This window comes from Lontra canadensis, unplaced genomic scaffold (assembly GCF_010015895.1).
Source record: "Lontra canadensis isolate GAN:19392208 unplaced genomic scaffold, GSC_riverotter_1.0 scaffold227, whole genome shotgun sequence".
NCBI lineage: Eukaryota > Metazoa > Chordata > Mammalia > Carnivora > Mustelidae > Lontra > Lontra canadensis.
The window spans coordinates 383,352-453,697 of record NW_022631221.1 but is presented as its reverse complement, the minus strand read 5'-3'; the positions used below and the strand labels follow the sequence as shown (position 1 = coordinate 453,697).

The window sequence follows — 70,346 nt, the reverse complement described above, 5'->3', positions numbered from 1 at the left end:
ACCACCATAATTCTTTGGAACATGAGAATTGGTATATTGAGAAAGGCCAGGCTATGGGGTCAAAGACCTAAATAGAGGGACACCTGGGTGGCTCAGTGGGTTGAAGCCTTTGCCTTTGGCGCAGGTCATGTTCCCAGGGTCCTAGGATCGAGCCCTGCATCGGGGCGGGGGGGGGGGGGTGTCTCTGCTCAGCAGGGAGCCTGCTTCCTCCTCTCTCTGCCTGCCTCTCTGCCTACTTGTGATCTCTGTCTGTCAAATAAATAAAATCTTTAAAAAAAAAAACCTAAATAGAAACCTGAAACCTGTATTATTCATAATTGTTAGGATAGTCACTGGAACTATTATCTGGAATGGTTCAATATAGATTATTTCACTAAATTTGTCCATGAATGCCACATACCATATTTTTTAGAGAAGTACAGTTATCTTACGGTTTTGTCATTTTGCTCTACATTTAAATAAAGGGAGAGGGTTAAATCTGTTTTATTTAACTAACTCTTGGTCTGTCATTCATTAATAAAAATGGAGCTCTTTAAAACTCTTATACTTAAAAAAAATAATAAATAAACAAAAAAAAAACTTACACTTTATCCACAGGATTCTGAAACATGGATGATGGGGGACTGATCTCTATCTCTTCAACTTCTTATTTTGTCTATTAAAATGTCTGATCTCTGCTTTTCCCCCTGATCCCTCTTCTCCCTTCCCCCAACATTGTTTTATTACTCCCTGTTGTTTCTGACTGATACTCAGATAAATTGTATGATGTAAGTTTTTAAAAATGAATCTCCCAAATTCCATTTATTATTATAACCATGTTCCTGAACATTTAGCGAGCCCTTAGCATATACCAGGTATCATGTGGAGCCCTTCACATTAACTGTCTCATCATCACAACAGCCATCTGAGGTGGGTGCTCTTTTACAGATGAGGACATGAAGCCGCAAAGAGATTGAATGACATGTCCAGGGTAGTCAGCTAGTAAGTGTCACCATCAGGATTTGAACACAGGCAGTCTTACTCTAAAGCCTACACTTTTTTTTTTTTAACCTTAAATTTCACCACAAGGAAAATTTTATTGATGGTACTAGTTTATTTTCTTCTTAAAAGGCCAATTGTAACCAAATGAAGTGAACATACTTCAGGATTTTACTGTCTTCATACTATGATAAAATATGAAGCTCAGAACTGGATCGCTTGGCCTTTTCTCTTCATATCTCCTCCCAGTTCATATTGTTTGCCTCTCTTAATGGCCAGTGTTCTCTCAGATCTGCAGTTGGGCTCAACACATTATCCCTCAACACAGTCTTCTTTAGAGTTTTAGCTTTTTTCCAGAAAATCCACTTAGTCTGCCCACCATAGCCACTCTTCCTGTCATGACGTTGCTTTCCCTGGGTGTAAAGAGAATCTTTGCCTTTCTTGTACTGTGTCACTTTGTGGGGTTGGTACTTAAAGAAACTTTCTTGCAGAAAGTCTGGTAGGTTTTGGGAACATTCACCATGTTTGTGAGAGTGCTGTCAGCATGGAAAAAAAATGAAGCCTACATTCTTAATGATAGTCTGCTACATAGTGTGCTTCATAAGGAATTTAAAATCACCATTGTAGTGTCTATCTGCTGAAGAATTTTTTTTTTTTTTTTAAGTCCTGGAGCCCAACACAAGGCTTAAACTCAGGACCCTGAGAGCAAGACCTGAGCTGAGATCAAGAGTTAAGCACTTGGGGCACCTGGGTGGCTCAGTGGGTTAAGCCTCTGCCTTCGGCTCAGGTCATGATCCCAGTGTCCTGGGATCGAGCCCCATATCAGGCTTCCTGCTCCGTGGGAAGCCTTTAAAAAAAAAAAAAAAATTAGGCACTTAACTGAATGAGCCACTCAAATGTCCTTGAAGAAATCTTACAATAGATTTTTTTCTTTTTAGGGGTGCCTGGGTGTATCTGTCAATTAAGGGTTGGACTCTTGATTTTGTCTAAGGTCATGATCTCAGAGTTGTGGGATCAAGCCTGCATCAGACTCTGCACTCAGTAGGGAATCTGCTTGAGACTCTCTCTGCCTCTCTCTGCCCCTTCTCCCCTGGCCCCATGCATATGCCCATGTGTGCGTTCTCTCTCCTCTCTCAAATAAATAAATCTTAAAAAATTAAATATGAGGCATCTGGGTGCTCACTTAATGTCTGACTCTTGGTTTTGGCTCAGGTCATCATCTTATGGGTTGGGGCATCAAGCCTAGAGTTGAGCTGGAGTACGCCTTCACCGGGCTCAGGGGGAGTCTGCTTGAAGATTCTATCCCTCTCTCCCTCTGCCTGCTCACATGCATGTGCACGTTCTCTCTGTCTGTCTCAAGTAAATAAATGAATCTTTAAAAATAAATTAAAAAAACTTAAAACAGTAATATTTTGATCAAAGATTCATTAATTAACATCCCTTTAAAATGTCAGCTTTAGGGGTCCCTGGGTGGCCCAGTCAGTTAAGCATCTGCCTTCAGCTCAGGTTATGATCACAGGGTCCTGGGATGGAGCTCCACGTTGGGCTCCCTGCTCAGTGGGGAGTCTGCTTGTCCCTCTGCCCCTCTGCCTGCTCGTGGTCCCCCCCCAATAAATAAATAATAGCTTAAAAAAATAAAATATCAGCTTTATACAGTTGACTGTGATCAGGTTTTCTCTTTTACATGAGAAATAATATGTCATCATTAAGCAGAAGCTATTCTGCTCTTATTACTAAAAATACATGTCATGTGTGATGAACTATTTGTCTTTGTTAGAAAAAAATACATACTAGAGAGCTGTAACAAGTTGTAAGGTATGAGTAGAAGTTAAGAAATTAAAAAACAATCAACAAAGGCCAAAAATATAAAAACAAAACTGGAGATCACTTTTTTAAAAAGCCAGACTACCTGAAAATTTATTTCTTTTATAGAAGCACATGTTAATCTGAAGGAGAAGCTTCAACAAATGTATTCAGAGGGTAAATTGATTCTGTTACCTTTGATGTTAATGTATGTCTGTGACAAAGGACAGCTACATACCATACTGATGGAACTTACTGGAAAGATTTCTATGTAAACATCTAGGCAAAGAAGTAAGCCCATAATGATTTGCTGAATACTCTCTTAGTGGCAGGAGAAAGATATGTCTGATGTACAGTGTCCAGTGATAACATCATGGGTTTGTGTACTTTGCAGCAGGGAGTATGATGTGGAACATGTCTTGGCTAATGAATTACCAACCAGTGTCCTGAGTAATCAGACATAATAACCTGAAAGCTTATTCATGAATGAGTAACATATATATACAACTTAATATATTTAAATTTATAGCTGGTTTTTCAGATCCCAGTTTTTGCTAGTTTCAGTTCCTTGTCCAGAGTAGAAGAAAGAATGGGTAAATTAATATTCAATATCCAGATTCCATTACTAATTTGTGTATGTACCATTAAGGTGATTATCACTCACTTTAAAAAGGGTTTATGTTTGTTTTTTTGCTTAATGTTAGCAAATAAAATCAAGGCTTACCATTGTGTATATTCCAGTAAGTATTTCATGTTTTTATATAAAGTTAAATTCCACTTAATGATAAGCATTCAGATCTTTTATGAAAAACCTCAATCAACAGCACACTTATTTCGAGCAATATTTATTATATGTTGCTGACATATTACTTTTTTGCCAAAATTTTACATCAAAATAAGTATTAACCCCTTCAGAATTATAATTCGTGAAATTAAATACTTATAGAAGTGATTGCTCAGGGGCGCCTGGGTGGCTTAGTGGGTTAAGCCGCTGCCTTCAGCTCAGGTCATGATCTCAGGGTCCTGGGATCGAGTCCCGCATCGGGCTCTCTGCTCAGCGGGGAGCCTGCTTCCCTCTCCGTCTCTCTCTGCCTGCCTCTCCATCTGCTTGTGATTTCTCTCTGTCAAATAAATAAATAAATAAAATCTTAAAAAAAAAAAAAGAAAAAGAAGTGATTGCTCAAAAAATGTTGGAAATCGTTCTTTGATTTACCTCCAGAATGTGCAGGACATTTAGATATCATCAGTAGCAGCAGCATTTTCCTCGAAAGTAGTTTTGGTTTTGGGGAATACAAAATTTGTTCAGTGTCAATCTGCATAATGAGATAGCTGATCAGTTCATTCAGTACTATTTTATATCAAAAGCAGGTATGACTATGAAGTAATGATAATTTTATTATGATTCATAAACTTGACCCTTAAGCAGTAAAAAGAAAAGTTCCAAAATTATTTAAAGAAAGCATTGCTAGTACCTTACTCCTGTCAGAATGGCTAGAAGCAAAAAGACAATCAGAAGACAGTGTTGGTGAGGCTGCAGAGAAAGGGGAGCCCTCATGCACTGTTGGTGGGAATGTGAATTGGTGCAGCCACTGGAAAACAGTATAGAGGTTCCTCGAAAAGTTAAAAATAGAAATATTGTATGAACTCATAATTCCACTATTGAGTATTGACCTAAAGAAAACAAAACGCGAATTCAAAAAGATATATGCACCACTGTGTTTATTGCAGCATTATTTACAATAGCCAAAATATGGAAGCATCCCAAGTGTCTATTCATAAATGAATGGATAAAGAAGATGTGATATATATACATACATATACATATATGTATGTATATATATCATATATATTTTTTCTTTTTTTCTATATTTACTCAGCTATAGAAAATAATGAGATCTTACCATTTGCAACAACATGGATGGATCTGGAGGGTATTATACTAAGTGAAATACATCAGACAGAGAAAGACATACAATGTGATTTCACTTATATGTAGAATCTAAAAAACAAACAAAATCCCAGACTCTTGGGGCATCTGGGTGGCTCAGTCAGTTAAGCATTAGACGCTTGGTTTTGGCTCAGGTCGTGATCTCAGGGTCATGAGGTGGAGCCCCGCATTGGCGCCGTGCTCAGTGCAGAGGCTGCTTGAGATTCTTTCCTTCCCTCTGCCCCTCCCCCTGCTCTCTCTCTCTCTCTCTCTCTCAAATAAATAAATCTTAAGGGGGAAAAAATTAAAAAACAAAAAACCAGACTCTTAAATGCAGAGAACAAACTGATGCCTGGGATGATGAGTGAAATAGGTGAAGGGGATTTAGAGGTACAAGCTTCCAGTTATAAAATAAGTCACTGAGATGGAAAGTGTGGCATAGGGAGTTTAGTCAATAATATTATAATAACGTTGTATGATGACAGTAACTATACTTACTGCGGTCAACACTAAGTAATATAAAAAATTGTTGGATCAGTATGTTATGCATCTGAAACTAATAAAACATTGTGTGTTAATTATATTGTCTTTTTAAAAAGGCATTGTTGGAATAAAATATGGGATCTTATGTACATTTTAAAATTCTGATATAGGAGCACTTGGATGGCTCAGTCGATTAAGAGTCTGCCTTCAGCTCAGGTCAGGATCCCAGGGTCCTGCATCAAGCCCCGCGTTAGGCTCCCTGCTCGGCAGAGAGCCTGCTTCTTCCACTCCTTCTGCCAATCCCTCTGCTTGAGCTCTCTCTGTCTCGTCTCTGTCTCTGTCAAATAAATAAATCTTTTAAAAAAATAAAATTCTGATACAGTTATATCTCATAAAGTAAAATGATGTTGACCATCCTTTGAAAGTTGTAATTAGGCTTATTGTTTAGTTTCAGTGCTATAGACATCCAAAAAGTAATTGCCTTTAAAAATTATGATGCCATTGTTCACAAATAATAGCATGCCTAACACCCTTTTTTTTTTTTTAAGATTTTATTTATTTATTTGACAGAGATCACAAGTAGGCAGAGAGGCAGGCAGAGAGAGAGAGGGAAGCAGGCTCCCTGCCGAGCATAGAGCCCGATGCGGGACTCGATCTCAGGACCCTGAGATCATGACCTGAGCCGGAGGCAGCGGCTCAACCCACTGAGCCACCCAGGTGCCCTGTTTGATCATCCTTAACAAGAAAAGAAAAGAGTTTGACAAAATTAAACCCTCCTTCATTAAAATAAAGTACAGCAAACTAGGAAAGAACTTCCTTACTGAGAAAGAGTGTATTCGAAAACCCTATGGTTAAGACACCTGTAAGATTCAGAACAAAGCTAGGCCGTCTCCTCTCAGCCACTGGTATTTAACATTGTGTTTGGGGTCCTGGCCAGAAAAAGAAAGAAAAGGCATAAAGATTGGAAAGAAGTAAAACTGTTTGCAGATAATGTGATTGAGTATGTTAAGTGGTTAAAATTTTAAAGCCTCATATTATCAAATGTTGACAATGGTATAGAGCAACTAGTACTGTCATACGCTGCTGTTAGGTGTGTAAGATTGTACAATCACTGTGGAAGACAGTTTTTTATAGCTAACCCTTCTGCAGAAAGACTTGTACCTGAATGCTCATAGAAGCTTTATTTATAATAGACCATAACTGGAAATAACCCCAATGTCCATCAGTAGGTGAATGGGTAAACAAATTGTGATATGTCCATGCAGTGGAACATTATTCAGCAAAAAAAGAGGAAAAAACAAACTGATACATGCAAAGCATAGATAAATCTCAAAACATTGCTATAAGCAAAAGAATCCTTACACAAAAGTTATGCATTATATGATTCCAATTATATAAGATCCTAGAACAGGAAAAAAAAAAAAAGTGTTTCTGGGGACAAGAAGCACATTAGTCCTTGCTTGGGACCAGGAGCGATATACTGATGTCAGAGGGGCATAAGAGAACTTTTCTGGGATTTTAAAATGTTTGGTATCTTGGGTAGTTACTAGAATTTTTTCATTGTGAAAGCTCATTGTGTCTTATTGTATGTAAATTATACCTCAATAAAGTTGATTTTTTACAAAAATAATAGATTTAGGGGTGTCTAGGTGGCTCAGTCAGTTAAGTGTCAGCCTTCGGCTCAGGTCATGATCCCAGGGTCCTGGGGTTGAGCCCTGCATCTGGCTCCCTGCTCAGTGGAGAGCCTGCTTCTCCCTCTCTCCACTCTTCCTGCTTGTATGCTCTTTCTCTCTCTGTCAAATAAATAAAATCTTTAAAAATAAGTAAATAAATTTTAAAAAATAAAAAAGAGAGATTTGGGCATTCAATTTTAAAACAAGTAGACAAAATCATTGTTAGGAAAAACAAACAAACAAACAAAACTGACCAGATTAAAAAATTCCATTGGGTTGATGAAGAAGTTCTAGAGCCAGGTGAGGGTGATGGTTGCAGAACAGTGTGAATGCACTTAATGCTATAGAACTCTACACGTAAAAATGGTTAAAATGATAAGTAAATTTTATGTATATTTTATCACATTTTTAAAAAGGTTAAAAAATGGCTATGAAAACAAAATCAGGAATTAGGAGAATATATAGGGGTTTTTTTTGTGTTTTTTTTTTTTTTTAATTTTCACATGGCATGTGCTTTGTGCCCCTCAAAAATATCTTTTAAAGGATTAAGGGAGGGTCTAAAATATTACAAGCTTGTGGAATTTCTTTGATCAAAGGTAAAAATGCTTAATTTGATTGTAAATGGGAAGTACCTAATATGTTAGCCTCTCTTCATTAAATACAGCAAAGAGGGCGCCTGGGTGGCTCAGTGGGTTGGGCCTCTGCCTTTGGGTTGAGCCTCTGCCTTGGGCTCGGGTCATGATCTCGGTGTCCTGGGATCGAGTCCCGCACCAGGCTCTCTGCTTGGCGGGGAGCCGGCTTCCTCCTCCTGTCTCTCTCTGCCTGCCTCTCTGCCTACTTGTGATCTCTCTCTCTCTCTCTGTCAAATAAATAAATAAATAAAATCTTTAAAAAATAAATAAATAAATACAGTGAAGATCAGGATTCTGGCATTTATGCTTTGAATGTCATATGTGAGTATAATAAACCAGAAGTGTTACGTGGCCAAGTGTCACTTCCTATAATTCAGAGTATCCCAGCAATTACATTTCTAGAACTGAATTTAGATGGAAAGCTGTGTCTCTTAAACTGCTCTGCCCTTTTGGTTTCTAGTTAGTGATTGCCTACTGGTATATGTTTTTAAGATTTTATTTATTCATTTGAGAGAGAGAGCATGAGCAAGGGAGAGACACAGAGGGAGAGGGAGAAGCAGGATTCCCCGCTGAGCTGGGAGCCAGACTCAGGATTGATCCCAGGACCTGGAGATCATGACCAAAGCCGAAGGAAGACGCTTAATTGTCTGAGCCACCCAGACGGCCCCCCTCCTGATATTTTTTAAAGCTAGAAGTTTTATACTCGGTTTGCAATTTCTAAATCAACTGAGGTCTAAAACTAGATGAATTTGGTTGAAATTATTTTCATTACTACTGCTCTTCATTTTCCTGTCTTCATCAGAACAAAACTTACTGTAGTTTCTTGGATGATATTGGCACAAATTTCTTAGCTAAAAAGGAGGATCTGAGGAGGATATCACTTGGGAATATGACTGCTTTCTTGCTCGGTGATTTGCTTCCACTTCCAGGTTTTGAGAGTAATAGGCCGTTAAAACATCTACATGCCAGATACCTGGGTGGCCCAGTTGATGTATCTGCCTTCAGCTCAGGTCATGATCCCAGTGTCCTGGGATTGAGCCCCACATCGGGCTCCCTGCCCAGTGGGAACCTGCTTCCCATCCCCCCTCCTTCTCCCTCTGCCTGTTGCTCCCCCTGCATGTGCTGTCTCTCTTTCTGTGTCAAATAAGTAAAATCTTGAAAAGAAAATAAAAAGATCTGCATGTCAAAAAGAGCTTATGATTGGCTGGATTGTAATATAGGAAGTAGATGTCTTTGCAGTAAAGTAAGTAGAGCTTGAAATACAGAAGAATGGGAGCATCTATAAAAATGTTCCAAGGAGGAAAACATTTTCTCTTCATGGTTCATTCTGTTCTAGGTAAACACCACCAAGTGAGTGAAACACAGAATGTGATTGCATCAGACAAAGCAGCAGAAATACCAGTTGCCCATGAACATGAGCACAGCCATGACCACACACAGCTGCACGCCTACATTGGCGTTTCCCTTGTGCTGGGCTTCGTTTTCATGTTGCTGGTAGACCAGATTGGCAGCTCCCATGTGCATTCTACTGACGGTGAGTGGCCCCCAGGCTTTCTGGGCAGTACAGTAAATTTACAGTTTAGAAAGTCACAGATGATTGAATAATTCAATATGTATCAGTGGCCTTCTTTAGTGCCAAAAACTCTTGTCTTTCTTGGGTACTAGTGAACATTTTATTCAGTTGGGGGAGCTGGTGAGTTGTGACATGTGGCACAAGAGAGTGCTCATTGGGTTATTACCATGCTTATCTCAAAGCTGTCTCATTTTGTTGAGTCTGGGGCAGAAATTCTTAACCTTTTTTGTGCTGTGGAGCCCTTAGGCATTCTGAAGCCTGTGGACATTTTATTGGAATCATGTTTTTAAACATGTAAACCATAATGTGTAGGATTACAGGGAAAACCCAATTATGTTGAAATATAGTTCCAAAACATTAAAAACAAATTTATGATATAGTAATGTATGTCTTCTTTATTGATGCATTAATCAATCAAGTAATATATTTAAATCATATGCAAGGTGGAGTTAAATTTTATTATTTTAGGACAGCAGCATGACAGCTTTTATTGCTTAGCTTGGCTAAAAACAAAATTGTGAGAGGGGATTCAACAAGGCAACAGAGTGTCAAGTTGAACATCCAGTTGATCTGGTTTTTTGTTTTGATGGTTACTAGTGTAGAAATTCTTGCTTCAGGAAGATATTTTCTTAAAAATACACTTAAACACATTCATACCTTGCTTTCCAAGGAAAGATACACTTCCTCAACTACAACTATAATTCTCCAAAACTTAAAATTTAACTCCAGGCATAGTAACTTTAGAAAAAAAGTTTTTTAAATTATTAATTAATTAATTTATTTATTTTTAAAGTAAACTCTAGGGGCACCTGAATGGCTCAGTCATTAAGCATCTGCCTTTGGCTCAGGTCATGATCCCAAGGTCCTGGGATAGAGCCCTTCATCGGGCTCCCGGTTGGCAGGAAGCCTGCTTCTCCCTCTCCCACTCCCCCTGCTTGTTTTCCCTCTCTTTGCTGTGTCTCTTTCTGTCAAATAAATAAATAAAAATCTTAAATAAATAAATAAAGTAAACTCTACACCCATCATGGGGCTCGAACCCATGACCGCAAGAAATCACATGTTCCACCAACTGAGCCAGCAAGGCACCCCCAGATATAGTAACTTTTTTGTATTAAAATCAATGAATTCATTATGAAACAAGACAGGTGAACATAGGGGAAGGGAAGGAAAAATAAGACAAAAACAGAGAGGAAGGCAAACCATAAAAAACTCTTTATAGGAAACAAAGTGAGGTTTGCTAGAGGGGCTGTAGGTGGGGGCATGGGGTAATCGGTGGTGGGCATTAAGGAAGGCACGTGTTGTAATGAGCACTGGGTGTTTTATACAACTGATGAATCACTAAGTTCTACCCCTGCAACTAATAATAAACTATATGTTAACTAAATTGAATTTAAATAAAAAAATTTTTAAAAAGATCAATGAATCTATCTTTGGCTGGGTCAGCATCTTTAATATGGCTTATATTATTTAAAAAAAAAAGATTCTAATCCTTGATACAATGTTAATGCCACCGTGATAGAATAAATTTGGAAGAGTTGCATCAAACTCCCCTAGAGTTTGGTGATAGAGGGGTTTATAGATAATCTCTTTTCAAATACACTGACAGAACTTTGCGGAGAGCAGCATAGAGGTGTCGGTCCAGTGAGAGATCCCCTGACTCCTGCTGTTTAGTAGCTGAATGACAGGCAGAGTTGCCTGAGAGGTGCCCAGCTTCGTCACGTGAGCATCTGCAAACACGAAGACTGTCATCGTGCAGTGTGGTGGCACTTTATATGCCCTTAAAGTAGTGATGAGTGGAAGCAATGGTAGGAAGATATCCACGGCTGTAAAATAACATGAAGTTATCGGAGTACTCCTGGCAGTGAAGTATAGGTGATGCCAGTATTTGCAGTTTATGGTCTGTACCCATAATCCAAGTTTCACTTAGAGGTTAGTAAAAATTAAAATGCACTTTTTTTCCGAGTCAGGGTCTCAGGCACCCCCTGCATTGCACCTGTGTTCTTCTACGTGGACCCTAGGTTAAGAATGCATGACCTACAAAAAAAAAATCTGTGGAAAAGCAGGCAAAAGACATGAACAGATAATTCATAAAAAGGTAATTAAAGTGGTCCTTAAACATATGAAAGATGTGCAATTTCACTTAAGAATGTATATCAAAACTCTGCCGAAATGCCACTTCGAACCTGTCAGGCAAAAATTCAAAAGCTTGAGAATATACTTTGTTATCAAAGCTACAGTGAAACATACCTTTACCTATTGCTATGGGAGTACAAAATTGTACGGCCACTGCAGAGGGGAGTTTGGCCATATCAAACAAGACTACGTTTGTATCTATCCTTCAACTCCAAAAATGCCACTTCTGAGAATTTATTCTGATAATGCAGCTCCAATAGGAAAATACACATGCATGAGGTGATTCTGTGCAGCATTATTTATCATTGTAAAACCACTTAAATGTCCAGTCATGGACGTTGGTTGAATGAAGTGTGATGTGTGCACAGAATGGAGTTCTACAGGTCACCCTGAAAAAGGATGAGGAATCAGTTCTTTGTGAATTGATAGGGAGAGATTTCTAGGAGATATTTTTAAGAGGGGAGGGAGCCAAAATGTAAATTAGTATCTATCATATACTACATTTTGTGTAAGAAAGAGGGGGACTAAAACACACACATCTGCTTATTTTTACAGAAAGGTTACCGAAAGCTCAGCTAGACAACAGAGTTACCTGTAAGAGGTGGGTAGGATGGGATAGAAAAGTTTCAGGAGGGCATGGCACTTCCCTGGGCATGCCTCTTTGATGTAGTCTTGACTTTTGGAAACATGCTGCAATTTCCCATATTCAAAAAATAAAATGAAACCAACAAGGTTAGGGGAAGCTAACTGAAGCAGGTGAACTATAATTCAAATGAATAACACAATCACACTGAAGGGGATTTAAGAAAAAACTCAGATGACATATGAATATAGTATTTGACTGTATATTTTTAGTTTTGAATGGAGTTGGAGGAGAAGCATAAAAAATTACTGAACTCTTTTTAGTAGGCTTTGCTTTTTGTGAAGGTACAGGTGAAAACAATTCTGAAACTGTTTTAGATGTATTCTAGGATTAAGCAAGTGTTACTCTCACTTGAGTAAGTGTGTTGCTGTTGGTGGAAGCAGAGTTCTTACTGTGGAAGAGGGGACGTACAAATATGGAATGGGGGAAGGCAAGAAAGAACCCCTATAGGGATGGACTGGAATTGGAGCTTTTGGACTCATGGTTTCTAAAATGTATGTGTGTATATGTGTACATATATACGTGTGTGTTTATATATACATGTATGTATGTCCTAGCTCTGTCTGCAGAGAGGGCCTAGAAGTAAAGACACCCCAGTAGCAATGAGCATACCAGTGCTCTTCAGAGAAATGGCTGATTCCAGGAGAGGGGCAGGGTAAGTACAAAATGAGCTTGGAACATCTAGTGCTCAAAAAAAAAAGTAGGAAGGAAGGGAAAAAATGGAAGCTTGTCACAGAGTTTAGAACCAGCTTGAAGGGGTTCCCGCTGGCCAGATCTAAGACCGTTTGAGCACCAAAAATAATTACGAACAGTAATGAAACAAAAACCATTGAGAAAATGGGAAGCACTGAGCACGTCCATGTGAGAGAGAAGAGGAGGAGGGAGAACACTTGCTTCCAGTGGGTTGCTAAATGCCAACTTGTAAGTGTAGAAAGAGTGCTGGCAGGAGAAAATTCTTTTTGCAAGCTTCATGGTAAAAATTGGCACATGCCAGAATCAACAAATGTTAAATCTAGGGAGTAAATTTTGATTTGTTTATTAGTTGCAAGGGAAAAAGGAGTAATGAAATAAAGAAATCCGGTCGTACTTGACCAGATGATCAAGGTTAAAGTCATCGGTGTCTGTTTGCAATGTGGGCAAGTAAGTGCCTATCAGACCAGCCTCCCCACAGATAACTGGGAAAATTTTTAAAAACCTCTATGAAAAGACACTAGGGAGTGGCCTAAAGCAGGAAAATTCTGAAGGGGCGTCAACCCTTAGAATAGGGTAAATTTCTGTTTTTACTGCTTTTAAGCAGTCAGCGCCCAGTTAGGGTAGCTAAAACTGATAGAAAACTCGGTCTCTCTGGCCTAAGGAACTAGAGGTCAGGTAGCTACAGCCACTGGAAATTGAGGGAAGAATCTTAGAAAGGAGAGGTAGAGAGAAACACAGCCCCAGATTTTATGTATAAACTCAGCCCAAGTCTAGCTGAGCCCCGAACCATTCTTTTGCAGGCAGGCTAAAGAGGAAAGAACTGACCTGGGATTCGGGCAGCTGCCCGAAAGACAGACTTGGCAGTTTAAGCCAAACCAAGTGACTTCAGGCAAAACACAAAGTGGACACTCTTTGGAGGCATATAATTGAATCCGGAGTATCCACAAAATGATATTCACCATTTCCAGGATATAATCCAAAATACGCTGTACTAGCAAGCAGCAGATAGACATACATTCTGTGCCTCTAGACATCCTGAGAAGCAGCACCTGTGTGGTGTTCCATCTGAGGATGCATAATCTCAGGTCGCATCAGACAAACCCAAAAGGAAAGGATCATTCTTTTTCTTTTCTTTTTTTTTTTTTTTTTTAAGATTTTATGTATTTGACAGAGAAAGAGCACAAACAGGGGGTGCAGGAAAGGGAGAAGCAGGCTCCTTACTGAGGAGGGCGCCCGACGTGGGACTCCATCCCAGGATCCTGGGATCATGACCTGAGCTACCCAGGCGCCCTGGAAGGGATCATTCTATTAAAAAACAAGAAAAGCCCAGAAAGGGACATGTATTCTTTAGAGATACCCGTGTTGCAAAATCGAAGGCAAAGAAAATGCTCCAGATTAAAGGGGACTAAAGAGATACAACTAAGTGCATATATGATCCCAGACTGGATCCTTCCTGGGAGGGAAAAATGCTCTGAAAGACATTCCTGGACAGTTAACAAAATTAAAATATGCAAGAGAAATGAGAAAAAAAGTATCAATATTAAATTTACTGAAGTTGATCATTGTAATGTGATTATGTAAGACAATATCCTTTCTCTTAGGTATTTGAAATATCTGGGGGTAAAGAGTTTTCATGTATGCAACTTACTTTGAAAAAAGTGTGTGTGTGTGTGTGTGTGTGTGTGTGTGTGTGAGAGAGAGAGAGAGAGAGATTTGGATACAGAAAGAACATGAGCACAAATAATGAAGCAAATGGGGCAAAATGTTGGGTAGTAGGTCATTCTGAGAAATGAGTAATAAATGTTTTTTGAACATTCTTGAAACTTTTCTGAAGGTTTGAGAGATTATTTCAAACTTTCATTTGAAAGATTACTTGAAAGATTTGAAATTATTTCCAAATAAATGGTTTTATTTGTTTTTTTTTTTTTTTTCCAAATTCATTGAACTTAATTAGCCTTTTTAGTCCAAGGGTACTTTTTGTTTTGTTATTCTCCTTGCACATATTATTTCTTTTCAGTATTTTTCCATACACTTTTTCTTTTTCAACGGTCTTACATGTATTGGGAAATTGATTTAGGGATAAATGATTTTATTTGCGTGCTTTTACTAAATAGCAAATGAGAAGCACCCTCTGGTGGGATGGTATTTGATTCCAACTGCATTACATAGTTGCTCCCAGTGGCATTTATGACATTTTCGTGATTCTCATCAGTTTCCATTTTAAATGCATTTAAAGGCCCACTGGTGCCCTATAATCCTATACAAAGAATTAAAAATAGCTTGTGTTCCTTTATTCTTCCTCCTGTTTCATCTCTGAAGTCACTATTTTTGCTTGCTTTCATGTATCCAACAATTTGGTTTTACCTATTATCTACAGGGTTTTATATATTGTTAAATATCAGTAAAAATTCATTTATTAAATTTATGCTGAAGTACAGTCTTTTCCTATAGATTTGTAAAAACTGTGTTTTAATTTTAAAGCCACTAATATTTATTTAAGATGCTATTTATAACCATACCTCAAGACTGTATAAAGGAAAGTCAAAACAAGCTTGGCACACAGTATAATATGATACTCTTCACAGTTTGGGGCTACATTGAAATATTTGGTGTCTCCGACCAATTAGGGGCCTTACTGTCCCTTCCTTGTAGTGTTTAACCAGAAGGTAATTTTATTTTTACTAAAAAGATAACATATTACTTCACTTACATATGTTTTTTTCCACTATAAACCATTCCTTCTGTGTTCTGGTTTTTTCCAGAAGATTAAGTCCTTTGGAATTTATTTGGCTAATGTCCATCTGTCATTTCATCTGGCTTTTTGATGTCCCCATCTTTTAATTTTATGTTGTTTGGACATTATTTACTCGCTTGTGTATTTCCTGCTATAGCAGAAACATTAATGTAACACAGAGAAATATTTTTTCCCCTCTCCAATAAGGATTTTTTAAGCAGCTGTTGGGTTTCCAGTGCTGTGCTACATTCTGTAAGATGTAAAAAAGAAATGGAAAGAAGTGGAAAACTCACTTTTGTGTAGTCTACAGTCAATCTGGGGATATCAGACCTATTTGAGTGAAAACAGCTGCATATATCTCAGGTGTGATCTAGGAACAGATCTGAAGTAGCATGTAGAGTCTGTGCACATAGAGCTCTTGGCTTAAGGGGAACCTTTTGACCTGGAAATAATCTTTGATTCTTTCTGGAGGGAAGTGGTCCTAGAATTAGACTTTGAACAGTGGCTAGGTTTCAGATTGATGAGCTGAGAAGTTTAAGTTCATGCCCAGAATTAAGGAAGAGAGATTTGGGGAAAGGACAATGAGAAGGTTTTGTTAGAAGGTGTTAAAGAAACTGGTGTAACTGGACTAAGTAGTGAGGAATCAGATGATACCAGCTAATAAAGATACTAGGCACCCAGTGTGGACTGAATCTGAAAAGCAGTAGATAACTGGCATTTCGGAAGAGTGGGGTGATTCAGAGTTGAATCCGACAAGGATGTGGAAGATGAGTTAGATGAGGGAGAAATGAGAACAGGGGGAGACCAGCTGGGAGCCTTTTGCTCATTGACGTTCAGGTGGATGCAGATTTAGGTTAGGACGGTGGCAATAAAATAGAGAAGGGCAAAACATGACAGACATTTTGGTACTAGAATGAAGATAAAGTTGCAGGAGGCTGGGGGAGAGGGGTAGGTGGGCAGTGACGAGATAGGTCTGTGGAGACACACCAAGAGGCCACGGAACACTTTCCAGGGAGAGCTGGAGGGTTAAGAGGCAGTTGAGGCAGTTGGGGGTCCCATATTGTCTGTTCAGGGAAGGCTGGGACTAATGAAGTGTCCCTTCCTGCCCCGCCTCTTTCAGGACAGGGGAAACTTCTAAGTGTTTGAAGCCAAAGAGAAAAGACAGTCATAGGGAAAATACAATCAAAACTTGAAGAGCTTTCAAAGAATTCTACCTCCAGGTCATTTGTTCTAACACTTTCTGTTTCACATTGCATCGTGGCTGACTTGTTTATTTGTACTTCAGATCCAGAAACAGCAAGGCCCAGCAATTCCAAAATCACCACCACCCTGGGTCTCGTTGTCCATGCTGCAGGTAGGTAGGGTTGGGTGGTGGTGAGACCCCTTTCTCTTAGGTCCTGGCATGGGACGCTTAGTGTGTACATCCCAGGGACTGTCCGCATGAACTGCCCTTGGGCTGGCCTTTGGCGAGAGGGTTGCTTCATGAAGTCCTCCCACACAAGCACTGGCCCAGGCAGACTCAGTGTCGGGGATTTGCAAGCTAAGAACAGTTTATGTATATATATATATATATATTTTTTTTTTTTTAAGATTTTATTTATTTATTTGTCAGAGAGAGAGAGAGGGAGAGCACAAGCAGGCAGAGCGGCAGGCAGAGGCAGAGAGAGAAGCAGGCTCCCCACTGAGCAAGGAGCCTGATGCGGGACTCGATCCCAGGACCCTGGGATCATGACCTGAGCCGAAGGCAGTGGCTTAACCAACTGAGCCACCCAGGCGCCCAGTTTTTATATTTTTTTTAATGGAGGAAAATATTTTGTGGCACATGAGAATTACACACTATTTGAATTCTAGTGCCTCTAAATAAAGTTTTTTGGAACACAATGATGCCCACTTGTTTACCTATTATCTGTGACTGCCTTTGCCCAGTGATGGCAGAATGGGCAGTGACTGCAAGGGAGCAGATGGCTTGCAAAGCCTGAAATATTTTGTCTTTGGCCCTTTAAGAAAAAATGTGCTGACTTCTGCCCTTAGAGCCTCATCTGGAAAAGAGCCTTGACATTTTGGTACTGAGGAGCCCTGTTGCTCAGTATAAACCCAAAGTGCCTGTTGAGGCAGGGGTGTGCTGTAGAGTGCAGATGGTGCGGGATCGCTGACTGGGCATGCCTTAGAATCGTAACTGAAGACCAGTCCCACAGTAGGTGTCTGTGACCGACAAGGCGTGTGGAAGAGGACACACTGTCACCTGGACCTTTCTAGTGTAACGTGCTTATCTGACAGAAGTTCACCCATTCTGCCAATATTTACTTCTTGAGCATAAGTCACCTATGTGGAGTTGGAGTCTTTATTTTGTTTGTTTTTTTTTCATCTACAAGATGCAGAGATGCTTACTTTGCAATCTCTGCAATTTCTGTTTTAACAGCTGACATTGCATACTTGGGGCCAGGTGCTATGCTGTTTACATATGTTATCTCATTTAACCCTCATGGAAATCCCAAGAATACGTACTTCCTTGAGCCCATTTTAGAGATGAGAAGGCTAAGGTTCAGAAAAGTTAAGGAACCTTCCCAGAGTCACACAGCTCTACCTGACTCTAAAGCCCACACATGATACTACTACATTGTTGTTGTTTTTATACTGTTTTACATTTTCTTTTTTTCCAAATTTAGCGGATGGAGTGGCCTTAGGAGCAGCAGCCTCTACTTCACAGACTAGCGTCCAATTAATTGTGTTTGTGGCAATAATGCTACATAAGGTAAGCGGAATTTTAGTGGAAGATATGATATTGAATATATTCATAATTAAAATTTCTCTTGGTCATTGGTATTTTTTGGAACGGGAAGATTTTTTTAGTTGTTTTCATAATTGCCATTCATTTGAGATAATTGACAGGCTCTGTTCATAGCTAGCGTTTTTTGTTACTCTTTTCTTAAACTCACTTGAAGGGACTTTTTTTATGGTCATGTACACAAACTTTTTTTTTTTCCAGATAGTTTTTAATTTTATTTTGTTAAATTATCAATGGTAAATCAGTTAGTCTACCGATTTTTTTTTTAAGATTTTATTTTTATTTATTTGACAGAGATCACAAATAGGCAGAGAGGCAGGCAGAGAGAGAGAGAGAGGAAGGGAAGCAGGCTCCCTGCTGAGCAGAGAGCCCAATGTGGGGCTCGATCCCAGGACCCTGGGATCATGACCTGAGCCGAAGGCAGAGGCTTTAACCCCCTGAGCCACCCAGGCGTCCCAGTTAGTCTACCAATTTTAACACTTGTATGGATCTGTGCAACCACAATCAGGACATAGAACAGCTGCATTATTCCAAAACCTCCTCCCACCACCCCCAACCTATGGAAACCACTCAGCGGCCTCCCCGCGGCTCTGTCTTTTTGAGACTGTCATACGATTGGAATCATATAGTACATACTCTTTTGAGACTGGCTTCTTTCACTCATAATATCAACCTTTTCATACACTAAAAGGTTCTGTCCTGTGCTTTCCATCCTGTTCTGATTTCCTTGTTACAGTATCCCGCTGTTTCCATTACTTTCTGTAACCTTACTGATGCCGCTCCAGCGTCTCTGGGGTTTGTCTGTGATATCTGAGTATCATTCGCTGATCCTTTATCGCCCAGCAGTAGTCCCTGGTACGGATGTACCACAGTTGTTCCTCCAGTCACCTGCTGATGGACACTTGGGTTGTTTCCAGTTTTTTGGCAGTTATAACTGGAGCAGTGTAAGCATGTACAGGTTTTTGTGTGAACACAGCCGGTGTTTCTGTCATGTACACAAACTCTTAAATTCTCTATAGATTTCTATATATTTTTTTAAGATTTTATTTATTTATATATTTGACAGCGAGCGAGAGAGAGGGATCACAAGTAGGCAGAGAGGCAGGCAGAAGGGGAGGGAGAAGCACGCTCCCTGCTGAGCAGAGAGCCGATGCAGGGCTCGATCCCAGGACCCTGAGATCATGTCCTGAGCCGAAGGTAGGGGCTTAACCCACTGAGCCACCCAAGCACCCCAAGATTTCTATATTTTAAAGTAATTTTTCTTCATAAATGTTTTTGTTTTCTTGTACTCTTTTCTTGCTGAAACACACACATATACACACACACACAGACACAGGATATTTTCTTAGCTTAGAACATTAATTCCTAAAAGGCAGAACTCAGTCTTGGTACCATGCCTGGTTGTTTTTTTGTTTTTGTTTTTTTTTTTGGTGAGTATTCAGTCAAATGACACATGCTTTGTAATATAGAAGTGACCCATACTTTAAGAGTAATTAGGAATACTTTTTCTTTTCTAGGCACCAGCTGCTTTTGGGCTGGTTTCCTTCTTAATGCATGCTGGCCTAGAACGGAATCGAATCCGGAAACACTTACTTGTCTTTGCACTGGCAGCACCAGTTATGTCCATGGTGACATACTTAGGACTAAGTAAGGTAAGTCTGACTCATTCCTAGCTTATCTAGACAAGTGTCTAATTCTTTTGTGATTTACCAGAACCTGTGGTCTTCTATGTTGAATTATGCAATTAAGTTACCCATTCAAACTAAAGATGAAATTAAGGGTAAAAGCCAGTACAAAGTAAACATCTTAATTCCATGGCATTCTCTTCATAAATTTAGAGCATTTTTCCTGTTCATTTATTTTAAAAATTTCTTCCCCATCAGTTCTGGAAATATTTGCACAGATATATGATCCTTATTTTTTTTATCTTTATTTATTTTTTATTTTTTATTTTTTAAAGATTTTATTTATTTGTCAGAGAGAGCACAAGCGGGGGAGCAGCAGGCAGAGGGAGAAGCAGACTCACTGCTGAGCAAGGAGCCCAATGTGAGACTCAATCCCAGGGCCCTGGGATCATGGTCTGAGCTGAAGGCAGACACTTAACTGACTGAGCCGCCCAGGCGTCCCCAGATATATGATCTTTAAAATAGCTTAACTGAAGCCTAACCAAACACACTAATTTTGTTTGACAGGTATATAATAAGTCACAACAGTACAAATTTAATGTTTAAGCGGGTGCATGAAGAGTGAGGGACAAGCGAACAGCAGTTTTGAGGAGAATAGGGGATGAGCAGAGATGTCTATATTCTCAAGTCACCAAATACTAAATATCCAGTTCTTTATCATTGCACTGAACATAACATTAGACCTCAAGTAACATGTGTTCTTTGTCAGTTCTGAGCCTGGGCATTCTTCCCTTTTGTTCAAAGTGGACCTTTCCCTGCCTTCCAATTCTGTCCCCTGGGGCTGTAGTTTTTTTTTTTTTTTAAGATTCTATTTATTTATTTGGCAGAGAGAGACAGCGAGAGAGGGAACACGAGCAGGGGGAGTAGGAGAGGGAGAAGCAGGCCTCCTGCCGAGCAGGGAGCCCTATTCGGGGCTCGATCCCAGGTGGAATCATGACCCAAGCTGAAGGCAGATGCTGAATGACTGAGGCACCCAGGCTTAGGGCTGCAGGTCTGAACAGCCCTCGCTGTGGTACGTCAGTGTCAACTGATCGCCACGGGAGGAAAACCGTAGAACCAAGCTAACTCAGGGCTAGTTCATGGGAGCTGCTTTCCCCCATACTCTCTCTGAGGGTCATTGGTTCTGAGTGTCATTCCATTCATAGTCGATACAGTAAAACTTGTATTAAAAAAACAAAATACGAGAAATGAGGTCGTTAAAACATGATTAAGTTCCCGTTCATCAGGTTCGTTGATTTGGATTGCTAACAGCTGAGGTGTTGTAAAAACCCCCTCTGATCATTTTGAAGAGGCTTTTCTTCTTTTTTTTTTTTTAAAGATTTTATTTATTTATTTGACAGAGATCACAAGTAGGCAGAGAGGCAGGCAGAGAGAGAGGGGAAGAAGCAGGCTCCCCGCTGAGCAGGGAGCCCAATGTGGGGCTTTATCCCAGGACCCTGGGATCTTGACCTGAGCTGAAGGCAGAGGCTTAACCCACTGAGCCACCCAGGCGCCCCGATGCTTTTCTCCTTTGAGTCAACAAGCAGTATCTAGTTCCTTTTTAAGTATTACCCTGTTTATCATAGAACTTCTGACAAGAAGGTATAATTCTGGAGGCATGGGGTTACATGTTACGATATGGTGTATTCTCTTCTCAAAAAATTAATTAACTGTCATAGTCCATAGGTCCACTTTTGTAATAGAAAAAATTGAAATTCATTGTGTCAGGATTAGCTTCTAAGCTGTTTCCAGCCTCTGTGAGGGCAGGTACCGCATCTGGATTACCAAGCACCACCCTAGAGCCTGGTGTATAGGGATGTTCGTTAAATGTTAGTAGAATAAATGAATGAATGTGTGAAATTGACACCTGCATTAATAATGCCATTGGTTCCATTGTAAGAATAATACAACCAGACTTGAAATTTGTTTGAAAAAGCAGTTGTGTTCGTGGCAATAAACAGCAGTTTATAAAACTTATAAAAAGCAGTTGTTGGGGTGCCTGGGTGGCTCAGTGGGCTAAAGCCTCTGCCTTCGGCTCAGGTCATGATCCTAGAGTCCTGGGATCGAGTCCCGCATCGGGCTCTCTGCTCAGCAGGAAGCCTGCTTCCTCCTCTCTCTGCCTGCCTCTCTGCCTACTTGTGATCTCTCTGTCAAATAAATAAATAAAATCTTAAAAAAAAAAAAAAAAGCAGTTGTGTACGTCATCAGTAGTCTTAAATTTGGAAGTTTCTCATCAATAACAAAATTGCTCTGATATCAAGTTGCCCCAGTGTCCCATATCGCACCAGTTGTGATACTGAGTGGTGTATTTTTCTTTTTAATCAGGACTTTACTGACCCTGAATTTTACTGGTTTTAATTTTTCTTCTTTCTCTCTTTCTCTTAATTCACAGAGCAGTAAAGAAGCCCTTTCAGAGGTCAATGCCACTGGAGTGGCCATGCTTTTCTCTGCCGGGACATTTCTTTATGTTGCCACAGTACATGTCCTCCCTGAGGTGGGCGGAATGGGGCACAGCCACAAATCCGACCCCACTGGCGGGAGGGGCCTCAGCCGCCTGGAGGTGGTCGCCCTGGTCCTGGGTTGCCTCATCCCCCTCATCCTGTCAGTAGGGCACCAGCATTAAACGTCGGATTCTGCCTTGGCTGTTTGCCGTCCTGGGAGGACAGCCAGCACGGGACAGCTGCTCACTCCCTCGGTCTCTTGTCTCACCTTGCCCATCTCCACCCATATTCCTAGAGTCCAGAGGGAGGTGAGATTAAAACCTGGAGCAATGGAAAGCTTTTAGAATAGAAACAACACTTTGCGACTGGACACAGACATTCCGTTGTGTTGTTTTTTTAAAGGGCCCTTGGCATTTTGAGTTTTGATGTTTCTCTTAACCCTATTCTCAGGGAAGATGAGATTTCATTTTAAGGAAAAGTGGACAACTTCATACTCACAGTGAAACAGTAATTATGAAAGTACAGTGTTCCATAATTAAGCTAAATCTCTTTCTTGGTTTAGAGGCTCTGCCACTTACTTTGTCCATTGATTTTGTCGCCGTGTGAGACCGGTGCTTTAGCATCTCTGCCACATACCTTGGGAAAGGTTATAATGCCCACTGTCTTAGATGCTAAAGAGAATTGTAGTTTATTTGGGGCAAGAGTCAGGAAAATGACAGCAAGGCACATGAAAAGCTGACTTTTTACTCGAGAGCTGTCCATTGAAAAGAGGATGTCTGGAGAGACTTAACATCTCCTTTTGCACCTGCCTCTTTAAAGAGAGACTGCTGTCCCATCCTGGAGCCACAGAGATGAACTAGCATTGAAGGAGGCAACGAGAATTTCCTCTCAAGGTCTCCTTTGCAGAATTCCTGCCTCCCATGCAGAGGAGCCAAGTTCAGGTAGGTTCAGGCCCACTTGGGCCTTCCTTCCAGAACAGCCAGGTCCCAAAGTGTCTTTTGAAATGAAAGGATGTTAATTTTAAGTGAATTTGGATAGTAACTGACATCTTTGTCATAATCTTTTCAAAAGTAAGATTACCAAGACCTATGTTGTCTCTTTTTTTCTTTTTATATATTTAAATTAGCACACTAGCAGTCCCTATGGCAAAATACTTGGTGTCCCTTGGGGAGCGCTAGGTCAGCATCACATAAGCACCTGTAGCAGTAAAGAAAGTCAAGACGTATGACAAGTGGGAAATGTTCGCCTCTTGATTTAAAGCTTATTGAAATCATGTCTGTTGTCTCTTCATCTTCTCCATGCTTTTCTCTGGACTCCTCCCCCATGCCCCTCCTCCCTGTCTATAATTTGCTGCTTACTGCGGTGGCAACGTTAGTTATCTATGTGAATTGAATTCTCATCAGGACAACCACTTCTTGAACTGTGTTGATGAAGATAACATTGTTTCTGTTCTTTATTCCCTTCAATGAAGCTACCTTTGTGTCAAATGCAACTTTGTTAAGCCCTTAAAATATCACTTCTACGTATATGAGATGACACAATCACTAATATTCTGGTCATTTAAACAGTTGAGATAGTAAAAGTGTTTAACCAACTGGGATGGTTTTTCCATATTTGCCAAAATCCCTGTAAACTTTGTGTTATCAACTAAGTGTATAGTACTTTGTTATTAATTTATTTTGATTTTCTGTACCATTTCAAAACACATTATATAAAGAGGGAACCAAGGCTCTTTTCTTCAGGGCAGTGGGTTTAGGAGTTCGTAAGATATGTTATATGATGTACATGCCAGCATGCCTATAATTTCTTTATTTCCTTCCTAGATTTGTCACTGGGTCCGCAGCTATAGAAATAGAGCTTGTGAGCCCTCTGCTGGCCGTAGACCAAAGTAGCATTCATAGGATATGGTTTTGTATAGTGGCTGGCAACCACTGCATATGATATCAAAACCAACAGAAGGTACAGTCTGGAAAGTCTGAGTGTCTTTCCTGATAACAACTCTGACTTACAGGAGTTATGGGGCTTCATCTGGTCCTCTGAGATGTCATGGTTGCCTTGATTCTCCCTGCAAATTTACTTTGTTAAATAAATAGTACATCTTAGTGTCTGGTTTGGTTTGGGTAGCAGCACTTTCTGTCATCCTGTTGCGTGCAATGATGAGAAATTCATTCTGCCGGCCAAAGCCTCATTGAGCAGTGCCTTGCCATCATTAAAAGTTTGGCTAGAATATATTGCAGGGGTGGGGGCGGGGGGAGCTTGAACTCTGGCAAGGACTGAACCATCAAACCTCCAAATTTGCCTTCCCCTGTGGACCTCACATTAACAAGCACACCTTTTAAGGCCTGTCAGCCCTCGGGAGCTGTGGGCTTTCCCAGATTTTAAAGCTGCTGCCTCCGGAGCTACTCATTTCTCTCCTGGTCAGCAGGCAGAAATGGCCGTACTAACCTCAGAGGGCTCAAAGGCACCTCCAGGCAGCAGGGGACCGAGCAACGTGGCAGAGGCCTTCTTCACAGGGGGACGAACTTGCTCGTGCTGGGTGGTGTCCCAGAAGGGGCCGCAGTGGTGGTCACTTACTAGCACATTTCAGTTCTGTTTTCCTCTCGTGTTTACTGCCTCCTTCGATGTAGATGCCTTAATGCGTTCACACATTTGGAAACATTGGCAGTCTTAGGTTGCTGCCGTGATTACTGATGGAATTACCGGCTACCAAAGAGATGCAGCTGATGACGGGCACGGCCCTCCTTCCTCATAACCAGACTTGGTCTTCATTGCAATTTGTCTCCATTTCCTTGGTAGGGGCAGATTTCTTCAGATTCCGAATGCACTCTTAAATGGCAAATGAAGGTGGAAAACGCTACTGGTCCATTCCCCTCCCTTGTTTTCCAGCGGATAGCATATCAGTCCCTACTTCCCCGAAGCAGCGCCCTTCCAGGGCTGGCTGCTTTCCTGTGCGCGCTGCTGCCAGATTTCTTTAGGCAAAGGCTCTGCACTGGAGCGTAGAGAATTGGAAACCGTTCCATCTACAGAGCCTATGTGTTCTCTCTTCCCCCATCACCTTTTTATCTCCCTATTCAAATCAGTTGAGTCAGCCCGGTTTCCTGTATTTTGAATCATTAGAGAAAGGACAGAGGTGGTCATTTTGAGGGGTTAGTTCTTTGTAGAGAGGAGACGATGAAATTGTGTCTTTTACCAGCCTACTTCTAAGTGTCACTGCCTGGTTTTTCTCTTTTTCAAGGATTAGAACTAGGAAGACACACCAGCATTAGAGTGTTACGCCCCTCAAACCCATGGTAGCTAGGTACTAAACAGGGGAGCTGTCTAGAACCAGAAAATGTTCTTGCCTACAGGTCCTCTGGGCCTCTTAAGAGATGAGAATAGTGAGACCAGATTCTCCCAGACTGCTGCAATGGAAGGTGATCTATAAGAGAACCATCCTTCCATTAGAAAAGTTCTGCTCAAAACAGAATGATCCCAGGAGCACTGTTGAAGATGCTATGACATTAAAACCAGTGATGGAGCCCACCCCCTGCCCTGTACCTGAGACATCTAGATTCACCCCAGGAGACTTGAAGGAAATTTGTGACTTGTAGGAAAGGACTAGACAACCATTGGGAATTCTCTAGATAATGCTCAGCCGAACGGAAGGAAATTCGCTTTGATTTGTTTTCTGATAGCATCTTCTATCAAGTTGGAAGTCTCATGGGATAAAACTGCAGTTCCCCTGGTTCAGTAGCCTGAACAGCCTGATTTTTAAATGTCCCTTTTTCTGGATCCTTTGTAAACATGAAATCATTCCATGGATGGCTGCCTTATAATTTTGTCTCTCCACGTTAATTGTGAATGGTTAAAATAATTTTTTTTTGCTGTTTTCTGATTTGTTTTATGATATTAAATTTTTATTAGTGGATACCTTATGTGAGTGGCTCATTACTTAATCTCTTGGCAGTTTGCTGCTCTGTTTGACGACTAGACTTGACCCACATTTGAACATCAGAAAAGGTAATGAAAAGCTTTCAAGGACAGGGAAAGATGCACCCACTATATGCAGATCCTTTAGGGAAGGAGGGATGCAAAGGAGGAAGAGAGATGAAGGAAACAATATACCATGTGTCCCAAAGGATACTAACTCATTGACTTCTACTTTGCTTTGCCAGCATTTTTAAGAAATATTTAGGGAGGTAGTATACTCAGAGAAGCAGGCAACAGACCACCATCACAGTGAATTCAGTCCAAGGACAGAGTTGCTCTAGGAATATATGAGGCTGTGAACACCTGACCCTAGAAATAGAGATTTTAATAGAAGTTCAGTTTGTAAATTTGTTTCTAATGCCTAGAAGTTAGGGCAGCATCCTACAGTGTAGTTTTTTACAGTGTCAGAAATAAGGGACCTTGTGTCCAATCCCTATGTCTAAAATGCCCTTCCCCGGCTCCCTCACCTCCTTCTAGCCTTGATCTCAAGTCTCCTTCAGTTAGGCCCCCTGTGACCACCCTATTGAAAACTAATCTGTCCCACCTTGCCCCAGTGCTCTTTAGTTTGTTCTGTTATTTCTTTTTTAGTAGCACTAGTCACCTTTTAATTTGCTTTCTAATATATATCCTTACTTTGTCCTTCCCTACTAAAATATAAGCTCCAGGAAGCTAGGTTCTGGATGAATAGGTGTGGTTGAATGAGTTGGTGTTCCCTGAGGAGGCACTTTCTAACCCGAGGCCGAGTGGCACTAATCTGTAGTAGGGCTCTGGCCAGCAGCAGGACCAGCTGCCAGCCCTGCATCTGGCTCTGCCCGCGCTCACACCGAGGTGGGAGTCTGCACACGGGGCTGAGTGTACAGGTGGGAAATTAACTAGGTTTGGGTTCCTAACCCACAACCAGCTAAAGTTGGTAAGGTGCTGTGTGACTGACTGAGGGACCTGAACATCTGGTTCCCATTTTGGGCTCCGCTCCTCATTTCTGTTGCAATGTTCGCCATTGCCCAGTTTTCTAAAGTTGGGTAGGAATGTGAGGGAAGACCTGTCTCGTTCCAACTGCCCTCTTTATGGAGGGATCCTAACAAATACGAGAGCCATCAGAGGAGGGGGCCCAGTGGAGACAGGATGAGAAGCCAGAGTGTTTGAAGAGATGTGGAAGGAACTGAATGTTTGCCTTCATCTGGAATGTTCTTGGGGGACAGAACTTGGTAACCACCATCAGATACTTCAAGGGCTGTCAAGTATACGAGAACACAGATCCTATTTTATCCAGAAGGTGGAATGGAATATAAGCTGAGCCCTACCTCTTCTCCATTTACCTCTTCATTCAGCAGCGTTAACTCAGCACGGAGCCCTTCCTACAGACTGGGCACTCGAAAGTGCTGAGTGTTCAAAAGGGAGCAGGGGTCACTTCCAGTCCATAAAGACCTTGTGATTCTAAGAAGTTTTCAAACAAGAAGACACAGTTGCCAGTAGGACCGGGAGGCAGGCACAGGGTGCTCGGGGAACGCATGGGAGCAAGGAACCCACAGTGAGGCTTCAGGAACGACATTGAGAGGGAGAGGAGGCCTGCGTGAATCGCCGGTGGAGCAGTCGAGAACCGTTCTCGGAGCAGGAGGACCTCCGTGGCAAAGGCCTGGTGGCACAGGAGAGAGAACACGGACTCCGCATAGAAGGTGCCATGAACTGGCTCAAGGACAGGGATGATGTGTGACGTGTCCATTCCCTAGGTGACGTCTGTGCTTCCAGATGTAAAATTGCACAGATAACTGGGCCTAGCCAGGGTCTCTGTGATTCCCTCCTTGCCGGCAGCCATCCCAGGCACAGTCCCGGCTGACCTCAGGAGTTCCGTCATCACTTGGGTCATTCATGGACGTGGTAGTCCAGAGACCCTTGTGCTCCACAGGCTCCTCTGGCCCCTCAGGGTGGAGCTTGGTGACTTTTTTCCTTCCTCATCCCTGCTTGTCTCCCCCACTTCCTAGCTGGGGCCTAGAGACACCCCCCACCATCCCACTGGCGAACGTCTGTGTTAGTTACAGTTCTGTACAGAGGGCCAGGCGGAAGCTCAGTCTTCCTTCCATCCTTTGGTTCTCCCTCTCCGAAAGTCCTCTGCCACCCCGCACTCTGATTTACCCAAGGGCACATGTAGTGGAACATGGCCCCTCTGTGGTCACTATCTGCTGGAGTTTCCACCCTCCACCTCTTCCAGCTGTCTAGGCCCTGTGTGAAGGTGGAGGTGGGAGCAGGAGGGGCAGGAATGAGAGCAGATCCTCCCCCGTGCCCCCATTCTTTTCTGCCCCTGATGTCACCCTGCTTGGTATTTGGAGAAACCAGAAAAGAATGTCTGCTACTGGACCTGGAGAAAACATTCCAAAGGTAGCACGATGCTGACAGTTGGCGGGACCCCTTTTTGATACATGAAGCCACGAGGTCTTTGATATATGAAGCCCAAGGTCTTTAATCAAGTACAGGTGGAACCCTTGGCACCTGATCCAGTGAATTATTAATTTTGTTCCAGATGAAAAACAAGCCCCTTGGCTTTTCCTCAGAGGTCCTGGGAGAGTGTGTGGGATTGTAACGAGAAATGGCTTTGAGTCTGTCGGCCAGACTGAACACATCCCTCTCCCCCGGTGAAATGTACTTGCCCTTAGAAGCCAAGGAATGTATACATTTTAATCTGCACATCACCCACAAGGGGGAGCACCAGACACCTTCAGGGTTCCTAAGCCGTGTGCTCCCCACAGTGATGGCCTTGGATGCCACAGGACCCTGTTAGTGCCCCGAAGCCACCGGCGGGCAGGAAAGCAGTAAGTCCTTGGGCCCCTCCCAGAAACACCTCGACACTGGCAACCTTGGGTGCGAGCTGTCTCCAGGCGGGGAGAGGGCGGAAGCCTGGCCAAAGGTTGATCCTGCTGATGAGAACAGAACTATTTCGTGTAATGCAAGAATCTGCCGGCTCAGGCCATCCCAAATGTGGGACTGCCGGGACCCAGGGCCATTGGTCTGTGCTGGCGCATACTCTCCTTTGACTCCCCGGGCCCCTTCACTTGGCCTCCTGGCTTTGAACATGCATGTGGTGCCCTGTACCCCACTCCCCCACCCTCTTGGGTTCCTTTGGGGGGCTGCCAAGCCCTGTGCAGGCAAAGGAGCCTGAGACCCATGCTTGGCCTTAGAAAATGCAGTCATAGGGGCCGCCTGGGTGGCTCAGTGGGTTAAGCGTCTGCCTTCGGCTCAGGTCATGATCCCAGGGTTCTGGGATCGAACCCCGCATCGGGCTCCCTGCTCAGCGGGAAGCCTACTTCTCCCTCTCCCTCTCCTGATGCTTGTGTTCCCTCTCACTGTCTCTCTCTCTCTCTGTCATATAAATAAATAAAACCTTAAAAAAAAAAAAAAAAGAAAATGCAGTCATGGGAATGCAAGCTGGTGCAGCCACTCTGGAAAACAGTATGGACGTCCCTCAAAAAGTCAGAAACAGAGCTACCCTATGTGCCAACACTCCTGGGTATTTACCCTAAAGATACAAATGTAGTGATCCGAAGGGGCACGTGCACCCAATGTTTACAGCAGCAATGTCCACAAGAGCCAAAGTATGGAAAGAGCCTAGATGTCCATCAACAGATGAATGGATAAAGAAGATGTGGTATATCTATACAATGGAATACTATGCAGCCATCAAAAATGAAATCTTGCCATTTGCATCGCCATGGATGGAACTAGAGAAATAGAACTAGAGAAATTTCTCTTGCTAAGAGAAATAAGTCAATCAGAGAGAATATCATATGATCTCACTGATACGAGGAATTTGAGAAACAAGGCAGAGGATCATAGGGGAAAGGAGGGAAAAATGAAGATGAAGCCACAGAGGGAGATAAGCCATAAGAGACTCTTATTTTAATCTCAGGAAACAAACTGAGGGTTGCTGAAGGGAAGGGGGGTAGGAGGGATAGGGTGGTTGGTGGGGAGGGTATGTGCTATAGTGAGCGCTGTGACTTGCGTAACACTGAGGATTCATAGACCTGTACCCCTGGAACAAATAATACATTATATGTGACTAGAAAAATAATAATAAAATAAAAATTAAAAAAAAAAAAGTTGCCACATTTCCCAAACACTCTTTCAATCCAGTTGTGACTAACGTTTTGGAGAAATAATTCCTGTGATAAATTCGAAGCAGTGTTCAATGTGTAAGGATTCTTAGAAAGTCAATAAATTTTTACTTAGAATATTAAAAAATAAATTTTAAAAAGGAAAATGCAGTCAAAGTGGAATATACAATTCAATAAAAAGAGGTAGGTGGTCTTCTAAACCTCAGAAGGGGAGGCGGGTGTGGCTTCACAAAAGATGAGTCATCCGAGCTGAATCTTGCAGTCAGGATTTGGGGGAGATGAGAAGAAAAGCACTCTGGACTGAGGAGCTGTGAAAGCTTGGTGGCTTCTCAGAATATCAAATCTGCCGTGGCTGGGACAGTGTTGGGGGCGAGAGTTGAGGGAGAGCCCAGACAACAGGTTGGGATGAAGGAATGCGACCCAGTGGGGCTGAGAGAACCCTGAGGCCCAGAGACTCCCGGTGATTGTCCTCAGTTCACACAACTGATGGCAGAGCCTGGATTTAAACCCCTCTTAACACTAAAAGCAGGCAACAAGTCCGCCATCTCCAGATTGTTTTCTCCTACATTCCCCACCACACCAGGATCCCGTCTTTTTTTTTTTATTGAGGCCCTAGGGGTGGGGGTTGGGGGGGTCAGGCTCCATTTGATGTGCAAACAAATAAGAAATTGCAGGCCCTGAATGGGGCCAAGTAACGACTAATGGATTCAGTAAGTGTTTCTTGAGTATCTATTACAGGCCCTAGACTCTGTCCTTAGGGATCTCACCATCTGGAAGGGATGCAAACACAGAGAGGAAAGCGCCAAAGGAGGCAGACAGACCATACTGGAATGGGAGGAGGGGCAGAGTTCCACAGGAACCAAGCAGAGATAACCCGAGTGATGGTGGTGCGGTTCCTGCTGAATTAGTGCCATACCTTGTGGAATCCAGGACTGGAACCCCAATGATGGAATTAGGGTGGGAGGAGGGAAAAAGTTTCCATGAGATCTGATGCTGCAGGAGGGCCTGGCCTGGAACCCAGATCTCTTCCGCCTCTTCAGCTTCTTGGCCCCATAGGGATGCTTGTGCAGGGTCTAGCTAGCAGCCTGACATCAGTGCCAAGGCAGCCTAGGGAACCCAAAATAGGCACACTCCTGGGTCCTTCACTTGGCACCAGCCTGGCCCACCTGCCTGAGACTGGGGTCGGGACAAAGAGGGCTGGGAGCTGAGGAGGCCGCCCGATGGGAAGATCTGCTCTTGTCCCAGTTGCTGGGAGCTTTTGAGGCCCGATCAGGATGTGACTCCAGAGAGACCCTTGTCACCTTTCCTGAGAATGTCTTCCTGCCCATTCCTGACTGGAGTGGGTTAAGGAAGACTCTGGCTCACTCTAGCTGAAGTGTAAGATCAGGGACCTGCACCCCAGTCAATATTCACACATTGCCTTACCATGGGCTAGTCACGTGTTGTGGCCATGCCAATACCCGCTTCATGCAACAAGGGTGACTATCAAGTGGGCGTGCAGACTCTGGATAAAGGCAACATCATGGTGATGTATGTTCTTTCATACAGCCAAGGAAATCATCAGAATGGAAAGACAACCTAAGGAATGGGGGAAAATATTTACAAACCATATATCGATAAGAGTTAATATCCAAAATATGTAAGGAATTCATGACTCAGTATAACCTGATCAGAAAATGGGCAGAGGCCTGGAATAGACATACGAGTACCAAGGTAGGGCTGTTGGTATGGACACCAACCGAGAAGCTTATGTGCAATGTACACACACCCTCTGATGATTTTAAGGGACAAAATATATGGTATCATCCACCAGGGAATATACCTAATCCAGGGGTGGTATTGGCTCATGAGGACCAAACTACTACTGTGTTATCACTAAATGAAGATTTAACTAAAGCAAAAGCAACAAAAGCAAAAATAAACATGTGGGACTCCGCCGAACCAAAAACCTGCACAGCAAACCAGCAACAAAATGAAAAGGCAACCTCTGGAATGGGAGAAAATATTTGTAAATCAGTGATCTGATAGGGGGCTAATATCCAAAGAAGACAACTCAATATTAAAAAAAAAAATCCAATTAAAAAGTGGGCAGAGGAACTGAATAGATATTTTTCCAAAGAAGATATACGAATGTCTAACAGGTACACGAAAAGGTGCTCAGCATCACTAATCAGGAAAATGCAAATCAAAACCACAATGAGATATCATTTCACACATAGCATAGCTGTTGTCAAAAAGGAGATAGTAAGTGTAGGCAAGGAGGTGGAGGAAAGGGAGCTCTCGTGCACTGTTGGTAGGAATGTAAATTGGTACAGCCACTATGGAAAACAGCATGGAGATTGCTTAAAAAATTAAAAATAGAACTACCCTGTGATCCAACAATATCACTTCAGGATATAATATTCAAAGGAAGTATCCTGAAGAGATGTCCGCACTCCCATGTTCATTGCAGTGTTATTCACAACAGCCAAGATATGGCAACTACGTAAGTGTCTACAGATAGATGAATAAATGAAGAAAATGTGGTTCATATTTGCACAATGGGATAGTACTCAACTGTAAAAATAAGGACTTTCTGCCATTTGCAATAACATGGATGAACTTGGAGGACCTTATGATAATGGAAATGAAACCAGACACAGAAGGACAAATGCCCTCTGATCTCACTTATGTGTAGAATCTTAAAAAGTCAAATTCATTGAACCGGAGAATGGGGAGATGTTGGTCCAAGGATATAAACTTTCAGTTATAAAATGAGTAAGGTCTGGAGATTGAGTGTACAGCATGAGGTCTATAGTTAATAATACTGTATTGTATACTTGAGATTTGCTGAGAGTAGGTCTGAAGTGTTCTCACCACACACAGGCACACAAACAAAATGGTAACTATGTGAGGTGATAAATACATTAACTTGATTGTGGTAAGCATTTCCCAATATGCATGTAGTAAGTCATGTTGAACAATGTAAATATTTACATCAGTCATGCCTCACTAAAGCTGAGGAAACAAATAAAGGCCAAAAGAAAATAAAATATATATTCCTGTCACTTCCCATATTCCGCACGTATTTGAGGGCGTTTCATGCTCCAGAAATGACTAGGGGAGTAGTAGACAACCTTTTTGAAAAGTAGTAGACAACTTTTTGAACTTCATTTTACTCCCCTGGAGAACGAAAACTAATACATACCTCATTGAGACTGTTTCAAAAATTCAACGAAATGGATAGGATGTAAACAAGTTCTTAGAACATGAGCTCTGGGGCTGAGCATCTGCCCTTGACTGGTCTCACCCAGTTCCTGGTTAAGATTGAGCAACACCAGCCCCTGCTGGGTCCAAGGCACTGAATTGTCACCAGCTTGTTTTGTCTTCCTCAGAACCATCTGCCTGGCCTTCAGCACTCCCACCAGCGAGGGCAGACAACACAATGGAAGCAGAAACGGCTTCTCCCAGGGCTCACTTGGTATGATCTGGGCTGCTTAGTTGAGGGAAGCATGCCTCAACCATTACCTAAGGTTGGGTCAGGTGTCCTGTGTGTAGAGGGGACCGGCAAAGATTGGTTTCTCTTCGCCCCCGAAGAAACTTGTGCTATGTTTGTTCCAGTAAAGACACTGAACATTTCCCAGGAGCCACTTGGGCTCATGCCACCCGGCTCCTTGGGAACAGTTTCCTTAAGAATGATTCCAGGTATCCTGCCTTTCTCCCTCCTATGGCTCATGAGCTCAGCACTAGTCCTTCCCAAGCAGCTAAAGCTGGTCCTGACCTGATTAAGCAGAAAAGGAATTAATATATCAAAAGGACATTGGCAGGGCTAGAGAACTAGACCTGACCAGAGGTAAAGCTTCCAGGAATGCTGCCACACTGAGGAAGCCCGCTGATGACAAAGTTGGCACCACCACAGAACTCTAGATGCTGCTGTCTGCATGTCACCTGCCCAGGACGGCCACTGCAGCCAGTGTGGACACTGCTTGCTGCCTGGGGGCACACAATCTTGCAGCCACAGCTGACCCCCAGTCATGTGCTCTTAGTACCACCTACCCTGGAGACACTGATGCCTCTGCAGGCTTTTTCTTCTTGTCTGTCACCTGCATCTCCAAGTCCTGTCCTAGTACCCCCAATCCATGCCCTCCGCCCCAAAAGGCTTCCAGCACAAGTTTTCTAGCTTCCATCTGGGAAAAGCAGGACTCCTAAAGTGGGAAATTTTCCATGCTTCGGAACCTGTGTCCAAAAGAGCCCCGAAGCGTGTGAAATGTCCACTCTGCCTTCTATCCTAGCCCTGTCTCTTCCCACCTGGTGGACCGGGGCCCTGGGCTGGACCTGACATGTTTCTGCAGGGACACGTGCATGAGAAGGCACAAGGGGATTCAGATGCTGCAGTTTGGACAATGAGCACCAACAGATGCAGCCGGGGCTTGGGAACTCCAGAGTTCATTAGGGGAAGGTGTGGGAGCCCTTGGGGAGACCCCTTCTTGACCAGACTCATGGAATGTTAGACCTGGGAAGGCCGTGGGGAGGACATACTGAGGATCGCAAGCTCAAATCCCTACAGGGAGGAGGCAGGCAGTTAATAAATGAGCATGACAAGCTGAGCAAAGGGCATGGAGGGTCTGGAAGAAGGCCGTTTTAGGCAGCAAAATTTTAAAAATGTTTAAAGGTGTGCAAATGTTGGTAAGAGAAAGCAGTTGCTTAGGAGGGGGTGGGGGATGGCAGTTGACTGGACAGGGGCAGGTGGGAACTTTCTGGGGTGATGGAAATATTCTGTATCTTGTTTGGTGGTGGTTACTCTGCGTACACAATTAACAAAATAAACTTGGCCAGATAAATACTTAAGGTCTGTGCATTTATCCTGTAATAATTACACCTCAATTTTTTACTTGGGCAAATTAATACAGTATATCTATAAACCGATCTGGCTCTTAGGCGACCCATTTGCAAACTTCTGTTCTAATCCGACTCCTTTTTCTTACACAGGAGGAATCAGAGCTCCTGGGGGGCGTGGCGTGGGGTGGTTTTTCTCAAGGGCACAGAGGTGGCTCCTCCGCCCGGGAAGGGTGATTGCAGTGTGGTCTAGCAGGCTGCCTCTTACTGCGCAAACTCACTCCCCTGCTTTTGGAGCGGTGCCAGCGGGCCGCGGGGTAACACAGCCTTTCCGTTCGGGGTCCGCAGAGGTTGGACAGACGTCTGTCTCGGCGTGGAGGCCAGCGGGTCACCCAGAGCCCTGGCGGAGAGGAGCGGAAGTGGGTGGAGCGCCGGACCCCGCAACACCAGCCAGGCGCGCAGATAAATCACGGACGCAAACTGCACTGACGTTCGGCGCTGGCACCGTGTGCCAAGTGCCGACGCGGACAGTCAAGTTCTGGGAAGAGGAATCTGATCCGGGCGAGGCGGCGGCGGTGCGGACTGAAACCCACCCGAGGGGGGCGGGGAGGGCTGGGAGCCTGCTCTCCCTGCGGGCGCTTCGGGCACTTACGGAATTCTTACCTGGCCCGCGCCCAGCCCGAGGAGGCACTGGCATCTCCGCTTTACAGGTGAGAGAAGCAAGGCTCTCCGCAGCTCCTCGGAGCAGCGTGAGGACTCAGCTGGGGTTCCAAGCCCTGCTGTCTAACACCAAACCCTTGCCCCTTGCTCTCCTCTACCCAGCTCGAGAAGGTGTCTGCAGGAGTGACCCAAGCACATTACAAAGCACACGACTTCCCAACTTCGGTGAGGCCCTGCCCGCACGCCGGAGGGAACAGGAGGTGGCGGTGCGGGGTAGAGCGGGGCGCGAGGGGTGGGGGTGGGGAAACGCAGAGGCCGCATCCCGGCCGAGCGACCCGCGGGGACCTTCCGGGCGCGCGGAGCCCGGCCCTCCAGCCGGCGCCCGCACTGATTGGCGCTCGCGGTCGGCCTCCAGCTAGCTCACCTGCCCCTCCCAGCCAATCGGGGCCACCAGAATTGGGACTGTCGCGGGGAGCTGGAGGGAGATGCTGCCGGCAGGAGGCTGAGCCGCCCTCCCCGCCGAGTTCCCGCCGGGCCCGCCCCAGCCGCGAGTCCAAGGCGCAGGCTGCGCGCCCCGCGACCCTTCGGCGCCGCGCTTCCCGCCCCGCGCGCTTTCGGGCAGCGGGTCCTGGCCGGGGCGGCTCGGCGCCTTTGCCGGCTGGAACGCGCCCCGACGGCGCCCGGAGCGGCGCGCCGACGCCACCTCCCCGTAGCCCTCCGTCGCGCGCCCGCCCTCGCCGGGAGCCCCCAGTCTGTGCCAGCCCCGGGGAGTGGGTGGGGCCGGCCCGGGGCAGCCCCGCGGAGGCAGGATGTTCACGTCCAAGTCCAACTCGGTGTCGCCCTCGCCGTCCCTGGAGCAGACTGACTCGGACGCGCTGGACATCAGCACCAAAGTGCAGCTCTACGGTGTGCTGTGGAAGCGGCCCTTCGGGAGGCCGTCGGCCAAGTGGTCCCGGCGGTGAGTGCGCCTCCTGCGCCCGGTGAGAACCGCCTGGGGAGGGAGCCCGGGGCCTGAGAACCCTGTACCATTCTCGCTATTACCGTCGGTCTCTGACTTCCTTGGTGACCTTGGCCTCGCCCTATCTCACTCCTACCTTGGCTGTCCCTGGAAGATGTGGATCTCAGCTGGGACCCGGGCCATCCCTGTCGGAGTGCTGGCCCACCTGGGGTGGTACCACTGGCCCGGGGACGCCGGGGATTCCTCTATGGAATGCATCTAAGTCTGAGTGGGGAGGTGGGGCATGGGCCGAAGAGGTCATGGCCGTGGTAAGTGCCCATCTGGGTCAGGTTAGGTCAGACTCTGCCTGGGAGGGAAAGATAGCCATTCAAAGATATCCTCCTGGGATCCCCACGGACAATCCCATCATCTCCACAAGCCCTCCTCTCCCGCACTTCACCCTGTGCTAGCTCCACCGTGGGCTTCTGAAAGACTCCGCCAGGAGAGAGAGGAAGGGTGAGGAAAGGTCTGTGCCTGCCCTTGGTGGCAGTCATGTGGCAACACCTCCAACTCTCCCTTGAACTGATTTTTAGAAATCTGAACCTTAGGGAAAAGTCTGCAGTGCTCCGGCACAGAAGCCCGAGAGGAGGAACTGAGCTGAGGCAGAGATGCGCGGAGACTGAGGGGGCAGGGGAGAGGATGGAGGTCCTGTCCCAGGGATCAATCTGTAGGAAGGGGTGCTAAAGGGGGTCAGAGCAGCCCCAGCCCTGGCTTTCAGTGCAGGCTTCCCTGTCCACAACTCAGAGGGGACTCCCCAGATGCCAGGCAGTAGCCACTTTCCACTTACAAAGGGGCCCAGGAGGTCCAGGAGGAAGGGGCTTCTTACAGGAGGGAGGTATTGGAGGGATGCCTCATAGCCCTGAACTTGCGGGAAGCTCCCCGCGCTGGCTGCAGGAACAATGGGCCATCTTCTGGACAGTTTCCACCCTCAAGCCAATCTCAGTTCTGAGATTTGCTATTAGAATGGTCGCTAGAGCTCAGACCCTGATCCAGCCTCTCCCTGGAGGTGTGACCCTGCAGGGAAAGGAGGAGTGTGTCCAGACTCTCTTTCCCATCTCCCCGGGAGTCTGTCCTGGAGCAGGGCCTCAGATATCCCAGAATCACAGATCGCAGAGATGTGGCAGTGGTTGGTTCTGATGTTCTGTTTTGATGAGTAATATAATATTTCTATAAGACCCGTAGAACAAAAGGATCCATGGAAGGTGTTTCATGATTCACGGAGCTGGTTTCGCCTGCCTTTGTTGGTTCTGCCAGGTTTCTCTCTGGGATTGAGTGGGAGCTAGGTTTCTCTCATTCCTCCAAAATAAAACTTCTCTCTCATCCCCTAAACGGAGGCCCGGGGCAACGCGGAGGGCATCTTCTGGGGGGCTTCCAAGGTTGGGCTAAGGAGCAGTTCCTGGTCTTTAGCAGGGCACCCTGGTGGGGAAAGGGAGTGGGAAGGTTGCTTGTAAATTCAAGTACCATCATCGCAGTGACCCCCATGCCCCTCTATTCTGCCTTCGTTTCTCCCCGCAACTACTGGTCCCACCCCATCCGGTCTGGCTCCTGCCCTGAGTCTGGGTCTCATCCTCCAAGACCTTTCTTGCCAGCCCCTTGCACTTGATCACATCTTTAGTAAATACTAGAGGCCTGTGAACCCCAGGCTCTATCTCCTAGCCCCCCTCACAGTGGTGGGGACCCAGGCCCTGTACCCACAGTTGTTTTCAGGGTTAGGAGGTGTCAGGGGCAAAGGATCCCAGCTCAAAGCCCATTGGGGGCGCCAAGGGAGGCCTGGGAAGCTTTAGCTCCCCCCACCCACCCCATACTCTCCATCAGCAGCCCCCACAGCTGCTCCAAAAACCGAACAGCGTGTGCTCTGTAAATACAGCTTCAGCTTAAGTCCGCCAGCCTCCTTCTGAGGGGGCTGTCACCTCTGTTACCTTCTTTTATAGGAATTCTGGAGCTGCCACTTTACAAAGAGTCCCCCTCCCCTGGGGTTCAGGAAACAACTAACAGCCTACCTGCTGTTTGGGGGTGGAGGAGACCTGATGCTAAGCTTAGCCCCCTCTTGCTTCCCCGCAGGGCCCCCTGGGCCCCAGTTCCCCATTTGTGAAATGGAGTCTGGACTTGAGCTAATTAGTGGCCACAGGAAGGCTTGGGGAGGGGGCAGCCTAGGCCCGCCCCTGCAGAGCCTTGCCATTAAGGCGATCGATCGATGCCCTGGCTGGGGCAGCTAAGGGGAGGGGGCCTGGAAAGGCTCCCGCAGCATCAATAACAGGCAGGATGGAAACAGCGGTGGCCGGCTGGGTTCTATAAAGCCTCTTCTGCTCAGTAGCTCAGGACCCATCTCAGGGCCTTTGCCTCCCAACCATACCCAACCCGAGCAGCCCTGCCCTTCCTGGGGTGGGAAGATGCCCTCAAGCTAAAGGATCCGCTTTCTCCCCAGCAGCTACCAAAGGGGAAAGGAATCAAAACCTTACTTAGAAGAGAGAAGAGAACCTGGGAGAAGTGTCTAGAGGGTAAGGTTGATGACTCAGTGCTCCCTTGTCTGTGAGCAGTGGAGATGCAGAGGCTGTTGGCAAAGACCAGGAGGAAAGGTGCCAAGAGTGCCTCAGCCTCAGCCAGTGTCAGTTGCTGCAGGTCTGGACCCACAGGCAGGCCAGCCCTCCCAGGGTTCAATCCTCTCCCCAGCCTCTAGTCCCTGTCCCAAACCCTTCTGAACAAATGCCAAGGCCCGAGCCCCTGATGAGGAGGGCCCAGTCAATTCCTGCAGCAGGGCCTTCTATAGAGCCCTGGGTTCCTCCTTTCCCCCATATAAGGTGGCTAGTGGGGCGAGCTAAGAGTCACTGTCCACTAAGTGCCAGGAGAACCGTGAGACGGTGGCCCCACTTCCCAGATCTCAGGGCATAACCTGCCTGGGTGTGGAAAGATCGTCTGTGGTCACCGTACCAAAAAGATCTGGGGGAGACTCTATTCCCACAGGGATTTGGGTCTGGGAGTTTCATCAGTGGCCCCGAGTGCTGTTTCCTAGCGATGATGTCACCACGCGGAGCCGGCCCCCAGGCTGAGGGGAAGACCTAGCATGTCAGCGGCACACGCCAGGCTCAGGCTCTCGTGGCAGTGCGACTTGGTCTCGCTTTCTGGCTGACACAGAACTCCGCACAGCTGGCTGCGCGAGGTGTCCCACGGGCACAGCTGTAGTGTTACTGCTCGTCTTCTCCCAGCTGGAAGGTGACTGTGCACTCCTCTTCTGATCATCGACTTGGGTCCTTCAGGCTTCATCTAGTGCCGCAGTGTGGTGGGAGGTGGACAGGGGGCAGCTGAGGATCTCTCCAGATCCTTCGGTCTGTTACCCCTGCCCCTTTTGGAGGTGGTGGCATCCAGATTCCCCTGAGCCCTTAGGTTAAGGAGGTGGGCACCGTCTCACAGCCAAACAATGCAATACCAGCCTTTCATTCCGGCTTCACTGACACGTGATGATTCACGGGAACTTCTTTTTTTTTCTTTTTTTAATTTTTTTTATAAACATATAATGTATTATTAGCCCCAGGGGTACAGGTCTGTGAATCGCCAGGTTTACACACTTCACAGCACTCACCATAGCACAGACCCTCCCCAATGTCCATAACCCTACCACCCTCTCCTGACCCCCCTTCCCCCAGAAACCCTCAGTTTGTTTGTGAGATTAAGAGTTTCTTATGGTTTGTCTCCCTCCCGATCCCATCTTGTTTCATTTATTCTTTTCCTACCCCCCAAGCCCCCCACATTGCATCTCCACATCCTCATATCAGGGAGATCATATGATAGTTGTCTTTCTCCAACTGACTTATTTCGCTAAGCATAATACCCTCTAGTTCCATCCATGTCGTCGCAAAAGGCAAGATTTCATTTTTTTGATAGCTGCATTGTATTCCATTGTATATATATACCACATCTTCTTTATCCATTCATCCGTTGATGGACATCTAGGTTCTTTCCATAGTTTGGCTATTGTAGACATTGCTGCTATAAACATTCGGGTGCATGTGCCCCTTCGGATCACTACGTTTGTATCTTTAGGGTAAATACCCAGTAGTGCAATTGCTGGGTCATAGGGTAGCTCTATTTTCAACTTTTTGAGGAACCTCCATGCTGTTTTCCAGAGTGGCTGCACCAGATTGCATCCCCACCAACTGTGCAGGAGGGTTCCTCACGGGGACTTCTGAAAGGAAGCGGTTACCAGTGCAAACGAGCCGTGCTTCCCTCGGCCCCCAAGCCCAGGAGCTAGGCCTCGTGGCTGCTGACGACCTGTTTGAAAATGGGCCTCCCCGGGGCACCTGGGTGGCTCAGTGGGTTAAAGCCTCTGCCTTCGGCTCAGGTCACGATCCCAGGGTCCTGGGATTGAGCCCCGCATCCGGCTCTCTGCTCAGCGGGAAGCCTGCTTCCTCCTCTCTCTCTGCCTGCCTCTCTGCCTACTTGTGATCTCTCTCTGTCAAATAAATAAATAAAATCTTTAGAAAAAAAAGAAAATGGGCCTCCCCGGAATAGGGGTCAGACCTCAAGCAGGGCCCACGAAGGCAGTTCAGGACTTGGAAATATGAAAGCAACTTCCTTTGAGAGCAGCTCTGGCTGTGCTGGAAAGCAAACCTAGGCTTAGAGGCCGGCGCTCGGAGTTCAGGTCTGGGCCAGCAGGGGACCAGCTGCTGAGCCAGGCCAGGGGCCCTGCCCCATCTCACCTCACGAGCCACTGCAGTGGAGGTGGGTCACGCTGTGGTTTTTCAGCTGTGTTCCGTGGAGGACTCTAGAGATCCCTTGATCGTACCACAATGGGGTGGGGCTCCCAGGCTCTGCCCACTTCTGCCCAGTGCCTCTGCACTCCGATCGGTATTACATAGTAACCTTGTCTTTACTGTATTGTTTGAAGAATTGAGCTACCATTTGTGAAAACTCCCTTGGACTTGATGATGTCTGCGTAAACTCCAACTTGTCATTCCTGGTGCCCTTCACAGCGAGGTTTCTTGCTGTCCTGCTGTCCACACAAGTGACATAGGCCAGGACAAGCGTCCCCGGAGCCCACCGGGTCACTTGGCATGAATAGAAAGGGACGTACGCTGGGGGCTGTGTCCTTTCTTACCTTCCTTCTGTCACTGCTGAAAAAGGACACTTCTGACAAGCTATCCTTCCCCTGCTCTAGGATTTACCTGGCCCCAAACACCACACACCTGTTCTCAGTGCCCGAGAGTCTCAGGGATAAGGGAGACAGCGTGCCGGTCTATTCTGGAAGTTTGTGCCCAGGGAAGAAGGGGCAACCAGGCTGGACATCCGCCTTCCGGTGAAACGTAACCCGTGTGTAGCTCACCTGTCTACTGGTCTCCCGCTGCCCTCTTGAGAGTGAGTTAACTGACCCGAGGTCTGATCCCACATCCTGAGGAAACCCACACCTGCCCCAGGACTTCTGGTAATCCTCAGGGAGCTCCAAACGCTTATTTCCCAAGGGGTCTTCTGCAGCTCAACTCATCCCTCCGTCTCCCCACCCACCTTCTCCACCCCCGCAGGGACATACCCACCTTTCACACAAGGTATTTGCGAAGAGAAGGTTTGGCAAAGAAAACGACGGAAGAGGCATTTAAATCACAGAAGTGTGAACCCTGTCTCATTGAATGCTGGCTCCCTGTTTTCCCCCCCAAGGCTTCCAGACACCCCATCTTGCCACCCCTGGAGATGGGATTGTTCACCACTGTCTCTTGACACTGTAGGACCCAGACTGTCACATCTGCCCTGGGTCCTCTCTCCTCTGCACTCCCCCATCAACCTCCTCCCCACTGCCCTCCAGGATTTCCCCTGGCTCCAACTTGCTCTCGCTCTGTGCTCCAAGGCCCTTTCCGGTCCTGACTCCCAAACTTGACTTTTGCCTTTCCAAAGAGTAAGGAGCTCAGCAGAGTGGATCCCTTTCTTAAACAGGATCTGCCCAACTTTGAAGATACCCGTTGGTCTAAGTGTACTGCCTGCCCTCTCACTTCCAACTGGATTGACCATGAGGCCAGTGTTGACCATGAGGCTCTGGTTGAGCCCTCGTTGTGTTCAGAGCACTGAGGAGGGGAGTAAAAGGTGGAGACAAAGCTTAGGAAATCCCTCCCAGATTCCCTTGTTTGTACTGGATGGCACTGGTGTCCACCTGGTCACCTAAGCCGGCAGCTGCCCTCATCAGCAAGAAGCAGCCCCACCCTGCTCTGGTCCCTGCTTCTCTCTTTGACCTTCACTCACCCCCTACTATCTTTCCCCAAACCCCAGCCTACCCCTTTTCTATTCATCTGCCAGTAATACCAGACATGTTTTGTTGACCTTGAACACATGATTCTTTACATGTGCTGTTCCTTCTGTCTGGAATGCATTTCTCCCTTTGCCTTCCTCCCAGAGTCCTGAGATACTCCTATTCAGCCTTCAAAACCCTGCTCAGTTGTCACCTCCTCTGAGAATTCTCTTCACTGGACACCTAAACCATCACTTCTCTATGGTCTATACTCTTCTTGTACCTCATACAAACTGGCAACGTCAGCGTGTATCTGCGTGCTTTACAGTGTCCCAGGGTGTGCTGGTGCTTGGCACCGGTGCCTTATAATCATCCCAGCTCCCTCACTTACCAGCCGTGTGACCTAGGGTATATGACTTAACTTCTCTGCGCTCATTACCTTGCCTCACTCATGTGAGGAACGAATGAGTTAACACACATAATGATGTTACCAGAACAGCGCCTGGTGCAAAGGAGAGGCTCGATAAGCATTAGCTGTTTTTTTAAAGGATTGATTTCTACCCGGTCTCTCCTGTACTCATTCGACTCTCAGCTCCTTGAGGGCAGGGAGTCAGAAAGCCCCAGAGGCCCGCTGAGGACTTGGCTGTACCCGGTGATTCATTAATGCCTCCTGACCTGAGCTGACCGGGAGCTTGCCATCCGTCCTCCGAGATGAGTTCTAGGAAAACAGCCACTGCAAGCAGGAGGGATCGGGAGGGTCAGGCTGAGCCATGAGGACCGGCCATCCCAGAGCACAACAGTCCAGAACATCAGCTGTGTCAGTGGACCGAGCCGACTTCCCAGTCTACCCCTCCCTTGCTGCTTGATCTCCCTGTGCCTCCACTAAGTCACCAGCATCCAGAAGCACAAATACCTCCATCTCTTAGAGTCGCTGTGAGAGATAGAAAAAGATAATGCCAGTGAAATACTTGCCAAAGTGAGCGTCCTGGCACCTTGCAAATGATCATTTAGCTGGACATGCAAATACCATCCTTTAGGGCCTAAGAGAGGAGGCTGTGGCCTTGACCAGACCCTTCCCCTCACACGCTCTGGGCTGCACCCCGGTGGAGTGGGGCTCACTAGCGGGGCTGCCAGGGAGAGGCCTGGGACTGCAGACAGAGCTCCGGTCAGGCCTGAAGTTGTTCCTGGATGGAAGGCTGCTGCCCGTAGGAGCCAGTGGGGTGGCAGGGGAGATGGGAACAGAGGCCGGGGCAGCCTGCCGCAGACCCTAAAATATAAATAATAATAAATAATATTTATTATAACCACAATAAATAATAACAGCAGTGATAAAACTAAGTATTTATTGAATATTTACCATGTGTCACAATATACTACGTCTTTATGTGAACAAGCTCATTTACTTATCCCGAAAACCCTAAGAGATGTAGGTGCTATTATTGTCCTCGGTCACACTTGGACCTGAGGCCTGGAGAGACCAGGTGACTTGCCCTGGCCACACAGCTGGTACGTGACAGAGCTCTGACCTGGGGCTCCCCAGCCTCAGCACCTCTTGCCTCCGGCTGGTTTCCTGCCTGGTGCGGGCATGAGCAGAAGCGGCTCCGCACGAGGGGCGGTGTGGGAAGTAGGAGCAGGGACTGTGGTCTGCAGGCTCCTGTCCCAGCTGCATCTCTGCCCAAGCTGGGTGACTTTGCCCACGTTATTTCTGCTGTGGGCCTCAGTTTCCTCATCTGTCAAATGGGAGCAAATCTGTCTTCCAGGATTGTGACCTCGATCAAACACTCAGGCACACTCAGAACACTAATCAGGGGAGCCAGCACACGAGAACAGCTAAATAATGGGGGTCGTCTCGGCCCTGGCATAGTCTGCCAACTCCACAGGGCACAGAAGGAGATGCCTCTGGCTCACAGTGAGAATGAGAGTGTCTGGGAGCAAGGGGAATTTGAAGAAAGGGACGGGAAGAAGTGTCCTTCTGTGCCGGGCCACTCAGGTTCTGGGCTCTCACCTGCTGAGAGGAAGCTGGGCGTCATCAGTGGGAGCAAGGGCTGTCACTGAGACAGGTTTATGAATGAAGGTGGCTCCTGGGACCTGGAAGTGTACTGGCCGAATGCACCCTTTGTTGGGCGATACTCACCCCTGCCCTCCGCGGAGTCGCTCTCCTCCAGGTTCATGCTGGCTCCTCTCCGTTGACCTTCACACCCACCCAAACCAAGCTGAGCAGAGCTGACGCGAGGCTGGCCTTGGTGTGCATGGTGTGTGGACCCTTCATGGGCCCTGTTATCGGGTCGTGCTACAGCCATGCTGTGAGCCTCACGATTCCTTCCAGAGCCCCACTTGCTTCTCAGGGCCTTTGCACCTGGGGCTTCTCTGCCGGGAGCATCTTCTTAAATGTCACCTTCATGATCAGGCTCTCCCTGAGCACCGTGTTTAATATCGAAACCCCCACCCACCACTCACCCCGTTACTTATCCCACTTTATTTTCCCCCGAGCATTTGTTGGTATCTGGTACGTGGACTTTCTCTCTTGCTTACTTACCGTCTGCCCGCCCATGCACACATACTCAACTATAAGCTCTATGTGTCTCTCTTGCCCACAGTTCGCTCCCTAGCACCGAGTACAGTGCCTGGCACACAACGGGAGCTCAGCAATGAGTCTTCACAGCGGCCCTGAGAGACAAATATTTGCACCCCTCATGTTATAGAGAAGCTTTGAAAGGGAGGCTGAGCAAAGCTGAGAGCTTGCCTGAGATCGTGGCTTGAGGGATGGGGGCTGTTCGACGCCAGAGCCCCTGTTGTCTCCCTGCCCATTGTGGCCAGTGACCATCCACCTGTTGTCCCTCCTCCCCAGCTACGTCCCTGGCACAGCACTGTACCCTCGGTGGGGAGGGGACTCCGGAAGTGTCAGGAAGGAAAGAGCTATTTGTCTTTGTTAGGCTGCCGTAACAAAACACCAGAGACGGGGCAAATAGCCACTTAAACTGTTCCAGCTCTTCTGGGGTAGGTGTTATCATCCCCATTCCACAGGTCAATAAACTGATGCTCAGAGAAGTGAGCTAACTTGTCCAGGGTCCCCCAGCTGGGACATGCCAAGTCTGTCCGGTGCCAAAGCCTGTGTTCTTAAGTACCCTGTGAAGTTTCTCAGAAACCAGCAGGGGGCCTCTCCCTTGGCCTGTGGATCAGAGAGGGCATGCCCCTGCCCCTCAGGAGCCCAGCATCCCCTCAGGACAAGATGAACACCTGCGCATACGGGCGCTAAGGGCCCAGCACACGACCCAGTCAGCAAGGGCAGGAGGAGCTGGGATGGCACTGTGGGCTGGGCAGGTTCCCAAGGAAGGGGGATGCCAGATGAAAAGCAATAGGCAGGGCTTTCCGGGGAGGATGGCACAATCTCCTTTGCAGGACTGTACAAAATGTAGTCAGGTGCGGGGTGGTGAGGTCAAGGTCAGTGTTGGCTTGGACAGAGAGGCTGAAGGGCAGAAGTGGCGGGAAACCCACAGGGGTCAGGTGCTGGAGGGCCCAGACTGTCCCTGCATCTGGGCAGAAGGTGGTATTGGTGTCCTTTCTCCATCATGGGCAGAGAGGCCTGGGGGAGGAGGGCACTGGCAGGATGTCCACAGCTCCATTCGGTGTTTGTCTGGTCCAAGAGGGTCGGTATAAATAAAGAACTAGGATTGGCGATGGGCTCACACCACAGGACAAAGCTGAGCTTCTCTTTCCTGGGAAAGGTGAGGTGGCAGCTGTGGGTGCCCCGGGGACCCTCTCCCTGCAGTTGCGGCCTCAGGAAAGGTCACGTGGCCGGTGGGCCTTCATACCCACATTCCATGCCATCGCCAGTTTCATGATTACTTGTCAGAAGACGCATCTTGGGATCTTACACAATCCGTTAGTAAGGAGGGAGGCCTCCCAAAGCTCTGTGTTTCCTAGAAAAGAGAGGCTGAGAGGCAGAAATGGTGAGAAAGCTTTCTTCTTTCCCTCCTCCCCCCTCTCTTGGGGGAGACCCTAAGCGACTAGAGCTATGGCTCAAGGGGTTGAAGATACCAGAGGGGAAGGATTACAGGTGCCCTCCTGTGCCAAGAGTGCCAGTGTGGCAGGAGGGAGGTAGCCAAACATGGAGGCCCGTTGTGGGCATCCCACTTCCGCTTCCCACTGGGGCGAGGGCCAGGCCGTTCGGTGGGTGACTGGCCAGCTGAGGCCTTGGCCCAGATGGGGAATGTGAGTTGGTGATGAGTCTGAGCTGGTGTCCCCAGGGTGGCAGGACCTCCGAGGCCTTCTTACTGTCCCAAGAAACCTCATGCCTTCCCTCCTGGTTGCCTCTTCTTCCCACCACCCACTCTAGGTTTTTCATCATCAAGGAGAGCTTTCTTCTTTACTACTCTGAGAGCGAGAAAAAGAACTTTGAAAGCAATAAATACTTCAATATACATCCTAAGGTGAGGCATTCTCCCCGCAGGGCCACAGGGGGGAGGGTCTCGTGGGGACAATGGGGGAGCATATCCTGTAAGGGTAGACCTTCTCTCTTCTTGCTCTGGTCTAGCAGAGAGTCTGGAGAACAAATCCTTCCTGGGGCACAAGACTCCCTGCCTCTCCTGGGCTGGCCCCCACCCTCCTGTGCCCCAGAGCCTGCCCCAGCCCTTCCTCTTCCTTTTGGGAGTCAGTCTGGCTCCCAGCCTGGGGTGCTGGGCAGGACCTGGCTTTGGCTGAGGGCTCCCAGAGGCCTTGAGTGACTTGGGCGGGGTGGGGGCTGCCTATTCTGGTTCTTTCCCAGGGCGTCATCCCCCTAGGAGGCTGCCTGGTGGAGGCCAAGGAGGAACCCAGCATGCCCTATGCCATGAAAATCTCCCACCAGGACTTCCATGTGAGTAAACTCTCCCCTTCGCGTGGACTTAGCAGGGCAGACCAGCCTCTCCAAGGACCTCCAGACTCCCTAGGGGCAGCCTGTCCAGTGGCCTGGCCTGGGAGGGTGTCCATGTCCTAGGGATGTGTGATGGAGGAGCAGAGCTGGGCCCTTGGGGCCTTGTGGGTGGTCTCTGACGTCCCGGGAGTGGCCTCCCCTCAGGGACACCTGTGGCTCCTCTTCCTGGCAGGGCAACATCTTGCTGGCTGCTGAGTCCGAGTTTGAGCAGACCCAGTGGCTGGAGATGCTACAGGAGTCCGGGAAGGTGTAAGTGCTCATAGGCAGGGGGACAGGTCCCGAAAGGGAATGGTTATGGGTTGGGTCCACCCTGATCTCCTTGCCTCTCCACTGGGATCTTGGGTGGGTACTGAGACCCCAGGAAAGGACAGGGTAGGGAGAAAAATGGCTGGGCCTCCTTGGAAACAGAGCTGTGGATGCTGGTTAGGGTGGGGAAGAAAGGCCAGGCCAGGTTTAGAGCATCTGCAGGGGGATCTGCTAAGTGGGCTTTGAGTACAGTGAGCTTGGCCTGTCTGGAGTCACAGGTGGCAGACGTGGACAGCACTTGTCCTGAACTCCTGGGAGCAAATCCAGCATCGCTCGGGGGATTTGGCTGCCTCCCGACACCCATCTCACTTCCCCAAGCCCACAGTGAATCCTGGCACAGCCTAACGCTGGTGCTTTGTAAACCAGAGTCCAGATCATAGAAATCTCCAGCCTAGCACGATCTGTTTATACATAAACCCCTGTCCTGGCACCTGCCTGTTCACGCCGGGTCATGCTTTCAGTTCAACAAATAACACTGAGCGGGCCCCACACCAGGCCCTGTGCCTGGGGGTGGCGCGCAAGGGTGTGGAAGGAGCCTGGGAAGCAATCTCTTCCCTGCTCCGCAAGTGCTGCTGGCCCTGTCCACGGTGGCCCACTTCGCAGCCTGGGCCAGCCTCCAGGGACAGTAACCGATCGATGCTGGTGGCGTGCCCAGAACCATGGGTGCCGGAGTGAATGGGGCTGGGATTCTGGAGGAGACGGGATGGGCGAGCGCAAACCATGCCCAGTCTCCTTCTCTGCCAGCCTTCCGTTGTGACGATTTTGTTTCTCTTCTCTTCTCTGTCCCATCTGCCCTCCCTCCCCAGGACTTGGAAGAATGCCCAGCTGGGAGAAGCCATGATCAAAAGCCTGGAGGCCCAGGGGCTGCAGTTGGCCAAGGAGAAGCAGGAGTATTTAGGTTGGCTAGAGGGATGGACCGGAAGCTGAGGCTCCCTAGGTAGCAAGAACTTTGGGGCCAGGGATTAGAGCCGGGGCTTGGCAGTGGAGCCGGGGGCAGGGCTTAGCGAGCTATAGGGAGCCACAGACCAGCTGGAAGCCTAGAGGCTTTGACCTTGTAACCTGTGTCCTTTTGGCCAGCATGACAGGGGGCAGGAGGACCTGGTGGCCAGGAGCCTGAGCTCTGGCCACAGCTTTGCCCCTTCTCTGTCAGCTGTGTGTCCCCACGCAGTGTAGCCCCCATAAGCCTCAATGTCCTCATCCTTAAAATGGAGACGAGAATAGTCCCTAGGTTTCAGAGGTGGCGGAGGGCCAGGGCAAATGAGAACATGCCTGAAAGTTCTTATTTCTTGCCCACATGGTATGGGCCCCATAAATGGAGTTGATGTTATCCTGCCGTGGGTCCCCAGGTCCCGGATTTGCCCCTAATCCCTCCTACCTGCCAGCTCACTTTAAACCTGACCTTGTGCTGGTGACTGGCTGGCCAACATGTTCTGTTTGGGAAAGAAGGTGAGACTGGGGGTTTGATCCTTTACCTGGGATCCTCTCCCCTGCCACCTCCTTAGACACTTGGGACATCAGCACTGGTTCCTTAGACAGCCCTGTCCCCCCAGGACCTGCCCTCCCCCACCGCCAGACACTAGTGCAGAGGGGTGGTGATCTGAGGAGCAGCACAATTAACAGCACTTCTAGGGGGGTACAAACACCCACCTGAGCTTCTGAAGATGAGGCCATCCTTGCCTTATGAATGCATAAACAGGGACAGTGAGTAGAAAGGAGGGTGGCAGCTGAGGCCAGCACGGTGGCTTCCAGCCCCAGGAGCTGGCTCGGCTCTCTGGCCAGCCTGGGCATGGCAGGACGGACCGTTTCCCTGGGAGATCCTGGGAATGAAGGAGGTTCCTGGAAGGCACCGGCCCCTTCCTCTCCGGAGCTGCAGTGAGCTTTCTGTAAGAGGGTGCGTGCTTGCTTTGCAGACAAGCTGATGGAGGAGACAGAAGAACTCTGCCTTCAGAGGGAGCAGAGAGAGGTAGGTGCGATGGGCTGCTCGGCACGGCTGCCCCTCCCCAGCATGTCCCACTCTGGTGGCCCCTTCGTAGACTGGCCTGTGTTTCTGGCATTTGGGAATCATGCTGGGGAGCAAGGCCCCCAGAGAACTCGCTGGAAAGTCAGCCAGGTGGAGCAGAGAGGCCATGGGGTGACAGTGCTTGGGGCTGGCTCGGGCTTCTTGTCAGCAGTGTATTTCTTCTTGCCAGTGCCCAGGGACAAAAATGAAAAGCGTAGGTGACCACTTTCTAGAGAGAGTCATCCCCAAATTGTATGAGCTATGTCAGTAGGTAACGAGCTGCTTGTCACTGGTGATCTTTGCGGGAGGCTGGCATGGCCTCTGTGATCTGGAGAGGGGCTTCTGCATATCGGGGTGATTGCATTGGATGATTTCAGGGGTTCCTTCCTTCTCTAAGTGACACAATGAAGTACCAAAAAAGCCAAGCTAATGGGACATTAGCCTGGGGCAGCCTGTAGAGAAAGGGAGACCCTGACCTCATTGAGGACAGGGAGCCACTGAAGTCCCCTTCATTTAGAATCTCCATGCAGCCTTGGGCCTTGCCTGTCCCGAAGGGCCATCAGCACGCCTGAAGGTCAGAGACGGGGAGTGTTTAGCAATACAGACTTGGAGCGAGGCTGCCTAGGTCTGTGTTTGATCTTTACTGCTTCTAGCTGTGCAACCTTGGACAAGTTACCTACCCTCTCTGAACGTCCCTATTCTTACATGAAAAATGGAGATCATGGAACCCATCTTCTCAGGATGCTGTGAAGATTAAGTGAGATGTTACATATAAAATACTTGGCACATAGGGCTGAGTGAATACCTATGTTTGTCAGTATCATGCTCAGATTATTATTAACTAGGGGCCCATCCCGCATGTGAGCTGTCCGAGGCCTGAGGCTACAGAGTGGCCTGCCCACAGGGGGAGTCCGATTCAGCCCACTGCTCTTTGTCCCCTTGATTTTCCTTGTCCTCATGGGGCCGGGCCTGTCAGCCCCGGCTCAGTGCCCGCCTCTGTGACTTTCCTCTCGCCAAGCATCTTTCCTGACCACCCCTCCCTGGGCTCTGAGGCAGACCCTACAGTCAGGACGCATCACCTCCCTGGAGCAGCCTGAGTATTCCCTGGGCCCAGACCACAGCTGGCCAGGGATGAGAGCTTGATAAATGCAGGATGACTCAATGAGTGAGCGTTTTTGATTCTTATAATTTCACATTACATCTTGATTTTCATCCACTGGGACGATTCATCCTCATTTCTCTCCCCCCCCCAAAATGGTATCTGATATTCTTGCCCACTCATCCTTCCAGCTGGACTTGACACTCACTTTGTCAATGCACAGCAACAGAAAGAAAACCAAACCAAACCAAACACAAAACAAAACCCCAAAGCCAGTGGGGATTTGTATTAGGATTGCGTGGATTTGAGGATTGGCCTCGTGACAGCGCTGAGCCTTCTCCCACCCGGCGGGTGTGTGGGTCTCCCTGTGTCCCTGCTGTCATCCAGGTCCTGTGTGAGACTCTTGGCATTTTCTTCACACAGTTCTGTCACTTTGAGAAGCGGGACTTCCGGTGCATTGTCAGCAACCTAGAGACAGATAATTGAGGAAGCCAGAGGAAGGGATGGAATGACAGACACAGCCACCGGCAGGGAGAGAGACAGACTTATCCATCAGAGAGGCTAAATCTGGGGCAGCAGTCAGCCAGAGGAAAATTTAGACACTCTATCTAGGTCTTTAGGCAGGAAATGAGGACAGCGGAGACCCACCGCACGCCGGCCTCACTTAAAGCCATAGCACGTTGAAGGAATGAGGCCTGACAGCTGTGAACTCCCTGGTTTTGTGGCCCAAGATATGAATGTGACTCCCTCCGGCCCAGCCGATTCCCACAGCGAAGGTGGCTGTGGGCGGGCAGAAGGAAAAGGTCCAGGGCCAGGAGACTCAGATTGGAGTCTCAGCTCCATCACTGACTGCGTGGCCTTGGGGCCTCAGTTTCTTCATCTGTGATGCTCTGATGAGTTAACGACTGTGCCCAGCTCCTGGGTTGCCGTGAGTCTCAGTGACTAGAAGTTACAGAGTGCGTCAGGGACGCCCAAGGCCCTCTCAAGGTGTGTGCCGTGTGTGGTGGGGCCACACGATCCTCCATCAGGAAGAAAGACCCTGGGACTCTAGACATGTAAGCAGAGAGTGTAGGTGGACCCCGCCCCACCGGGGCTCATCTGCCCTGGGGGCAGGAGGCCATGCCCTTCCCTGGGTGCAGGTCCCTCCAATGTCCCTGGCTCCCTGTGACCTCATCTCTCTCATCCCCTGGAGCAGGGCAGCCTGCCTGCCTTTCCTTTTCTGGCTGAACTCTGAGAGCTCGGCCTTGCCTGTGAGCAGGTGCACGGGAAGTTAGAAATGCCCAGGGCCCGTTAGGCAGGCATCTTGCCACGCAGGCTGCTCCTGGTCAGAACAGACTCTGGGTGTTGGAAAGAACCTTCCACTTCAGGGTGAGGTTCTCTGCTCACCTCCCTGATGGATGATATCCTGATTCTGTCATGGGTAACTCACAAGCTCTGGAGCTATTCTCTGCCTTATTGCTCTGTTGTTTGAAAGCTCTTCCTTCCCTTGAGCTGGAATTTGCCTTCGGGTGACTTCTCTCCAACCCTGATCTCCTACACCTTAGGTCAGGCGCCAGGGTCAGAGGAACAAGCCCTAGACGGCGTAGACAGGCTTCAGCTGCTGCAGGTAGGTCTTGGCTGACCTCAGCCTGTGGCAGGGTTGCTCCAAGTGCTCAGACCCTCTTGGCTGCAGGAACAGAAGGTTCTGGATGCTCCGGGTTTATAGATTCTGCTGTCATCCAGGCTTCTCAGGCTATACCTGGGTATCAGTTTTAGTTAAGACTCACACAGGTGAAGTGAAAGGTGGAAAAGAAGTGAGCGACTGGGAAGAGGTTTCTATTTCTTTGTCCTCATTAGTCCGTAACCTTCTTGTCAACAGTAGAAATCATGCTCTCTGCAGAACAGCCAGAAAACAAACGTGATCCTCGGTCCCACAGTCAACGGACAACGGCTGCCAACATTTTGGTATTTTTCTTCAGTCTTTAAAAATACATACTATTGTAGGGGCGCCTGGGCGGCTTAGTCAGTGAAGCATCCGGACTCTTAGTTTCAGCTCAGAGTTGTGAGATCGAGTTCTGCAGTGGGCTTCACACACAGCATGGAGTCTAGCTGACATTCTCTCCCTCCACCTGCTTGTGCTCTCTTTCTCTCTAAATAGATAAAATATTTAAATATATATATATTTACCTATATAAATATATATATTATATATTTTTATATATATATTATTCTGATACATATTTTCAACATAATAGGATATTCAGTTTTATTTATTTTTTAAAGATTTTATTTATTTATTTGAGAGAGAGTGAGAGAGAGAGCATGAGAGGGAAGAAGGTCAGAGGAAGACTTCCCATGGAGCTGGAAGCCCGAGGCGGGACTCGATCCCGGGATATTGGGATCATGACCTGAGCCAAAGGCAGTTGCTTAACCAACTGAGCCACCCAGGTGTCCAAATATTTGGTTTTATAGCCCGCTTTTTCATGATACCTTCATTAACATTGTACCTTTGGCAAGTTTTCATGTCATTCAACATTCTTCGAAAACTTCATTCTTTATGACCACATACCGATTCATCCAATGTGATGTTCCATTTAACTACTCTTCTGTCTTTGGATACCTAGACTGTTTTCACTAATTTTTTTAAGATTTTATTATTTATTTATTTATTTGACAGAGAGAGAGAGAGAGAGAGAAAGATCACAAATAGGCAGAGAGGTGGGGAGAAGCAGGCTCCCCGCTGAGCAGAGAGCCGGACTCTGGACTTGATCCCAGGACCTTGAGACCATGACCTGAGGCAAAGGCAGAGGCTTAACCCACTGAGCCACCCAGGTGCCCCAGACTGTTTTCACTATTTTAAATTATGGCACAGCAAACATCTCTGTACACTTAACTCTTGGTCTGCTGTCTAATTGTTTAGGAGAGATTCCAATGGGGGAAATCATTGAGTCTGAGCAAGAAATTTTAAGACTCCTGATGCATATTGACAAATTGCTTTCCAGAAAATTTGTACCAGCTTTCACTCTCCCCAGCAGTGTGTAACCATTTCCTTCTTGCTCTACGCTGCTACCTGCGTTTGAGTCCTTCCTTCATCATTGACTAGCTATGGTGTGGGGAAAAGGGAACAAGTTTCCTTGACCTTTAGTTACCTCCGCTTTTCTCATCTGTAAGATGAGGATAAAAATATTATCCACTTTCAGAGCTGTTATGAGGATTAACTGAGTTAATACGTGTAAAGTACTTAGAACAGTAAGCTCACAGAGAATATTATCCATCATTGTAATTATTATCACATACAAGACCTGTTTCAGAATTCCCTTTTCTGTTCCTTTGAATTGCTGTCTATCCGTGAACAGATACCACACAGTTTTGGTTTATAATACCATCTATCCTTTATTAAGCACTGACTATGTTGCAGACAATTTGCATAGATTAACTCATGTGATCTTCCCTTTAACCCTACAAGGTAGTACTGCCCATCTCTAAGAGTAGATCCCATACCCTCTCTTCTCTCTGCACTACATCCAAAGTCAGTCGAGACCATACCTCTGGCTTCATTTCCTGTGTGCGTGCAAATGACTCCCCATTGACAGGTGCAGTCCCTTTTCTCTGCTGAGCTCCAGCCCCTTAATATCCAACTGTTGATGTCACATCTCCAGCCAGATGTCTGAAAAGTACTGCAAACTCAGCAAGTCCAAGGGCACTCATGATCTTCCCCAGCAGAGCTAGTGGTCCTCGAGAGCTCCCTATCTCAAGGAATTCACCACCATCCATTGTTGGTGCAGACTGGAAACCCGGGAGTCATGCCTCTCCCAAGGTCTGATAGCATTGCCCCCACAAGCTCTTGAACCCGCCTGGCCACTTCTCTACATTTCACTGCCCTGTTCTGGCTCACATTACCAGGTCTTGCTGGACTAAGGCAGTGGCCTCCCACCTGGGTTCCTTGTATCCCTCCAGGCCCCTCTTCATCCCTTTTCTCCATGCTGTAGCCAGAGTCACAGTTCACAATGAAAGTCAGATTCTGTTGCCCGCCTTCTTCGCCTACTCCTTGCCCAAAATCTTGCTCTTGCTCAGGAAAAAAGACCCAAATCGCCAGCATAGCCCAAGGCCTTGTGTGGCCTAGACTCCTCCCACCCACCCTCACTCTGGGCCCAGCTGTATGAGTCTGTCTTGCTTCTTTCGGGGCAGGAGGTTTCCGAAGGGCCTTTGCACATACTGATCCTCCTTCCTGGTATGTTCTTCCCTCTTATCCACCTTCTGCTCCCCCCACTAGTCATATCCTCCTTCTTGTCCAAGGCAGCTTTCCATAGGCCTGTGTCCCTGTCCTGCACATCACGGGCCTTGGTTTGTAAACATATTATCGTGTGTACTTATTTTATTAGTTTCTGATTCTTGCTTTGAGCTGGAAGCTCCGTGAGAACTGAGATGTGTCTGGTTTTCCTCATCTTCACATCCTCAGTGCGGAGCCTGGCAGGTGCTTGGCAATATTAAGCACCCAATAAATATGTGCAGCATGAATGAATGAAACCATTAAAAAAAAAAATCTCATTGGGATTTTTACTGAAATCGCATTGAGCCTGTAAATTAACTGGGAAGAACCTTTACTATAATCTTCCCAATCAGGGGCCTGCATTCTTTTCAAAAGCTGGGGATTTAGAAATAATGCAGTGAAGCATGGTGGGCAGGGATTATCTGGCTTGGAGGAGAGGAGACTTGGGGACAGAAGAGCCGTCCCCAACACCTGAAGGGAAAACGGATCAGTCTTGTTCTATTGATCTGAGGGGAGAAGCCGGACCTGCCGATGGATGTTACGAGAAGGCAGCTTTGGGCTCAGTTGGCCCAGGTGGATGAAATGGGCTGCCCCTTCTCCTAGGTGTACTTGGAGGACTCAGGGTGTCCACAAGTTGGCTGTGTCCTTGGCTTTGCCAGTCTTCTGTTTTGCTAAGCGCCGTTCCCCAGCTCTTCCTTTGCTGGCTGGGATCTTCAGGGTTCAAGGCTGAGGAATGGTAGCTGAGGACAGCAAGTTCCCAGCAAGGGAGGCAGATGCTGAAGGGAGAGAGCGTGGTCCAAGGACAGAGGCGGCGACAGGAGCACTGGAGGGAAGTTTTGCTCCATCAACAAGAGTCAGCCCTCTCCTCTGAACCCCACAAAACTTGTGGCAAATTCTGGGCCCTTCCTCAATGCATCTGTATTTGTAGCTTTCAGAGAGGGCCCATGCTGAGGTTGAACCCGGAAGGAAGAGCTGTGAGCAGGTTGTTCTGGAGCGAAACAGGCCGTCTGAAGGGGCGAGTTCCCTGTCATGAAAGCCGCTCGAGCAGAACCCGGTCCATCTCTTGGCAGGAAAACTGATCCAGGGATTCGAGGGTCTGACGAAGACAAACGCGCCTTTTAAGTGCCCTTGACTGTAGAGGGCTCTGATTCATGGGTTCCCGTTTCTCTGACTGTTGCCCAGCACTCAGTGTGGGCCGGGCCCGTGGTTACGGACTCAGGTGGGAAAAGCATGTATCGCACAGACCTGGGGCCAATGCAGGGAGGAGGGGTAGGAGAAGCCAGATGACTGTTTGGGCGTGTTATCTTCAGGAGCATTGGTTCACTCTCTGGTTCTTAGAGGCGTCGCCAGGGTCTGCTGGCATCTGAAGTGCCAGAAAATTCTATCTTCCCGCAGTGTGAACTGTGGAGGAGCAAAGCAGTTGTCGTAAAACTGCTAACAGCTAAGCTTCTCTCCAAGCGCACCCTGCAATTCCACCTGCCAGTGAGGCCTGGGAAAACGGGGCCCGTGGAGGGCACATACTTGCTGGAAAAAGACAGTGCTGGCCAGCATTCCTGACAGCACAAGTCTGGCCCTGCCTGGGGGCCTGCCCGGCACTTTCTGGCTCTCCCGTGCCCTTTGGGCCGAGCACAGGGAAAGTTGCAGCCACTGGGCTGCTTTCTAGAAGCCCCGAGGAAAAAAGAGCCCTGATTTTCTGCCTTTGGGGAAATGGCTTTTCTTCGCCACCCTTCACAGATGGCACTCTAGGGATCTTTGATGGGAATAGACACTCATCCCTTTTTCCTCTAGCACTTGAGAGCCGGCCAGCATGCCTGAGGGTGTTAGCGACAGGAGTTATCTGGCAGAGTAGATGTCTAGAATGATCTCCACCTCCAGTCCCAGGGAAACAACTTTCTAAACCCTGGCGGCAGCAAGCTCAGTGTGTCTGATAAGGCCAAACCCCTCACAGACCTTAGGTTTGTTGAGACTGGGTGTCGCTGAGTGGGACCAAGCCTCCTTGGGACTTGCCCCCGAGTCTGATCCCATAGAGCCTGGCCTGGACTGCATCCCAGGGGGCTCCTGGACAAGAGCAGTGGTTCCGACCTCAGGAGTCCTTCACTGCCCATGACTCTTCTCTTCCCCTCTGGTTCTCCTCAGGAGCTTGAACGCCTGAACCAGGTGCTGGAAGCCGAGAAGCAGCAGTTTGAGGAGGTGGTGCAGGAACTGAAAATGGAGCAGGAGCAGATCAAAAGGTGGGGGTGGTGCCCAGGAAGGGGTGGGAGGGAGGTGCGCCTCCGACAGAGGGTGAGAACCCATGTTTCCCGTCAGGTCTGGGGAGCTCTCGGCCAGCAGAGCCTCACTACATGATGGCTTGGTTTGGGTCTCTCTTACCAGTGCTCCAGGCCTCAGGGTAGCCCAGAAGGAGCTGTAGACCCCACACAGACTGGACGTGAGGCACGGGCAGGTGCAGACCAGCGCTCCCTCCCCACCAGCAACAATCCCCTCTTGTCTCTGTCAAGCCTCTGTCAAGCCTCTGTCAAGCCTTCCTTACCCAGGGGCAGACAGGAGGTGCTATTAACCAAGACCCCCCAACATCCCCTCTTCTTGTTCTGGCTAATTCTGTCCCTTGGGATCTTTAGTCCTGGGTATGGTTTGCAAACCCAGTCACCCAGTTGCACATTCCAATCGTGTAACAGAATGAGAATCTCTTGAAGGTAGGGCCCAGAGAGCTGTATTTTCAAAAGCTCTCCAGGTCACTCTAATTTGGACTATCTATGGATTTGGAGACTAATGCTCTGGGTTCTGTTGTGGGGGTTGTTGTCACCCTCCTCCTCATCATCACTACTGATAATTGGTGTTAGCTCAGAAAGGCTTTTCTTGTAACAACCTTATAAAAGGAAGTCAGTTAGACAATGGCTGCGGGGAAGGAGAAGCTCCAAGAATCTTAACAAGTAAACAGCCAAGCACCTGCTTATCTTCAGAATTGTGCCAGATACTGGAATAGAAGATAAGTTCTCTTATCTTACAGTGAAGGATCTTACAATTTGGTTGGGAAAACCAGACTCACACCCAGGAAACATTAACACAGTAATATATAATCAACCATTAGGAGGCACAGTGCAGACTCCCTGTGTCATCGGAATTAAGGTATACATGTGATCCTCGTGGGCAAAAGAGAGGTTCGATTGAGCTGGACCTTAAAGGATGGGTAGGTTTTCAGAAATTGGGCAGGAGGAAGGGAAACCAGGAGTAAATGCCTGAGGGGGCCCAGGCTTGCAACAAGGTGATTATCACCCCAGAGAGGGGCCTCAGCCATGTCCCAATTCAGAGTGAGTAGGGGTTCTAGAAGGCTCTGTCTGCAGAAGGCAGGAGGTGGGGCCAGGATCGCCATGGTTTCTCCAGTGCTTCTCTCTGCCTGCGGGGTGGTCCTGGGTTTATCCCATCTGACAGACACCTGTGTACCTGGAGCACGTGACTTCAACCCCACTTGGCTGGCATCTCCTTCTTTCAGCCCCAAGTCCCTACAGCTGCTGTCAGGACCCTGCCACACAGAGAGGGACTGGCCTTCCAAGGACCCCTCTGAGCCATATCGGGAGGTGAAGCAGAAGCATTTCTGTGTGCAGAGGGGATTAGGAGGGGAGGTGGGCACAGCCATACCCAGCCCTCTGTCCCTGCAGGGAGCTCGAGCTGACTGCAAGATGCCTCAAGGGTGTGGAGCAAGAGAAGAAGGAGCTGAGGCACCTCACAGAGTCCCTGCAGCAGACGCTGGAGGTGAGGGGCCACTGGACCAATGGTTGGCCTGGAGCCAGGCTGGTTAGTTGGGCCATATAACACTGTTTTCCCAGCAGCATTTCCCCAGAGGGTTCTCCACAAAGGGAACGGGGCATGATGGAGTGCTGATCTAAAAGATTTCTTCTCTGTGGACCAGCGAGCCCGGGAGGCCTAATGCAGGACCCAGAGGAGCAAATTCAAATTTGTCCTGCTGTGACTGTGGCCTTGGGAAATCCAGCTTCTTCAGTGTTCATATATATATTTTTTTAAATAAATTTCTTTTTTTCTTTTCTTTTTCTTTCAAGATTTTATTTATTGGACAGACAGAGATCACAAGTAGACGGAGAGGCAGGCAGAGAGAGAGAGGAGGAAGCAGGCTCCCCGCTGAGCAGAGAGGCCCGATGCGGGGCTGGATCCCAGGACTCTGAGATCATGACCTGAGCCCAAGGCAGAGGCTTTAACCCACTGAGCCACCCAGGCGCCTCCATTGTTGATATTTTTATACCAGATGGAGAATTACTTCTTGTGGCTCATTCACATAGCTGCTCCTGGGTGAAACTGATCATGAAGGGAAATCAACTGTCACATTACCTCCGTTTGATACCACAGAAACTGTGAGGGGGAGGACCAAATGCCAACTCTGTCCCCAGCTCCTCCTCCTTGACTTTCCCTTGGTTGCTCCTCCACACCTTGCACAAAGACACTCTGACCCCTCCTCCAAACCACTGAGCTCATGTGTCCTGGGGAAACCCAGCTCTTTCAGATTCTACACCTTTGCCCAAGCTGTTCCTTCTACACAGAATGTCCTTCCACCTCTTCTCTGCCTGGAGAACTCATCCATCCTTCTAAGACTCAACTCCAGCATCACCATACCCTAGCTTCCCTGACTCTTCCAGGCAAGGGTTTGCTCTGAGCTCTGGGTTCCTGCTGCACTTTGCACATCTGTTATGGGACACTAGGTTGTGTTTTCCAAACTGTGAAGTTCACTAGACTGTGTCTTAAGGTCTCTCCAAACCCAGCACCTAGCAGGAGCCTGGTACATTGCTAATGTTTACTGAATTCATGAATTGCCTTAAAGGCTGCAAGGTTTCTATTTTCTCTCAGCTGACTGGGGCTTTGTTTCTGGTTCTTTTATTTGTTTATCTTTCCACTTCACATCATGATAGATGGTTCTCATGGAGTGTTTCAACTCCAGAACTTTTGGGTAGTGCAAGACCCCAGCCTGATAAATGGGGAAGACGTCTACTTCTGTTCTGGGCTCACTCCTCTTGGGTGTTCTTCATGAGCCCAACACACTCCATCACTTGCCCTTGGAGGAATAAAGACCCCCGAAGGTCATGGTGCCCTTGGGCCCCGGCTGTACAGGTGTCAAGTTCCCTGGAAGCTGCATTGGGCTCCTCCCCGAGTCCCTTGGTGGAGGAGTAACCTTGCCTCTCTGTTAAGGAAATCTTGCTTGACCTTTTATCACCAGGGAAGAAGGAAGATATTTCAGGTGTCTCTCCTAGAAGGTTGAGTGAGGAGGGCATCACTCCCTGAAATTGAAGGGCAGATGAGGGCAGCCATGTTGGAGAGCCTAGATTAGGCTTTTTCTCTTCCCTCCCTCCCTCCATGCCAGGAACTCTCCATAGAGAAGAAGAAAACCCTGGCGATGCTGGAAGAGAATGAGAACCAGCTGCAGACACTGGCCAATCAGAGTGAGCAGCCCCCTCCCAGTGGGGGTCTCCACAGCAACCTGAGGCAGATAGAGGAGAAGATGCAGCAGCTCTTGGAAGAGAAGCTCCTGGCTGAGAAGCGGTGAGAGGCCCTTCAAGCCCTGAGTCCAGTGTGATAACGTTCCTTGAACTCCACACTCACATTCTTGAGTTCTAGCTGGCATTGACCAGATAGATCAATTACTTCCTTTTGCCTAGGACTCAGTTTCCCCATGAGGCAAAGTCAAAGAAAATTTTCACTACCCAGAGCTGACTTGATCATTATCTCTTGCAGTGGTGGGAACCATACGGAGAGGCATTAGGACGATCTAACAGTGCTTTGTCACAGGCTGGGGATGTCTTCATAGCTCCTTTGTACAAATGAGGAAACTGAGCCTAGGAGGGTTGATAGGACTTTCCTGAAGTCACAGAACTAGCAAGACTAGGACCCGAGCCTCTGGTCTTCTGACTCTGAGCCAGGGGCTTCCCCTCACTGTCCATACCACTCCTCTCATCCCCTGGGTGACAGAACCTAGAAAGTTCTGGGGCTCAGGAAGCCTGGGTGTCAGACTTCTCCAGCCAGGTCTCCAGGAGGGGCTGCCCTCCCACTGGAAAGCCCCCTCCATGAGGAAGCACTGAGCACCCCTTCGGCCCCGCAGGATGAAGGAGAACGAGGAGCGCTCTCGGGCCCTGGAGGAAGAGCGGGAGTTCTACTCGACCCAGTCCCAGGCCCTGCAGAACTCGCTGCAGGAGCTGACCGCAGAGAAGCAGCAGGCCGAGCGGGAGCTCAAGGTGTTGGCCAGGGCCTGCGGGCAGCTGCCCGGTTTTGCACATTCCCTCTCACATCCCTTACCCCGCCGCTACCTCAATTATCTCTGCCAGTCTGACCTGCTAGGGGCAGGCGATGGAGCCACCCCTTGGGGAGCAGCTAACCCGCTACTGGGGTGCAGAGGCTGAGTCCCGGCCATCGGGTCAAGGGCGCCTACCCTAGACAGGATATGGTAACTTCCATCCAAGTCCAGAGGCAAGCAAGCTCTCTTGATGGGTGGGGTGGGGGGAGGTGACCAGGGAAAGCTTCCACCGGAGATGGCAACTGCTCCCCAGGACCCCTTTTTGTCTGTTTTCCCTCTCCCCGCCCCAGGCCGAGGTGAAGGTCCGCATGGACCTGGAGAGGCGTCTGCGGGAGGCAGAGGGGGCCTTGCGGAGCCTGGAACAGGGGCTCAACTCCAAGGTGCGGAACAAAGAGAAGGAGGAGAGGATGCGGGCTGACGTGAGCCACCTGAAAAGTAAGGCGCAGCCCTCGGGCTCAACCCCCGCGGGAGTCCAGACCCTGCGGAGCCGGGATCCCGGCAGGGAGCGCCGCACGGGGCCCGGGGCGCATTAGGCGGTCCAGAGCTACCGAGGGAGTTTCTTCTCCAGGCTCCTGCCGCAGGCGCGTCCTGGGCTAGGCTTCCTGGGGCTCTCGCACCCGGGTGGGGGCGCGGCGGGGAGTTCCGTGCCCTGCCCGGGCGGGTGGGCGGGGAGGCGCGTGTTTGCGGCTGAAGCGGGAGCCGGGAGCCGGGCCGGGGCCGGGCGGGAAGGATGCAGCGGCACTGTGGCCGCAGGATTCTTCGAGGAGTGCATCCGGAATGCGGAGCTGGAGGCCAAGATGCCGGTCATCATGAAGAACTCCGTGTACATCCACAAGGCGGCCACTCGCCGCATCAAGAGCTGCCGCTTCCACCGGCGCCGCTCCAGCACCTCCTGGAATGACAGTGAGTGCGTCTGTCCGCGCGCCCCTGCCAGGGTGGGAAGTGCTGATCCAGCTTGGAGGCCGGACTGGGCAGCCTGGACCTGGCTCCCCCGGCCTGGCCTCGGGCATCTTCCAGGATTCCCGGAGCTCCGGTGGGTGCCGAGAAGCTTGTGGGGTGGGGAGCGAGGGTGGCGGGCTGGGGAGGTCCCTCGGAGGGGGGAGGCTGCTCACGGGCTCCCTCTCTCCAGTGAAGCCGTCCCAGTCTTTCATGACCTCCCAGCTGGATGCCAACAACATGGAGGAGCTAAAGGAGGTGGCCAAGAGGCTCAGCCGGGACCAGCGCTTCCGAGAATCCATCTACCACATCATGGCAAACCAGCCAGGAGCACCGTTGGTGGTTCCACGGGGTGGGAAGTGATGAGGGGGCCTCCCCTGCTTCCTGGGTCTTTCCTCAGCTGCTGGGTGGGTGAGGGGGCGGCCGGGAGAGGTCTGACTCTACCCCACACCTCTCTGCTTCCCTCTGGAACGGAGCTCCATCTGCAGCAGCCTCACCCTCAAAGCACAGGGATGGCCCCTTGCTCTCCCAGATCCTACCCTACCCTGGTGTTTACATCAGGCCCAGTCGGGCCCCAGCTGGGTGCTGCCTGGTACTCACCTTGGGCTCACTTGGTGAGGCCAGCGGGGGCCTGGCTGCGCTTGGAGACCTTTTGGTTGGGAGTGGCGTAGGCCGGGCCCACGGCCCTTTCTTGTGCCCACTACATCTCTCTGTGATGCTGTCTCCCTGTCCTTGTGTATGAAGGCCTCCCCCGCTACCTTGTCACCTGCTTCCCCCTGGGGTTCCTAACCCTGTCTTTGCTTCTAAGACGCATAGATATCCTGCAGCCAAGGCCCTCACTTTTACTACATTGTGGGGCAGGGAAGAGAGGGGCCTAACACAGTGACATTTGGGTTTGTGGCATACCACACTTGCCATGGTGTCTCCTTTCCTGAGGTTGGGCCCTGACGGAGGGGCTACCCACTCACTCCCCTCCTCAGGAGAGTTCTCCCACCTGCGGCTTCAGGTGGCTTGGAGGGTGACATGACCCTGCCCCTTTTCCCTCACATTCCTCCTGCTGGGTATCTAGGGCCCAGGGCCCTGACTGAGATATGGGGCCGGCAGTGATTCTGAGAGCTCTCCCAGATGACAAGTAGTAAGCTCAGGGGGTGGGACAAGGTGGCATTGCTTACTACTGGTTGGATAAGGAAGAAGCTTCTTATTGCTGTGGGGGCCCTGTTGGTCTGTGGGATCACAGCTGCCTCCCTCTGAGCTGCTCCTGCTTTAGCCACCTTGTGGCCTCCTCTCCTTGCAGAGGCTTTACCCACTGAAGCAATGTGACCCTGGAAGGGCCTGGACCTGTATAAGACCAGTAGCCATTGGCTGGCCCCATGTCATTGGGAGTGAAGCTGAAACATCTTGCTGGTGGTCTGTGGGGGGGCAGCCCTCAGCCACAGACCGTCTGCTCTTCTCTCTTCCTAGCCACACTCTCCAAAGCTGCCTGGGTCTGTTGATCTCTCCAGAGAAAGGGGGTCTACCTGGGATCAGGGTGTTCATGGTCACTGTTGGTATTAAAGGTGCTGATCTTCTGCTGCTTGGCAAACAGAGCGAGGAGCCCGGTCTGAGCGGTGCACAGATGGCTGCCAGGCACACCCCAGCAGAGGTGCTGCCCCCACCCCCCCAAATGCGTGCATATCTGCCGGACGGCCTGCCCAGGCCAGGCCGCGGTGCACTGCTCACGGTGCTCACGGCTGCCCGGCAAAGCTAAGGGGGACTCCACTAAAGTCCTGGGTGGACTCTGATGGCTTTAGCCAGTCTCTGCGGAAGCCGGGTGGGAACCGGGGCAGAGACACTTAGAATCGATGCGTCTGAAAAGGGATGAGTCTAAATGTAAAAACTGCAAACATGTAGAAACCTGCATAGACTTGGAACTCATTTATCTAACATCTATAGAGGATGGACTTTGAAATGAGGAGGAAGAGGTATACAGTCAAGATTACCGTGTTTTTGGTTTTTTAAAATAATTCTGTTAATAATGGTTTGCTCTTGGAAAAAGATCTTTTGGAAATTTTCGAATGTGTTTTTCCCCCAGGCAAGCTATTAACCAGAAGAGAAAGTGCTTTTCTGTGCACATTCACCAATCTTTATTTCCTCTCCTCCCATTTTACCTTGTACTTTCTATACCTCAGGCAAGTCTGGGTTATCTGGGTTATCTTCACCAACTGAGCCGTCCATAAGTATTTATTTGTTAAAAGCTCACTATGTACCTAACACTGTAAATAGAAAAAAAGCAACATCTCTATATGAAAATATATCACAGTGGAAATTACTGATTGGAAATGTACTGATCTGATTTTTTAAAAAAAACAAAACCCCTACTCCTTAGCCAATTAAATGGGTTTCTTGCAGTAATGCTTCTGGTGTGATCATTTCTGGAGAGATGTTTCCCCCTGCAGGCCAAATATGGACTTGGGCGATTCCCGGCATGTAGTCTTTTTTATTTTTATTTTTTATTTTCCATTAACTTAGTGTATTATTTGTTTTAGGGGTACAGGTCTGTGATTCATCAGTCTTACACAATTCACAGCACTCACCATAGCACATACCCTTCCCCAGTTCCATCACTTAGCCACCCCATCCCTCCTATCCCACCCCCCAGCAACCCTCAGTTTATTTTCTGATATTAAGAGTCTCTTATGGTTTATCTCCCTCTCTGGTTTCATCCCATTTCATTTTTTCCTCTCTTTCCCCATGATCCACTGCCTTGTTTCTCAAATTCCACATATCAACGAGACTATATGATAATTGTCTTTCTTTGAGTGACTACTTTCGCTTAACATAATACCCTCTAGTTCCATTCATGTTGTTGCAAATGGGAAGATTTCATTTTTGATGGCTGCATAGTATTCCTCTCTCTCTCTGTGTGTGTGTGTGTGTGTGTGTGTGTGTGTGTACACCACATCTTTAATCCACTCATCCGCCGATGGACATCTCATCTAGGCTCTTTCCATAATTAGGCTCTTGCTGCTATAAACATTGGGGTGCACATCCCCTTTTAGATCACTACATTTATATCTTTGGGGTAAGTATCCAGTAGTGTGATTGCTGGGTCGTAGGGTAGCTCTGTTTTCAATTTTTTGAGGAACCTCCATGCTATCTTCCAGAGTGGCTACACCAGCTGGCATTCCCACCAACAGTGTAGGAGGCTTCTCCTTTCTCTGCATTTTCGCTGACATCTGTTGTTTCCTGACTTGTTAATTTTAGCCATTCTGACTGGTGTGAGGTGGTATCTCATTGTGGTTTTGATTTGTATTTTCCTGATGCCAAGTGATGTGGAGCACTTTTTCATGTGTCTGTTGGCCATCTGGATGTCCTCTTTGCAGAAATGTCTATTCATGTCTTCTGCCCATTTCTTGATCGGATTATTTATTCTTGGGTGTTGAGTTTGATAAATTTTGGATACTAGCCCTTTATCTGATATGTCATTTGTAAATATCTTCTCCCATTTTGTCAGTTGTCTTCTGGTTTTGTTGACTGTTTCATTTGCTGTGCCAAAGCTTTTTATCTTGATAAAGTCCCAAGAGTTCATTTTTGCCCTTGCTTCCCTTGCCTTTGACGATGTGTCTAGGAAGAAGTTGCTGCGGCTGAGGTCAAAGAGGTTGCTGTCTGTGTTCTCCTCAAGGATTTTGATGGATTCCTGTCTCACGTTGAGGTCTTTCATCCACTTTGAGGCTAGTTTTGTGTGTGGTGTAAGGAAATGGTCCAGTTTCATTCTTCCGCATGAGTCTGTCCAATTTTCACAACACCATTTGTTGAAGAGACTGTCTTTTTTCCACTGGACAATTTTTCCTGCTTTCTTGAAGATTAGTTGACCACAGAGTTGAGGGTCTACTTCTGGGCTCTCTACTCTGTTCCATGGATCTATGTGTCTGTTTTTGTGCCAGTACCATGCTGTCTTGATGATTACAGGTTTGTAATAGAGCTTGAAGTCCAGAATTGTGATGCTGCCAGCTTTGCTTTGCTTTTTTAACATTCCTCTGGCTATTTGGGGTCTTTTCTAGTTCCATACACCACATGTCTTAATAAGGCATCACGTTTGAGGAAATACTTCCCACTGCTGCCCCTCCTGGGAGTGGCTTCTTAATAATGAACTGAAAAAATCTGTGTTCCCACCCTGAGGTTCTGGCCATCCCCATGTAACTAGGACCATGAGCTATATTTTATTCTGATTTGAGTACTGAGCCGACTACATGAGTGGGAATACCTCAGGGGAGGCAAAGGACACCTGGTTTTATGGCTTGCTGGTTTCAGTGTCCCACTGGAAATTGACAGCATGCCTTCTCTGATCAGGAGAAGTTTGTGCTTTTGTTTTGTAATCCTATACCAGAGAGCAAGAAATGATAATGACTGGATTCTCCTCCTATTTGGTTTGTTTCCTCCCTGGGTATAGATGATTGATCATCATGCCTAGGACTCTCCCGGTTTGTATTGTTTCCCAGCATAATTATTTATTTTTAAAGATTTTATTTATTTATTTGACAGACAGAGATCACAAGTAGGCAGAGAGGCAGACGGGGGTGTGGGGTGGGGAGCAGGCTCCCTGCTGAGCTCCATCCCAGGACTCTGGAATCATGACCCGAGCTGAAGGCAGAGGCTTTAACCCACTGAGCCACCCAGGCGCCCCTCCCAGCATAATTATTAATGGCTCCCAGCTTAGGTGATACTTCTGTGGTCATCCTGGTTGTAATACTGTTCCCTGAGAGTATGTTAATGGGTGAGGTAAGGAATCTTAAAACACTCAGGTCCTGACCCACTGCCCAGCTCCCAGCTCCCAGCTCCTGGGAAGGATCCACTGCCTGTGTTTGTCTCTGGAGAGACGTCACCCCCTAATCCTCTCCCACCCAGCTCTGCATGACCTGGACAGCCTGTGGGTAATCAGGTACCATCTAAGTAAAATTTGGAGCCCACCATGAGTGAATGATGTTGGTGGAACAGAGACTTACTCCAGTCTCAGGGAACCAGCCTGTGTCAGATTTGGTCTCCAGGGAAAGTAGTCATTGAAACAAAAGGGCTGCTCTGAAGCCCTCAGATAAAGGCCAGCAGACCTTGGGGAATCTTGTGCTTCTGCAAGGAGCTGGGATGGGCCTGCTTAGACTCTGAGGCTGCTGCAAGGGCTCCTGAAAGTCAGAAACCCTTATGGCATTGATTCTTGGGAGGAAAGCTACTGACTTCTTTTACCTCTCACACCCCTGGTGAGTAAGGATAAAGAGTGTTCTGGTTTTGCTTCTGGGCGAGACTTGGTGATTGGGCAGAGAAGTTGGGTTGAGACAGAGCTGCTCAAAGGCAGGAGGCTCCATCTCAGGGGTTCCAGAAGATTGCAGAGCCAGAGTCAGCTGCCAGGGCATCTGGGGGCTCATTCTCTGCACCCTGTCTTTCTTCCCCTGATGGATCTGATCCCTGCCTCTAGGCTGAGGGTCCTGCCACGAACAGACTCAACCTGTCCTGTTCCCCGGGCAAACACTGGGGCTGAGGGGCCTTGGAGTGTCGCTGATCACAGGAGAACCTTTCCTCTAGCAGAGCACTAACCTGGCCACAAGGAGAGAAGGGAGGGAAGTTGGCCCCCTTGCACTTGCTGCTGTGGGGGTGTGGGGGGTTCTCTGATGGTGAAAGGTCAGTTCTCAGCTCTGTAGGTTTTAATAAGTCACTAATTAAGATGCCTTCTTATAGGGGCATCTGAGTGGTTCAGTCAGTCAAGCATCTGCCTTCAGCTTACGTCATGATCCCAGAGTCCTGGGATTGAGCCCTGCTGGGCTCCCTTCTCAGTGGGGAACCTGCTTCTCCCTCTCCCTCTGCCTGCTGCTCCCCCTGCTTGTGGGCTATCTCTGTCAAATAAAATAAAATACAATAAAGATAAAATCTTTAAAAACAAAAAAAGGCCTTTTTTTTTTTTTTTGCATTTCAATTAACTTTATTGAAAAGTATAGCCCTGAGTACCAAAACATAATGGTGGTTGGCTAGGCTACCTCCACCAACTCAGAATTAACATTGATGTAGTCAAATTATTGAAATATATCAGCCTTTTAGGAAAACTGAAGTTATCCACAAAACACAGTTCACAAAAGTATAAGATACATTGTGGTTTTTTGGTTTCTTTTCCAGTGCACATTTACCCATGACATGATATCAAAATTGGGTACAGCCATCGTGGATGGACTCAGGCTACTTGTTGCACTGAGTAACGGTTTACAACACGTCCAATGCTGTAGATCTCCTTACAGTCCCTGACTTCACAGAAAATCTCAAATACTACCTTAGCAACTTCATAATTATGAAGATACCTCCTTACTTTCTTTTGGCACAAGAGGAGCAATTAGTGAAAGCATATTCTCTTTCTTTAAAAAATTCTAAATTAGAAGCAATAGCAGTTTTTATAAAAACAGCCCTTAGTAAAAACTTCTGGAGTGTTAAATCAGCAAGTTTTTGGGGCAAAGTTATCTTGAATTACTAACACAATAAAAACAAATTTTCATGGTGAGATTAGATGGAGGCAATAGATACCGTGTAAATGTTATCATGGATACAAATATCACGTTTTTTAGAAAAAATATTAAAGATAACTTAATATGCTAAAATGACTAAGACTGTAGTTTTGCTTTTATAAAAGGCCTTCACATTTGAGTGTAGTTCCCAGGTATCAATAAAGTCTAATCTCTGGATTTTCTATTACTTGCACTACAGGTACCAAGGAACCATTTTATTTATTTGACAGAGAGAGACACAGCGAGAGAAGGGAACACAAGCAGGGGGAGTGGGAGAGGGAGAAACAGGCTTCCCGCCGAGCAGGGAGCCCGATGTGGGGCTCGATGCCCGGATGCTGGGATCATGACCTGAGCCAAAGGCAGGGGCTTAACCCACTGAGCCACCCAGGCCGCCCCCCCACCCCCCCACCCCCTGCCGAGGAACCATTTTCATATAAATCTCAAATCTCTCGAGGCTGCTTGGAACCTTTGCAGTTATCAAGCTCTAGGAACTGGGAGAACTGGGAACCTGCAGCTCTGTGGTGAACAGAAACGCGGCTGCCGCTACCAGGGCTGATCACAGAAATACAGTTCTCAGGGAGGAAGGATGTTCTGGCTCAGGGTAAACCTGATGCCATGGCATTGTCAGAAAATTTTAGTGTTGAGATGAGAAGAGGAAAGATAACTAATTTATCACCCCCTAAGAAAAGGCAGTGGTGATTAATCAGTCTCTTGGAAGGCCATCCTAGGAAAGGAAAGATGTCCATTCTCGTGTTCATCCTGATGTCTGAGACCACCTGTCAGGCACCAGCACATATTTATTGGGATGCCATGGCCTCAAGTCAAGCACCCACCGTGTGCTCATTATCTCTATCACTTGCTGTTATTTTTTTCATTGTGGCAAAATATGCATAACATAATAGTTACCATTTAGGGGCACCTGGGTGGCTCAGTGGGTTGAAGCCTCTGCCTTCGGCTCAGGTCATGATCCCAGGGTCCTGGGATCGAGCCCTGCATCAGGCTCTCTGCTCAGCGGGGAGCCTGCTTCCTCCTCTCTCTCTCTCTGCCTGCCTCTCTGCTCACTTGTGATCTCTGTCTGTCAAATAAATAAAATCTTTTTTAAAAAAAGTTATCATTAAAAA

General features: G+C 47.7%; 2 protein-coding genes and 1 pseudogene across 3 annotated transcripts in view; 2 read left to right on the top strand and 1 right to left on the bottom strand.

Moving 5' to 3' along the window:
* Positions 1–22,751, top strand: part of SLC39A9 (solute carrier family 39 member 9) — a 51,363-nt gene extending 28,612 nt beyond the window's left edge. Inside the window, exons 3-7 of the mRNA XM_032849400.1 lie at positions 8,833–9,030; positions 16,558–16,626; positions 17,939–18,024; positions 19,575–19,709; positions 22,114–22,751. Coding sequence (XP_032705291.1) covers positions 8,833–9,030; positions 16,558–16,626; positions 17,939–18,024; positions 19,575–19,709; positions 22,114–22,344 — 719 coding nt within the window. The 3' untranslated portion in view covers positions 22,345–22,751. The remainder of the gene's footprint in view (positions 1–8,832; positions 9,031–16,557; positions 16,627–17,938; positions 18,025–19,574; positions 19,710–22,113) is intronic.
* LOC116862221 lies at positions 1,097–1,501 on the bottom strand (annotated as a pseudogene).
* Positions 22,752–35,658: 12,907 nt separating the features above from the next.
* Positions 35,659–63,071, top strand: PLEKHD1 (pleckstrin homology and coiled-coil domain containing D1). Of its 2 annotated transcripts, XM_032849397.1 has the most exons (14): positions 35,659–35,759; positions 35,872–35,934; positions 47,251–47,344; positions 47,680–47,769; positions 47,999–48,075; positions 48,939–49,030; positions 50,043–50,095; positions 57,616–57,710; positions 59,136–59,229; positions 60,845–61,023; positions 61,580–61,712; positions 62,062–62,206; positions 62,525–62,674; positions 62,901–63,071. In XM_032849397.1, the coding sequence occupies exons 4-14, from the start codon at positions 47,731–47,733 to the stop codon at positions 63,068–63,070; spliced, it is 1,227 nt and encodes a 408-aa protein (XP_032705288.1). In that variant the 5' UTR covers positions 35,659–35,759; positions 35,872–35,934; positions 47,251–47,344; positions 47,680–47,730; the 3' UTR covers position 63,071. The 2 variants fall into 2 exon arrangements, with proteins under 2 accessions (XP_032705288.1, XP_032705287.1); XM_032849396.1 differs by lacking the exons at positions 35,659–35,759; positions 35,872–35,934 and adding an exon at positions 36,460–36,667.
* The last annotated feature ends 7,275 nt before the right edge of the window (positions 63,072–70,346 follow it).

What these genes read in the sequence shown, in the direction of transcription:
- PLEKHD1 (XM_032849396.1), top strand. Translation starts at nt 36,519, where the DNA reads ATGTTCACGTCCAAGTCCAACTCGGTGTCGCCCTCGCCGTCCCTGGAG. An exon ending in CCCTGCAGCAGACGCTGGAG is followed by an intron (nt 59,230 to 60,844) that starts GTGAGGGGCCAC and finishes CCTCCATGCCAG; the next exon opens with GAACTCTCCATAGAGAAGAA. An exon ending in CAGCACCTCCTGGAATGACA is followed by an intron (nt 62,675 to 62,900) that starts GTGAGTGCGTCT and finishes CCCTCTCTCCAG; the next exon opens with TGAAGCCGTCCCAGTCTTTC.